General features: G+C 31.7%; 4 protein-coding genes across 5 annotated transcripts in view; 3 read left to right on the top strand and 1 right to left on the bottom strand.

Annotated features, from left to right (window-relative positions):
* The first annotated feature begins 6,934 nt into the window (after window positions 1–6,934).
* On the top strand, window positions 6,935–17,688 carry LOC134723293 (uncharacterized). Of its 2 annotated transcripts, none has more exons than XM_063586913.1 (6): window positions 6,935–7,069; window positions 7,499–7,795; window positions 11,785–11,925; window positions 12,897–12,998; window positions 15,766–15,983; window positions 16,471–17,688. In XM_063586913.1, exons 1-6 carry the CDS (start codon window positions 7,021–7,023, stop codon window positions 16,624–16,626), a joined length of 963 nt encoding a protein of 320 aa, XP_063442983.1. In that variant the 5' UTR covers window positions 6,935–7,020; the 3' UTR covers window positions 16,627–17,688. The 2 variants fall into 2 exon arrangements, with proteins under 2 accessions (XP_063442983.1, XP_063442982.1); XM_063586912.1 differs by having other exon boundaries at window positions 6,947–7,069; window positions 15,763–15,983; window positions 16,471–17,680.
* A 3,939-nt stretch (window positions 17,689–21,627) lies between these two features.
* Window positions 21,628–37,199, top strand: LOC134721024 (brain-specific homeobox protein homolog). The gene is made up of 4 exons (XM_063583679.1): window positions 21,628–21,987; window positions 28,168–28,440; window positions 35,185–35,369; window positions 36,552–37,199. Exons 2-4 carry the CDS (start codon window positions 28,191–28,193, stop codon window positions 36,837–36,839), a joined length of 723 nt encoding a protein of 240 aa, XP_063439749.1. The 5' UTR covers window positions 21,628–21,987; window positions 28,168–28,190; the 3' UTR covers window positions 36,840–37,199.
* A 19,455-nt stretch (window positions 37,200–56,654) lies between these two features.
* LOC134721023 (uncharacterized) lies at window positions 56,655–62,126 on the top strand. Its single transcript, XM_063583677.1, has 6 exons — window positions 56,655–56,719; window positions 58,200–58,405; window positions 59,436–59,576; window positions 60,462–60,554; window positions 61,101–61,262; window positions 61,952–62,126. The coding sequence occupies exons 1-6, from the start codon at window positions 56,710–56,712 to the stop codon at window positions 62,093–62,095; spliced, it is 756 nt and encodes a 251-aa protein (XP_063439747.1). The 5' UTR covers window positions 56,655–56,709; the 3' UTR covers window positions 62,096–62,126.
* Window positions 62,127–62,394: 268 nt separating this feature from the next.
* The window catches only part of LOC134721022 (CD63 antigen-like), a 9,014-nt gene continuing 8,167 nt past the window's right edge, over window positions 62,395–63,241 (bottom strand). The window contains exon 7 of the mRNA XM_063583676.1: window positions 62,395–63,241. This exon is cut by the window's right edge and continues 66 nt beyond it. Coding sequence (XP_063439746.1) covers window positions 63,236–63,241 — 6 coding nt within the window. The 3' untranslated portion in view covers window positions 62,395–63,235.

Genomic DNA, 63,241 nt, shown 5'->3' with positions numbered 1-63,241 from the left:
TCGAATCTGTGTCTGATTTTTAATCGCGACGTCATTCGCAAATAAGTGTCCGTTATGAAAAAGATAAGGTCTCAAATTTGTGTTATATTTTAATTTTTTGTCCAATTTGTTTCGCCATGCGCAAATTTATGCCCGTCTTATAAGTTCGGCCTTATAGGTTTTTATACGACCGCAAATTTGGAAAATTTTTTTGTCGTATATTGCTATCACGTTGGCGTCGTCGTCTGCGTCGTCGTCGTCTTCCGAATACTTTTAGTTTTCGCACTCTAACTTTAGTAAAATTAATAGAAATCTATGAAATTTTAACACAAGGTTTATGACCATAAAAGGAAGGTTGGTATTGATTTTGGAAGTTTTGGTCCCAACAATTTAGGAATTAGGGGCCAAAAAGGGCCCAAATAAGCATTTTCTTGGTTTTCACACTATAACTTTAGTTTAAGTCAATAGAAATCTATGAAATTTTGACACAAGGTTGATGACCACAAAAGAAAGGTTGGGATTGATTTTGGGAGTTTTGGTTTCAACAGTTTAGGAATTAGGGGCCAAAAAAGGGCCCAAATAAGCATTATTCTTGGTTTTCGCACAATAACTTTAGTTTGAGTGATTAGAAATCAATGAAATTTAAACATAATGTGTATGACCACAAAAGGAAGATTGGTATTGATTTTTTGAGTTTAGGTCCCAACAGTTTAGGAATTAGGGGTCAAAAAGGGACCCAAATAAGCATTTATCATGGTTTTCGCACCATAACATTAGTATAAGTAAATAGAAATCTATGAAATTTAAACACAAGGTTAATGACCATAAAAGGAAGGTTGGTTTTGATTTTGGGAGTTTTGGTCCCAACAGTTTAGGAAAAAGGGGCCCAAAGGGTCCAAAATTAAACTTTGTTTGATTTCATCAAAATTGAATAATTGGGGTTCTTTGATATGCCGAATCTAACTGTGTATATAGATTCTTAACTTTTGGTCATGTTTTCAAATTGGTCTACATTAAGGTCCAAAGGGTCCAAAATTAAACTTAGTTTGATTTTGACAAAAAATAAATCGGTTCGGTTCTTTGTTATGGTGAATCTAAAAATGTTCTTAGATTCTTGATTATTGGCCCAGTTTTCAAGTTGGTCCAAATCTGGGTCCAAAATTAAACTTTTTTGATTTCATCAAAAATTGAATAAATGGGGTTCTTTGATATGCCAAATCTAACTGTGTATGTACTTAGATTTTTGATTATGGGCCCAGTTTTCAAGTTGGTCCAAATCAGGATCTAAAATTATTATATTAAGTATTGTGCAATAGCAAGTCTTTTCAATTGCACAGTATTGTGCAATGGCAAGAAATATCTAATTTCACAATATTGTGAAATAGCAATTTTTTTTTTAATTAGAGTTATCTTTCTTTGTCCAAAATAGTAAGCAAGAAATATCTTATTGCAAGAATTTTTTATTTGGAGTTATCTTTCTTTGTCCAGAATCAACTTAAATCTTTGTTATATACAGTATACAATGTATATTCATTTTTTACTACCAACTGATAAATTTAAATAATCTTTACCATTCAGTGATAACAAACAGGTTTTTTACATCTTAATATTTTATGATGTATTTAAATGAGTAGCTATTGTTGCAAACTCAATTAGAATATTTTAATTGAGATTAGTTTTGGAATAAGGGAAAGGGGGATGTGATTAAAAAATTGGGTTCAATTTTTCTCATTTGAAATTTCATAAATAAAAAGAAAATTTCTTCAAACATTTTTTTGAGAGGATTAATATTGAACAGCATAGTGAATTGCTCTAAGAGAAAACAAAAATTTTAAGTTCATTAGAACACATTCATTCTGTGTCAGAAACCTATGCTGTGTCAACTATTTAATCACAATCCAAATTTAGAGCTGAATCCAGCTTGAATGTTGTGTCCATACTTGCCCCAACCGTTCAGGGTTCAACCTCTGCGGTCGTATAAAGCTACGCCCTGCGAAGCATCTGGTTTTATTTTATTAAGTAATTTCCCATAATTTAATACTAAGTTGGTATGTGTTCTCCATGTATGTGCAAGAGCCGAAATAAAGTATAGGGAAATTCTGCTAAATTATTTAGCTGGTATTTATGATATTGGTTCAAGTACGGTCTTACATGCTTTTTAGTCATTGAGAATGAACCCACAAAATCATATTTATTTTACTAAAAAGACAGTAAAGAATGAATATTTGTTTGCAACTTCAATGTACTTCGTTTTGTCTTTGAATTTGTTCATATCGCTGTTTCATTGACATTTATACCACTTTATCTATGTTTTTTTTTATATTTTTTAATTGAAATATTTGTGAATCACAAAAGAACATATTTCAATTGTTTGGTATTAGGTGAAATCTATTTAGTTGAAATGTAAAACTTAATTGTAACTAGAACACACCCGTGATATCGCGGGTCCGTGACAGAATTAAGGTATATGACTATGCGCAAGCCTTATTTTAGTATTAGTATTGTCATCTGATAAAGTCATGCCTATTATAAGATACACAGTTATCTCTGCTTTCAAATCTTTCTGTTTGAACCCGTCGAACTGGAACTTATCAATTATTGGTTATATTAATTATTTGGAAAACAAAAGGTCCTGGAATGGAGTATTTTTTTATCAACAACATTGTCCTATATTAGTTATAAATAAAGATGAATTCTTTGATTCGCTGTTTTACGTCATGTATGCCCACTAACAAATTGAAAACTGTTCCTCATTTATAGTCTTGTTATCTTAGAAAGTCTTACTGATTAAAATACTACAATAGGTAGCTATTTGACAATTTAGTAGTGTCAATCCTGTGATTATGACCCGTGTTTATAGCATATTAACCCTGAATACACCGTTTGGTGGTGCGCCTGTCAGATGCGGAACGTACAGATTAGGTAATAGGTAACAGGTGAATATACTATTGGTATCGGTATCGGACTCGACCCGGAACTTCTTAATTATTGGCAATATTAATTACGTGGAAAACAAAAGGGCCTGGAGTGGTGTAATTTTCAATCTACACCTTTGTACTATATTAGTGATATATAAAGTTGAATTCTTTGATTCGTCGTTTTTACGTGATGACGGCTGAAATATGGGACTTCGTAATTTTAGTATTATAGATAAGTCTTTAATAACGAAAATATTTCCCCTAGAAGGATCATTCTTTATGTTTTGGCATATTCCTTATCCCCAGAACCAGATGTCAACACTGCAGTTACTTTGTTCATGGTTGGATTTGTTTTTGAATTGCAAATACTCCCAATACAAATGGTAGGAGTGAAGATATCCTGATAATTGTCAGAAAAAATTTCAAGAGGATAAATCTCTACTTGACGTTTTTGAAAATATTCCATCAGTCCACTATTCATAACAGATTTTCCTCCAGTTTTAAAAACAAAACATAAAGCAATTTTAAACCATGTATATTAATAGTTCAAATGTTAACCTTGCTTTTGTCATACAAACCACTTGTACAATGTTTGTTCGGTGTGAGTTAATGCTCCGTGTTGAGAGCCGTATACGTACTTACACCTATAATTGTTAACTTTGTATTGTATTGATGACGTTTCGTTATGTTTTACGTTGATGAAAGGACATAGATTTGAGCAAAAAATGGCCATAGATTTAAGTAAAAAAGGACATAGATGTGAGACAATACAGGACATACATTTGAGACAATCAAGGACGCAATATTAGAAAGGACATAGATTTGCGGAAAGGACATAGATTTGAGGCCGGACATAGATTTGAGGCTTACATATATATTAAGAGGAAGATATATTCATCAGCTATTTGTGTACATGACAATAATACTCATTTATTAAATGAGTTGCATTCTAAGTACTTATCTGGATACCCCTTCATCATAAAAGATCAACCCAAAAATTTTAAAGCTTAGTGTGTAAAAATATTTGAGGAATTATGCATAAAAAAAGCTCAGTTAGAACCTTAATTTTTTGATTGATCCTAGAATTAAGAAGTATATAATAAATTACTAACTATTGAAGCACATACTTCTGAATAGAAGATACCTTTGGGGACAAGCAGCTGTAGAAAGTGTGAAAAATTGAAAATAAAACTATAAATTTGGTATGTACGATGCATATAAAGGAAGATCCATTTAAGGATTTCAACAAGTAAAAGATTACATCCTTAAAACTAGCACATCTTTCTTTACTCTTCACATCAGTTATTGTCAAGGTCTTATTCAATTACACAAACATTGTTGTACTGCAAAATTATGTTACAAAGTCATTGGATATTCAACTCAATTAAAGAAAGGATTTTTTTATGCCGCACCTAGGAGCATTATTTTTTTTCGCTCTGTTCATCTGTTTGTTAGTTTGTTCATTTGTGCATTCATCCATCCGTCTGTCCTGTTTCGGGTTAAAGTTTTTGGTCAAGGTAAGTTTTGATGAAGTTGGAAATCCTATAAACTTTAAACTTAGTACACATGTTCCCCTGTCTTCCCCATGATATGACCTTTCTAATTTAAATGCCCCCAATTTCATGGTCCAATGAGCATAGAAAATGATTGTGGGAGAACTATGGACACAGTTCTTGTTATAACTTTATTCAGGATCATGGGGATTTTAAAGAACTAAGAAAACTTTTCATAAAGTAGTTAACTAATGGCCAGTTAATTTTTTCCTCCCATCAAAAGAAGGTTTTCATATCGCCAAAATGAATGTAAAATAATGCCAGACATAGAGATGTTGTTTCTATGGCAGACACCGCATAAACAATTATGTTTCACAAGTTAGAAAACCAAAATTATCAGTATCTTGTATACATATAATGTATGGTCACAACTTTCCATGCCAAATGTCCTTGACCTTTGACCTCATTCCCAAGTTTCATTGTTAATAAAAAAAAATAAAAATGTATAACTTTATTATTTGTTTCCATTTATTATACTAGAAAGTGATAGGATGACTATATTTTGATTTATTTAATCATTTCTAGATCCGTCAGTCTGGCAGGGTTTACTAAACCTTTTTTTGGATCAGTGTTCAAAGTTTCTTGAATATTATGGCAATAGTACAACTGTAAAAGGATTTGTGTCATATGTACATGCCTGTTTGTTATTTTTATTGGTTTTGACCTCTACATTGTTCAATTATCAAGGCGAAGTTTTTCTGATTATGTCTGTTTACCAGATACAAGAAATAAATGAACTGTACTAGGCGTATTGGTCTATGAAATGGATGTATGGTGTAGATATATTTCTTAATATGGTCCACCTGACCGTGACTCCAATTTGTTAGTAGGCTTAACATTAAGCATTTGTGAGTTAAGAATAATTGTAAGATGTACACCTCTGTTCTGCAGGGTTAATCTGACTTTTACTCCATGTTCATGGAATAACATCAGTTAATTTCAAGCTTTCCTTATAAGACTCTTATAAGGGGGTGGTTGTGGGAAAAATTTGGTTGATAATTTAGGGAATCACTGGAGCACCCTTCATTTTTAGGAGAGTCAGTAGGCCTCCCCCAAATAATAACTTGTTGATCCGACACTGCAGATATATATAGCCAATGAAAAGGTAAATGCATCTTATGTATATAGGAGGGGGGACAGGGGGTACCCTTCTCCCTTCTCACACCCCTCTTCTCCTTTCTCCTAACCCTCTTCTCCTTATTTTTTTTTTTAATTTACTGGAAAAAAGAGCGATATTTTATTTTTTCATATTTTATTTTTTTCTCCAACTTTTTCTCCTTTCTCCCAGCCTTCCTCTCCTTTCTCCTTTCTCCCTTACCCCTGTCCTCCCCCCTCATATAGTGATTCTTTATTAGATAAGAAGGGTCTTTTTTACATTGACTCGTTTTTCATTAGATTTCATTGAAGTATTTCCTCAAACAAAGTTTTCGTGATTATGTCCACTTCAACAATGAGCAAAGCCTATACCCAATAGTCCGCTATAAAAGGTCAAGAAATCACAAATGTAAAACAATTCAAACGAAAATACTTAACTGCCTAATTAAAGTAATAAAAATGTATGAAAAACAAATGTGTGACACAGGAACAAACGACAACCACTAAATTATGGGATCCTGACATGGGTCAAACACATACATACAGAATGTGGCCTTTTAAGGTCTACTTTACTACGTTTGAAAACATTTCTTTTTTAGTACGTGTAATGGCTCACTTCCGTGAATATATTTGAAATGTGTAATTTTCTGAAAGTCAATCACAATTAATTAAATTTCTGTTAAAACTTCATGTACATCACATACACTTGGTTTTTCCCCTATATATACCTTTACATCGTACCTAATTCTGAGACGAGTGCCTATGATGTACATACTCAGTTTAGATTGTAACAATAATATATCTTGTATCTGAACATAAGGCCGTTCATTGACCTATAATGGTTTAATTTTTTTTTAAATTGTTATTTGGATGGAGCGTTGTCTCATTGGCACTAACACCACATCTTCCTATATCTATATAATACCAAGAAAACGTTAATTAGACAATGGCCACAACATAAACTGAAGTTTTGATTAATATTGAAATACTGAGAATGACTCTCAAAATATTTTAAGATACATTGTACAATTTTACCAATTGTAAGAATATATATAAAGAAGCAACAAAAAACACATAACGTCAGGGGAGACGGCACTATTGGCAATATAAACTAAGAAGTCTAACAATTTCAACAGGCGAAGGAAAAGTATATTAATTTTAGTGAATGCCGTGAATAATCTGTACTTTGACATAAATATCGCAGAGGTGTCGCAAATAAAGACTTATATTTACACATAGTATTGTTAATGCTCAAACGAAAGAGCATCTAAAAAAAACAAATATCAGTTTTTTGCAGATTCATGTATTCCGTATACAACAGGACACGCATGTATATATATATATAGATATACCAATTCATATATCGGTAGTAATTGTACGAGTACAAAGTTATTAATGAAACGATCGTTTCCGTTGAATCATTTCCGAATTCATAGTTTGCTCTAAGTATTCATCCCATTTTAACATATATTGCCATGAGGGGATATTTTGCATTGGTGCTTTGTTTCTCTGCTGTCCACTGTTGTGAGTTTTGTATTTCTATTTTTTATTTATTCGCTAGGGGGTTATAATTTATGTATTTTACATGTCACACGAGAGAAAGAGGCTTTTGAAATCACGTCTATTTGCATATTTCTTTAAATAGTTTAAACACATTTTAATTACTCAGAGTAAACTGGCCTGGACACAAGACAAGAAAACAATACTTATGAAGTTCGAAATGTTAGTAATAGCGTGAAAATGGACCAAACTACTTTTATCACTCGAACATTACTTTAATAAAGGTCTAACAACTCATTATTTTATATCACAACAATAATTAACTCTATTAATTTCAAATTATATTGAATACTTTACTTTTTGAAAATTAAATTTTGAGGATATTAAGTTATTTCTTAAAGTACGTTTTGAAATAATTGTCAAAGTAGAATCATTGCATGGATTATTTTGCAGACAGAACAATACAATTCCAGAGAGGGACAAAGGCAATAGTAAAATGGGATCTATCTCAGTCCGTATCAACAACCAGTGCTGCCATAATGAGAAACTATACCTCAGTAATCTTCACTATCTCTCATGGTTCTGTAATTCCAAACACAGAAGACAGTAGGTACGAAATAGACAAGCACATGTCAAATACCATAACAGCCATCGAATTTACTATTCTGAATGTAAATAGTGAAGATTCAGCTGTCTACACATTACAGGATACCAACAAAATATTTGGTGGAGTTACATTGGTCGTTACTGGTAGGTTACATTTTACATTTTAAAGAAGTTACATTTCGGATGATACCTTAGGTCTTTCAATCCCATAGCAGGAATATGGACAAATCATGTTATGAATACTTAACAAAGAAATAGTACACAAACTGTGCGGTTCTGTGGTACATGTAGTTGTGCGCTCACAAACATGTTTAACCCCGCCTCATTCGAGGTATCTGCCTGTCCCAATGCAAAATCCGATAGTTCAGTTGTTGTCTTAGGATCATGTTTGCCATATCAGTTTTTCGTAAATTGTTTTATCATAAATAAGGCAGTTAGTTTTCTCATTTGTCAATCGAATTATTTCATATTTTTCATGTCATAGCTTTTTAACCGGACTATACGGCATGGTTTTTTTTTTATTGTTGATAGCCTTGTGATTTACTACAATTACTTCTATCAACTTCATTTCAACTTTACTGCATAAGTTATTCAAATCTTTCAAAAGGTTTGGGCATACTTGTTGAAGAATGTGACTGGTAAATGGACGATGTGTGGAATGGACGTTAATGAGGGAAAGACAACACACAAAATAAGTGATGATAAATCGTGACGGCATTTAGATTTAATGGTAAAGATTGCATGAAATGCAATTAAAACCCTATGGTACTGACTAGATATTTAAATTTTAATATGCGTATCACTACATTTTTAATACATAAAATATAGTGCATTGATCGTAACATTCTATACAGCCTATCAATGTTTTTTTTTTGGGGGGGGGAAGTTTTTGTTTCCAGAAGAAAAAAAAATGTTTTTGATTCATAGCCCCCACCCCACCCCCGAAAATCAAATGGTTGCTGCCTTATTAATTTATATACATATCCCGTATTCCATACATGTGGATATCCCATATGTTGATAACAAAGACAATTACAGGAAGTTATTCAATGATATACTAAAGTATAATTTCCTGTTTGTGAAAATATTTATAAGTATTATTAATATTGACCTAGGTCAATTCTATATTAAAGGTGTATGAATTTGACCTCCTATCATTATGTATATTTATTTTGACACATGTGATTTAAGAAAAAAAGATTTACTAAGAAAAACATTTTTTTCTTTATACATGTTTATATCTCTTTCTAATGAACCAATTAATCGTTGTATTAACCATTTTTTACGTTGACGATTATAGGCGTGTGTGATCAGTTTAAAACGTCAATTTATGTTAATCTGTGTCGTTGGATTGCTGTCAATATTGTTGACTCTTACATCATTTTTAGCTCACCTGGCCCAAAGGGCCAAGTGAGCTTTTCTCATCACTTTGCGTCCGGCGTCCGTCGTCCGTCGTCGTCCGTCGTCGTCGTCCTGCGTTAACTTTTACAAAAATCTTCTCCTCTGAAACTACTGGGCCAAATTAAACTTTAAAAATTGTGTCCGGTGACCCGGTCAACCATTCAAGATGGCCGTCATGGCTAAAAATAGAACATAGGGGTAAAATGCAGTTTTTGGCTTATAACTCAAAAACCAAAGCATTTAGAGCAATTCTGACATGGGGTAAAATTGTTTATAAGGTCAAGATCTATCTGCTCTGAAAATTTCAGATGAATCGAACAACCTGTTGTTGGGTTGCTACCCCTAAATTCATGAAATTGGTAATTTTAAGGAAATTTTGCTGTTTTTGGTTATTATCTTGAATAATGTTATAGATAGAGATAAACTGTAAACAGCAATAATGTTCAGCAAAATAAGATTTACAAATAAGTCAACATGACCGAAATGGTCAAATGACCCCTTTAGGAGTTATTGCCCTTTATAGTCAATTTTTAACCATTTTTCGTAAATCTTATTAATCTTTTACAAAAATCTTCTCCTCTGAAACTACTGGGCCAAATTTAACCAAACTTGGCCACAATCATCATTGGGGTATCTAATTTAAAAATTGTGTCCGATGACCCGTCAAACCAACCAAGATGGCGGCCATGGCTAAAAATAGAACATGGGGTAAAATGCAGTTTTTGGCTTATAACTCAAAAACAAAAGCATTAAGAGCAAAACTGGCATGGTGTTAAATTGTTTATCATGTCAAGATCTATCTGCCCTGAAAATTTCAGACACATCGATATTCAATTTTTAACAATTTTCATAACATTTGTAAATTTTTACTAACACTTTCAACTGAAACTACTGGGCCAATCATTATAGATGGTGATATATGTACGCAGCAAGAATGTTCAGTAAAGTTAGATCTACAAGCACATCACCATCACCAAAACACAATTTTGTCATGAATCCATCTGTGTCCTTTGTTGAATATTCACATATACCAAGGTGAGCGACACAGGCTCTTTAGAGCCTCTAGTTATATTTCTCATTTGGCTACACAACATATAGATTTTCAAACCATCATGTGAAAATTGATATTGCAAATTCCTTTAGATTTTTGAAAACATGCTTAGTTATGCTGAAATTGAAAACACTTAAAGCTGTAAAGTATTGAATAAAAGAACCAGTATATATGATACAATTTTAAGTCCTTCAATGCAAAATTAAAAAAGAAAGAAATATTTTTCTGGGTTATTAAATTTGCCCTCACGGATAAAATAACATTTTGATTTAAACATATTTGATCCAAATTAAAACAAACTAGGCTTTGGTCACTGTTGAAGGCCTTACAGTGACATATAGTTGTTAATTTCTGTGTCATTTTGGTCTCTGGTGGAGAGTTGTCTCATTGGTAATCATACCAAAAATGCGCGAAATATTGCAACAACGATAACAAGACATTCACAACTAACACATTGAAAAAAGATAAATAATAAAAAAAAAAAACACCTTTCAATGTCAAAGTAAAGTGTTGTATCTTATCTGTATAGTTTGCATGTAAAGAGGCAGATTTTTATAACGTAATGATTACCAAATGTGATATATCTATCCTAGTTCCAATTTCAAAACTTATCTAAGTAATACCTGTTGCGCACTCTGCTTAAAGATAGCCATTTATTCTATGGCAAATAAAAGAAAAAGAAAAGGTTTATATATACCGTGCATACTGTCAAACAGAAAGGAAATTTCGAAAAAAATAAAATTTTAGACTTTGTCTATTCAGTCATAGACGACACTATGACTAGATAAATTTATGTTTTAGACTTTTAAAGAACAGAAAATAGGTCATCGCAGTCAGCCAGATCTGACAATATTTTGACTGTAGATATATTTATGTTTCATACTTTCAAAATCAGAAAATGAGCCATCTCAGTCAACCATGTGTGACGATATTATGACTGTAGAAATATTTATGTTTTAGACTTTCAAGGAACAGAAAGTGAGCCATCTCAGTCAGCAATGTATCACGATATTTTGACTAGATATATATTTATGTTTTAGACTTCCAAAGACCAGAAAATGAGCCATAGCAGTCAGCCAGGTCTGACGATATTTTGACTGTAGATTTATTTATGATTTAGACTTTCCTATAACAGAAAATGAGCCATCTCAGTCAGCCAGGTCTGACGATATTTGGACTGTAGATATATTTATGTTTTAGACTTTCCAATAACAGAAAATGAGCCATTTCAGTCAGCCAGTTCTGACGATATTTTGACTGTAGATATATTTATGTTTTAGACTTTCCAATAACAGAAAATGAGCCATCTCAGTCAGCCAGTTCTGACGATATTTTGACTGTAGATATATTTATGTATTAGACTTTCCAATAGCAGAAAATGAGCCATCTCAGTCAGCCAGGTCTGACGATATTTTGACTGTAGATATATTTATGTTTTAGACTTTCCAATAACAGAAAATGAGCCATCTCAGTCAGCGAGTTCTGACGATATTTTGACTGTAGATATATTTATGTTTTAGACTTTCCAATAAAAGAAAATGGGCCATCGCAGTCAGCCAGGTCTGACGATATTTTGACTGTAGATATATTTATGTTTTAGACTTTCCAACTAACAGAAAATGAGCCATCTCAGTCAGCCATGTGTGACGATATTTTGACTGTAGACATATTTATGTTTTAGACTTTCCAATAACAGAAAATAAGCCATCTCAGTCAGCCAGGTCTGACGGTAGTGTGACAGTAGTTATATTGATTGTCATCGGATCAGTTGTACTTGCTATAGCAGTGATTGTCGTTTTTAGGAGAAACTATCTGAAGAGAAGTGAGTATAGTTATCCATATACAATTATTGCAGATGGATATATTGCGCACGGGTTATATTAAATATTTTTTATTGCTATATAAAACGAAATATTGCTAACTTTCTCTGGGTTTAGGATTCAACTACGTATTTTTTTGGCATTCGATCTCCATTCATGAGACTTTTGTAGACGGAACTCTCGTCTGGAGCACACAATTCAAAGCCAGATTTCCGGTATCTTTGATGAGTTTTGCAACACATATGGAAAGAGTTTTTCCTTTGGTAGAATTGTTGGTTTTTTACCTGTGAAGAGGAAATTAGTGCGTTTATAGCCATCAAATCTACACATTAACATATTTAGAATGCGGAAGCTTCATAAACTTTATTTATAATTCACTTTATTAGAATATGTATTCCAAAAAAGATTTAGTTCAATTCATTTGCAAATCTGCTTGTTTATAGTGAAACCAAAACGAGAAACAAACATGGCGAACCGTAACCAAAAACAACAACTGAATTATAGGCTCCTGACCGTTAACATAAATGAGCTTCATCCTCCCCTAACATTGCAGCCTTGGTGTAACTTCAAAATATAAGAACAAACTATAAAAAGCAGTAGTAAAAAGCAAGACTCATCAGCATGCATGAAGCACAAAATTGAAAAAATAAATATTTGTATTTGTGAAAGATTTTAGTAAAGGTTTTAAGTAATTTTAAGTAATGAAATCTGCGACTTACTAAACCTGTCATACATAAATTACGTGTTGTAAAATCCCAAAAATGTACGTAGTTAAAGGAAGCATGACAGACAGTCGGACAAACGTAGCATAGTTCTATATTCCCGCCTCTTAAACATATTTGCGAGAAAAATAAATTATTTGATGCAATATAAAAGATGAAATATTTTACATACTGCGCTGACTAAAAGCTTACGTTAAAGAGGTATGAATCGCGATTGACGAGGGTTATCAATAACTTTCATTTCATTGAAGGTATGAGTGGTGACAGTGGTGACAATGATTCAACTTATGTAAACATGAAAGACAATTTAGACCCAGTCAGCACATCAGCGCGAGAAAACAGTTACGTTTCGGGTAGGTTTTTAGATTTTCCACATTTGTACAACTTTTGCCCCCTTCAAATTAGCACTGAATATATGCATGCAATAAGATATTTTGTTTACAACCTGTAAGATTTTATGTTATATTCGTAGCTCTTGATTTTTTTTTACTTACACACTAATTTTTATTTTTTCAATGGGTTAGGACAAGTTTTTATAAAGTTAAATTTCATTATGATTTTTTTTATTTTTTTAGCTCACCTAGTCTAGTCTAAAGGGCCAAGTGAACTTTTGGCATCACTTGGCGACCGTCGTCATTTTGCAATTTTTTTTTCTTTAGAATCAAAATTTGTCCTCAACATTCTTTTGGTAGATAAAAAATCTTGATAACTGTCAAAGAGTAAAAGAGTAAAAGATGAAAAGAAACTTTAAATAGCAAAAAGGACAAGAAAGAAAAGATCTACAAATTAATAAGTCCCATAGTTAAAATCGCCAGTCAACTTCTTATTAAAGATATTGCTCTTTAATGATAATTTTACCATTCTTTGCGTTTTTGTCTATTATCTTGAAAACCATAAAAGATAAAAAGACACTTTAAAAAGCAAAAATGATCGGTAAGACAAGATATTCTTAAAAGTCAACGCGATGGAAATTGTTTAGCCGACTTCTTATTGGAGTTATTGCTCCTTAAAAATGGCTTTAATTTTTATCTTGAAAACTCGCCACTTCAAACAGCAAACATATCTCGCAATAACCTGTCATACCTGCCTAGGTGAGCGACACATGCTCTTGAATCTCTATTTCATTTTACACAACCGTGGCAGATTAAACTAAATACCACTTTGAATTAGATTAATTAAAATAGGTAGACAAAAATTTGGACTAAAGATAAATACACATATTTTCCAACATAAACATGACAACAAAATCAATAGATTAAAACATTAAACTACCTGCAATTTAAATGGTTGATAATGTCAAAAATTAAAAACAAGTGTATAGCTAACAGCAAATTTTTATTCGTATTCTTGTCTTTTTGTCTGTTTAGCTGTCTCATTTGCATCATATCCACGTCTCCTTATTTTTTATATCAATAATTTTTAAGAAGCTGATTTACAAAACATAACCAAAACATCAACTAAAAGAATAAGTGAACGAATGAAGTTAAATCAGCCTTTTAGCTCACCTGGTACAAAGGGCCAAGTGCGCTTTTCTCGTCACTTTGCGTCCGTCGTCCGGCGTCGTTAACTTTGAAACTACTGGGCCAAATTTAATCAAACTTGGCCACAATTTTCATTTGGGTATCTAGTTTAAAAAATGTGTCCGGTGACCCGGCCAACCAACCATGATAGCTGCCATGGCTAAAAATAGAACATATGGGGTAAAATGCAGTTTTTGGCTTATAACTCAAAAATCAAAGCATTTAGAGCAAATCTGACGAAGTAAAATTGTTTATCAGGTCAAGATCTATCTGTCTCTAAATTTTCAGATAAGTCGGTCAATCCGTTGTTGGGTTGCTGCCCCTAAATTGGTAATTTTAAGGAAATTTTACTGTTTTTGGTTATTATCTTGAATATTATTATAGATAGAAATAAACTGTAAATAGCAATCATGTTCAGCAAAGTGAGATTTACAAATAAGTCAACATGACCGAAATAGTCAGTTGACCCCTTTAGGAGGAATTGCCCTTTATAGTCAATGTTTAACCATTTTTCGTAAATCTTAGTAATCTTTTACAAAAATTTTCTCCTCTGAAATTTATCCAAACTTGGCCACACTCATCTTTGGGATATCTAGTTTAAAAAATGTGTCCGGTGACTCGGACATCCAACCAAGATGGCCACCACAGCTAAAAATAGAACATAGGGGTAAAATGCAGTTTTTGGCTTGTACCTCAAAGACAAAAGCATTGAGAGCAAATCTGACTGGGGTTTTTAATTGTTTATCATGTCAAGATCTATCTGCACTGAAATGTACAGATTGGTCGGACAACCTGTTGCTAGATTGCTGCCCCTGAGTTGGTAATTTTAAGGACATTTTGCCGTTTTTTGTTATTATCTTGAATATTATTATAGATAGAGATAAACTGTAAACAGCAATAATGTACAGCAGACTAGGACCTAAAAATAAGTGATCATGACCAAAATGACCAATTGACCTCCTAAGGAGTTAATGACCTTTAAAGTCAATTTTTAACAATTAAAATTTGTAAATTTTAACTAACATTTTCCACTGAAACTACTTGGCCAAGTTCATTATAGATAGATAGATCAGTAAAGTAAGATGTACAAACACATCACCATCCATAAAACCCAATTTTGCCATGAATCCATCTGCATCTTTGTTTAATATTCACATATACCAAGGTGAGCGACACAGGCTCTTTAGAGCATCTAGTTTACTATAGGTAACAGTACGACCTTAAACAATGAGCTTAACCCATACCGAATAGTCAGCTACTAGTAAACTTAAAAACTGATAAAACCAACGATCTTAATTGTGTAAGAGACTAGCACTAGAATCTTAAGATAATTATTTGAATACAATGCTTTAATTTGAAATAGGACCCACAAATCCATTGAGTATCACGTTCTAGTAGGTGTTCAATTAACTCTCATTGATTGATTGATTGATTGATTGATTGATTGATTGATTATTGTCCTGCGCTGCATCTGCGCAACAGGTTATATCGCGGCGAAACAACCAGATCTGAGTAACATGTATGTACTTGTATTGAAATCAGTACATGTCTCCTAGAGCAAGTCGGGAAATAGAAAACTTTTTATTTTTATTTATAGCAGCACAGATTGAAAAACCTACAATTGATAATGTTTACAGCGAAGTAATAAAGAAAACTAAACAAACCAGTGACACATATCCTGGAACGGAACATCAACTTACTAGAGAAACTGACCTAGAAACGGAAAATCAACTTACTAGAGAAACTGATCTAGAAACGGAAAATACACCTACTAGAGTATCTGATCCTGAACCTGGACATCAACAAAACAATGAACAAGTAAGTTGAAGTACATTGTTTCAAACAGGGTTTTAGAACGTCTGCAGATCTCAGATAATACGTAGAAACAGACAAGATACTGTTAATAATACCAGTTGGTATAAAGTCTTTCATAATGAGACAAAGGAGGCAGGCAATAACGTTTTATATGGATAGGTTAAAACACTACTTTTTGAAAGAATGATGGTGCATTGGCTCTTTGATAACAGTTTGAAAAATACGTTTGGGTTAAACTTGATGTTCGTAGGCTGCATCTGAAATCTTAAAAAATAAAACAAATTTCTGCCGAAAACATACATAATATATTTACCGGCTGACGTAAGGAAATAATAAGTAATCGAAATTTAAGTTCATTGATACATTTTACCATTGACCAAACGATCAAAACAGAAATATGTGTTTTATATAATGTTGAACATGTCGAACTTATTTTCAAGATGAGGGGTATATTAAACAGTGAAACACTGTCTATTTTGTTTTATTTCAGAAAGATACAGATCAGTTAGTTTACGTCGAAGTTACCTTTGACGATGACAAAAAGCCGGAAGAAGGAACCGTTCAGAAGAACCTTACCAGAACAACGTACGAAGAGGTTGACTTTAACGCCACTGCTGTTCTAGCAAACAATAACAATTCATCTTGAAGTTGTTTGGACTATCATTTTGTTGTATTTTTATGTCCCACCTACGATAGTTATGTTTTATGGTTTGTGCGTCTGTGCCGCTTCATATTAAAGTTTTTGGTCAAGGTAGTTTTTGATGAAGTTGAAGTCCAACCAACTTCAAACTTAGTACACATGTTCCCTATGATATGATCTTTCTAATTTTAATACCAAATTAGAGTTTTTACCCTAATGTCACGGTCCACTGAACATAGAAAATAATTTTGCGAGTGGGGCATTCGTGTACTGGGGACACATTCTTGTTTTTAAATAACTAAATCTTTATGTTTCTATACTCGAATATCTACCAATGCTGATGTAGGTAATTGAGTATTGATTAAAATTGTTTGATTTTTTTTAACTGCTGATCGAAATTTTCTAAGCATATGGCGGCCACATTTATATATTATGTGAAATGAGAGACATACGATTTATATACATATGTATTAGATGAAGTTCATAAAGTATACATTTATGATTATCTAGTCTCGATTGATATTTGATCGCAAATAGATGCGGAATATAGAATTGAGAATGGAAATTGGGAATATGTTAGAGACAACAACCCGACTAAAGAGCAAACAACAACCAAAGGCCACCAATAATACAGCATTCTAACGACGCAAAAGATTCAAAGGTTTTCAGCAATAGACAAGTGTCTATGCAATAACTGCAATATATCAAGCTTTAAATCGTTTCGAAACGAAAAAGTGGTGAATGAGTAGATTGGAACTATCAAACCTCGAACATCAGTACCAATAAGCCAAATGACAAAAGGATCAGATGCAGATTCGTGAATTAAAACAGAATTAGATTACCAAAATAGTAACATAATGAGTAGTTAAAAAAAGTCTATGCATTAACCAAATGTGTAGCACCATAGGGCCGATATCTACCCCTCCGCCCTAAACAATTTCTGCATTTATACAATGTGACAAAAGATCTTCCCTCACGTGGTTCCAGACATAAACTGTATTGTCAGTTCATTTTCTTCATTAGATAAGTGTAAACTAGCAGTACTGAAAGAAAAGGAGAGCATATACTTTATATATCTAATTTTGAGTTATTGATTTGAGTTTAAAAATCAGGATTAAACCTCTTTTTCTTTTGTCAGAATTATTTCTTTAAATGGGAAAAATATGAATAGATAACTGATTCAATGTTGAAGTTAGAAAGCAATGCAGCGGTTTGTACTTAAAAATGACGAAGACAAACTGTAGACGCATTTTTAGCGAGTGTATAGTTTGTCAAGTTTATGCAAACTTGGCAAACGTCAGTTAGAAACAAATGATCTAAATGTATGATCGTTGAACCGTTTGTATCGTTTGTGTGCTAGGAAGAAATGCACTAATAGTTTTACACAGGCAATTTTCACTCACATTAGTTTCACGTGAATTTAAATTCATGAGAATGTCACCTGAAATTCGCGTGAATTTCGCCTCAAACGGGCTTATACGCGAAACTCTCGTGAAAATTCGTGTGAACTCGCCTCATAAAAATTTATGAGTGAAACTCACTTGAAATCAGTTCATTTGAGTTTCCCGTTAAAAAAGCAAGAATTTTTTCCACGTCAAATTCACATGAATTTTAAAAATAAAATGTTTTATTATTGTAAAATTCACGTGAAATTCATGTGAAAAAATTCAAATGAAGGTCAGGTGACAAAATTCAAGTGAAAAAATTCACACGAGGTTCAGGTGACTCAATTCACTTGAAATTTCACATAAGGTTCAGATAAATCTCAATTCATGTGACATTCACATGCATATTTTCATGTATAAGCTCGTTTAAGGTGAATCTCACGTGAAATATTTCAAGCGAATTACATGTGAAATTCATGTGGAATTCACGTGTGCAAATGTTTCTATGTATAAGAACAGTAAAATTGGTATTGTTAATGTAATAATATTACCAACGCAGGGTCAATAAATCTGTTTGTCAGCCTTTTGCTCGCGAGGGTATCACAAGTTCTTTTTTGAATTTATTATTTAAATCATTTGGTACTGACAGGACAATGCTTTATTAAAGTTTTCCTTTATAAATCTTTTTTAAAATTTGTTTAGGGCGAACCGTCAGAGCAATCTTGAACTATCTGTTTTGCACTCTAATAAGGTTGTATGTACTTTATAAAAGAAGATTTCATTCAGCAACCTTTTAAAAACGTATATATGAAGCGGCACGATATCGTGTAATGCTCAGAACAAACTGCAACAAACAAGAACTATTTATTTAGTCCATGGCATATCGTATGATAGGTCGTTACACGATCTTGTGCTATTTTTTTCAATTTCAAATATAACAACACGTTTAAACTTTTTATTGCTGAAAGAACCTGCATTTTGACATTTAATGTGTTTGAATAATTTTTACTGTACGCTAAAACGAAATCATATACGAGAAACAGAACATTCATCTTAAACATAAATATACTGTAGTTTTTAGTTGCCTTATTGGAGTATATCTATACTATTAAACGAGAAGACCTCATTTTTGGTGTCGCTTCTCTTCTTTCCACAATAAATTAATCTATACTATTAAACGAGAAGACCTCATTTTTGGTGTCGCTTCTCTTCTTTCCACAATAAATTAATCATCATGCCTCTATGTCCAATGGGTACAGTGCATAATCGCATTTGTCATCCATTCATATGATTATTCATATTGAGTTATTTTGGGTGAAAAACGAGAAAAAAGACGTCCGGATATGTTTCCGTCATTGGGTGAAAATTTAAGTCAGATTAGACTTCCGATTTGCGTTTTCCTGTATACTTTGAACATACATTATACTACGAGTACAGTGTATTTTCTGTCTTATATCCGTCATTGGACGAAATTTAAGTCAGATTAGACCTCCGGTTTGAGTTTTTCTTTTTACTTTGAAACAAATACATATACTACGAATAAAGTTAGTGTATTTTCTGTCTGATATCACTTTCAAGTTTACTATCATCGGCGGTCACAGAGTTTATTAAATAGAGAGGGTCTGTATAATATACATGTATCAATGACCGCCGTGGATCGATTATTAAACTGAGAATTGACTGTAAAAAGAAAATACACTTTCGGGACGTCTGGAACGTGTGTTTTTAAGATCGAAATTTCAGGATTGACCAATTTGGGATCCGGGATTTCTTTTTTCGAATTTTGGGATGTCGAGATATTTAATTTGTATAATAAATTCGGGATTTCATGTTTTTAAGCCCGGGATATTGGGATCAGGGCCCCTCCGCAGTGGCGGATCCAGAAATTTTCATACACAGGGGACCGTTGACTGCCTAAGAGGGGCCCGCTCCGGTCATGCTTCAGTGATTGTCTATAGATATAAGCAACCAATTATTTTCCAGAAAGGGGGGGAGACTGGGCCCCATTAAATCTGCCTCTGCCCCGACCCCCTTTAATGAATGTTCATAATATACAGATAAGCGCTAAAATTATTCATGTGTCATTAGAAAACAAACAAAAAAAAGGATTTTTTTGTGGAAAAAGGAGGAGCCGGGCTAGAAAAACAATTATCCTGTCCCAAATTACCTATGACTTTTGATACCTTTTCTGAAATTCTCAAGTATGAATGCCAATGAGACAGCTCTCAACAAGAGACCAAAATTACACCGAAATTAAAATGTATTTAGGTCACCTTACGGCCTTCAACAATAAGCAAAAGCCGATACTGCATAGTCTGATATAAAAGGCTACGAAATGACAATGTAAAACAATTCAAATGAGAAAACTAACAGCTAATGAGACAGCTCTCCACAAGAGACCAAAATGACACCGAAATTAACACGTACAGGTCATTTTACGGCCTTCAACAATAAGCGAAAGCCGATACTGCATAGTCTGATATAAAAAAAAAAAACGAAATGACAATGTAAAACAATTCAAATGAGAAAACTAACAGCCTTATTTATGTAAAAAAAAAGAACCAAAAACAAATATCACTGAACCACTGAATTACAGGCTTCTGACTGAAATGTTCATAATACATGTACACTGAATGTATGTTCATAATGCCACTGGATAATGAAATTAATAGAAAACAAAAAATGGGAATTTTGGAAATAAAGGAGGAGGGTTAAAAAAACATTTCCCTGTCCCCAAGTACCTATGACTTTTGATACTTTTCCTGAAATTCTCAAGTCATTAAATCTTCTACAAAACTCTTCCTACAAAACTTTACATCCTTTCAAATACGTTCTGAATGCCCGCGATTTCGCGGGTGTGTTCTAGTAATAATTAAAAAGAAACTATTTTCGTTCACATTTTACTATGATAACTGTTGCTGCTTTGAGACCTTTATGAGTTAAATTAAACTTATTCCGGAAATATTTTTAACAGTTTATTTTTGTAATGTTTCGCTTATAAAATATTTGAAAAATTTCGGGGCTAAAAAAAGACTGAAGTCACATTTTTTACTAATAACCTCACTCATATTTGTGTTTCAATTTCTATTATCATTTATTAATTTAACTAATTATATGGACACCTATTAACAAATAACAAAAAGTCAATACTATGAAATAGAAGCTAAAAAAATACGAATATGTTTTTGTTTTTTTCAAATTAGGAGTTATATCGCCTCCGTTAAATTATCATCTGATAATAATTACAGCTGTAAACAAATCGTTTGTCACATTGCCATCACAGAATACCAAGTTACACAATGTACACGAACCTATCTCTGTACTGTTATAATCCGGACATTATTATTAATTAGTACTCCTATTCAGAAGCATTATCTTCCTGTTAATCCCATTGTTATAGTCTTATTGTCCGTCAAATCCCTATCCCTCATAATTCTTCACCCCTCTGAAGATCCGGATTTACATTGTCTTGTTTGTTTATCAGGTCTGTGTCGACTTTCCAATTGCAATTAAGGTGTCTCGTTTTACCTTTATCCTTAGTCAGGACAGGTTCTTAGAAATAAAAAAAACATAAGAAAAATATATAAAAAGATGTTACAATGAAAATGCTTTTTGAAAATCCCCATAAGTACCTCGATTGGACAATGGTCATTATACGTCACCTTTTAGGTGTAAGTTTAATGAATATTCATATATTTCGAAATTATTTTTGAAATGTTCCAAAATGGCCGATCATTAATGTACGATATTTTAATTAACAGAGTAGTATTTTCAATTCTTACGTGCTATAATTTTCAAAAAATTGCAGCTCTTTGACACTTTTTTGCTAAAACTGCTGGATATATTTACCATCATAAGGAAATTATTTCTGCATTGAAACAATTAAAATGAAATACTCTTGCAAATTCCGTGACCTAACAGAAATAATTTCCAAAATTCAATTCCACTGAAATGGACATAAATGGAAGATACGTTCCAAAAGGTAAGAACTATTATTTGTATATATAAAATTGCTTATATATTTATACTGTCTTCAAAATAAAATGTCCCACTATTTTACTTCTTATCTCACAATGAAATATATAGAATTACATTTATATTTTAACGTGTATGCTTTATGTCTTCAGGAACCTTAAACAGATACAATTACTATTATTATTTACTCTCATTTTTTTCTAATTTTGCATTAAAATGTAAAGGCATAATTTAGTTCTTGGTCTGGATTTTTTATCCCGTTTTTCTGCACTCAAGAAAGTACTGTCTTAAGTAACTCTATTGTTAAATTAGGCCCAATTATTTTATATTATAGAAAATTTACTTAAACCATCAATTTAGAAGGAATCATCTAATTTGGTGAAATAAGGAAATTAGATCTAGCATTTCTAGCACTCCTGTGACGCTAGCTATTTTGTAGCTGATGTTGATGAATGCTTTCGCCAATTTTCCAACGTTTTACATGAAATTAAGTGACATTACAAGCATTTAAGATGTAATTTGTCAGGTTTGGTGCCATTTGAAGCTATTATGACGCTTTTAAGCAGTACTAAGAAACAGCTAATATGTTGAAAGGCTACATGATTTGATATCCTGCGCCCTTCTGAGAAAATAGCATTGCCTTAATCTAAATTTCTGAAGAAATATTGAAAATAACACAAAATCGTTTATCAACCAGTTTTATCGTCAAATTATTGGTGCTTTCAGCTCACGTCTTCGGAGATAAACGATGAAAATGGCTAGAATTAAACTAATTATGTCTTATTTAAATTATCCGAATGATTACAAAGTGAGAGCACGGTCACATTACGGCAAGCCACAAAAACGAAAGAATAACGCATTGAAACACGCAGAAAATCTGTTAACAAATCAACACAGGCATAATTCAATATTCAGTATAGAAGTGGAGACGAAAATTTAATTTTCTAATAAAGCAAAATATATTCAAAAACATCAGACTTATTTCCAATAAATTTCTATAAAAATTGGTTGAAGCGACAATCAACACAATTTATAGGATACAAATGTATATTTAATTATCTTGATGGAAATGTTGAAAATTTGAATTATTTAGAATTAAAGAAAAAAAAACCGAAAGCAAGTTCGATTCTTTATCAAATTTTGGGTTTTAATGTCAACGAAAATTATCAATAACTCAAAAACCTCACTTTAAATGAAGCCGAAAAACTAACAACTTTACAACAAACAAACAAGAATATTTTTTTTTTTTTTTTTTATTTTTTCATTTCGTTTGTTTGTTTTACTTTTGTATTATTGTATTTATTTCGTTCGAATTCGATTTCTTGAAGAAGAATGACATGTTAGCATATAATATTAGATATGATAGTAGGGGGATCTTATTATTTTCTCGTGAATACAGTACTATGAAAAAGCTGGAAATACTTATCAAATTCTGATACATTGAATTCTACATGAAATTCCATGTTAATAATAAAAACACAATTAATAAATGAATAAACAAACAAACAAAACCAGCAAATGAATAAGTAAAGAATTGAAAATAAAAATATTATCATTTTTGTTTTTGAATATTTAAAGAAATAAAGTAACAAAGTAATAATGAAATAGAGAAATTAAGAAATGAAGAAGTAAAGAAATAAAGAAATAAAGAAATTGAGAAATTAAGAAATTAAGAAATAAAGAGAAGTAAAGAAATATAAAAATTTAAAAATAAAGAGAAATAAAGAAATGTAAAAATAAAGAGAAATAAAGAAATATAAAAATAAAGAAATATAAAGAAATATAAAAATAAAAAGAAATATTTGTTTCTATTGAAATCAACACCAATTTCAGAGCTCTTTTGTCGGTATAATATATTAAAACTAAAAATTAAAAACGAAACAATTAAAGTAGCATGAAACATGAGTTTAATATTTCTCGCTGCTAGCTTATCCCCAGTCCTGAAATTACATTGAAAAGTTTTTGAGAAGTAAGAGGATCTCAACCTACGTCCTCGATCTGTACCTTCTTTTGGGATTACTTTCGCTCTCCTATTTACTCCGACGCACGGTTAGGTTATAATTTCTAGAATACCATAATAATTAAACATTCAACGCATTAGATATCACTATAATGGTAATAAAATACGATTAGTGTAGAAAACTTCAAATTTTATGGCAATCACCACTCTAGTTATACTTTAACAGAAAGAAAATTATCCGTGGTTGACAGCGATTATTAGTCCACAAGGCAGTATAAAAAAAGTTCTAAAATTTTATTATGAGTTGTTCTTGAATTTTCATTTCTTTTTGTGTCTAGGGAAAATGTTTTTGAAATATTCCTCAATGATGTAGTTTATTTTTAATATAATATTATTTTTGAACGAATCATTTGCAAACCCCATAAGTAAGGAAGGGATGGGTTCTTTTAAGATAATAATTTAAAAAAGAAAATGAAATGATTGTAAAATAAAGGACTTAAAAGGATGCCGTTATTTTTTTTTATATTTTACACCAGCTTAAAACTAGAAAATGTCAACGCATGGAAATAATCACTCATTTTTTTCATATTTAATTGCGGATGTTGAATTATTTTATAGTTTATATTTTATGATGAAGCAATTAAATAACATTACGTGTCTCTAGGTGGTTAAATCTTAAGTTTCCATGTAAATAGATAGAGATGTCAGAGAGAATTTATCATTATTCATTAGTCAATTTGATAAAACCCGTAGTTATTGTAATTCTCAACGCAGCTGATCACGTTACTACTCTCTGATTCCTTAGTAATGCCAATTAAACTATTTTCTCCCAAGATCTTTATAAACAAGGGAAAAATTCCAATCACGGAACACGATAAACGGAACTTAACTACTCATTATGGAAGGTCAATCTGTACACATATGGTCCAATGTAGGAATTGACTTTGTATAATGTCTTTTTACGCCACAAATCAGTCTCGTTTTAGAAAATTGGTCCCACTGGGTCAGCAAATAACAAAATTCTAAAGGAAGCTCCGGACGGATTTATTTTCCGTTTAATTAGAAGAACATCGAAATCAACGTATTTTTATCTCATTTTGAAGACGATAGTTACAAATTTATAATATTAATTACCTCAAGTCACGCCGGTCTCTAGTGGCATACGCCGCTCGCAGCGAGCATAATTATGTTCATTTCTGAAGAATATTGTCACCGTGGGTGAAATTGTATTAGAATCTTTGTAAGATCGTTTCTTAAACCAATTATGTGTGTTTTCCTAATCATTTTACAAATACATGGACGTTTTACTAGTTTTTTTGTGTAATGATTTATTTAATTATCATGTTGACGAGATTTATTCAGAATAAACTTTGTATAATTTGTCAAAACTCCTTGGACAATTACCGCTTTCATCGAATAAAATGAAGATAACGGCATTCAAAGAACAGGAAAATCGTTAAGGTTACGACTTATAATCTACTTATGGCATTATCATAAAGGAAAATATCTCTGCAAAGACAAAACCAAAGAGAAAAATATATTTTCAAAGGATCAAAACAAAGCGGTTGGACAGTCGGGTGGTTTCTTTTGAATAATTTAACCTAACTTTTGCTGCTGTTCTATGGTTTTCCTCATTAACGAATATTTTGAGGATGATGGATATTTGGCAGTGTTTGTTAAATCTATTCAAAACTTCTCTAAGTCTTCACTCGTGAAAAACTTTGTATATATTTAAAGTGTGAATATCAAAATTATAACTCTCTATGTCCGTCGATGATATCAATTGCAGAAATAATTTTAATGGTTTTATTGTGTTTTAAATTGGGTGGTCTCGCTGACATACTGTATATCTTTTCATTCATTTTAGTAACACAACATCTTGCTACTAGGACTTTTAAAACAAAATATTGGCCAAAACATATGGTTATTGGTTAGTCTACTCTCTAGGGTATAATAGAACCGATTCCATACTCCTTAATTTTCAAAGTTTATATATATTATCCCCTATTTTCAACAGATTAAATCGAGAGATAACTAGGGGAGGGAGATTGGGATCCTTCGATTTAACGGTTTGTTTTAATGCAAAAACATAACTGTGACTTTTTCTTGATAAAAAAAATGCATTTAAGCTATATTCATTGATCAAGCAGTTATAGTACCATTTCAGTCATTAATATATCAATATAAGTAAAAAAAAATCACTCATAACTGCAGAGAATGTACAAACTATTTTATTCTAATGAGGGTGTACTTTTGACAAAATAGCCTATATTTTCAGTAACTATTGTAACTGATACAGACAATAGCTTTAAAAAACAAAATTATACAATCTTGTCAGGGTTATAATGCTTTTTATTGTAAACAGCATAGATATAAAAAATATATGTACTCGTAAACTTTGCAATGAGGTCAAGAGCTTTTAAATTTCTAATAAAAATAGATAAACATTCTGAAGTTCTTCTAAAAGAAGTATGGTCATTTACTGATTTTATTCTGTAGTTGAGTCAAAATCAAAAACTTTTAAAATAATGATGTTGCTTGGAATATCAAAGACACGACTCCCTTCCTATACACTTTCCACATTTCTATAAAATTGATATAAAAATAGGTGGTGATAGTATGATTGACAATTGCACAATTGTACTCATAACTTCAGAGGATAACAAAATTCTTAACTCTTTAAATCAGGGTGTATTTTTTTCTGACATAAATATCCCATATTTTCAGTTAATATTGCAACCGAAGACAAAGTGAGAAATATCTACATAAATGTTTAAACTATAAATTTTATCAGGGTTATAATATATTAAATCTGAATTTTATGCAATCGTAAATTTTGCGACGAGCTAGAAAAGTTCTTATTTTCTAACAATTATTAATAATTTCTAGATAGGACATATAAGTTAGTCAATGTTCTCTGTATGTGTTTCACTCACAGAGTCAAAATCTTTAATTCCCACAATTCGAATATCAAAAACGACTTCCTGTATATATATTAAAAATTTCCATATTTCTATAAAAATTAATATGTTATGAATTGCAATATATTGCTGATAAAAACAACATTTTTGCAATCAATTGCCAATTTTACATGTTTTCTAAAAATTAAATGCATTGAATGACGCGTACCAAAATTAATGAAATTCTATTCGAAAGGCAGTATTGTAGTTTTTTCCGACAGAGCTTCTGGTTTTATAATAAGGACTTCTTTCATATAAACATTAGAGACACAAATTTTAAATTTGCCAATATGTGTCAAAATTGTTAGAAATAAGTCATGAAGCCTTGATACTGTGAATTAAAGTAAAGGCTGGATTTTTTTAAAGGTTGAGATGTAAGATTTATTCAAGAGAAATTCAACCTACCCCTTTGTGCTGCCTGAAGTTTCTATCTTTTTTTTTTTTTTTTTTATCTTTGTATCAATATATTTTTTTTCAAATCACCAACTACAGAAACGTACATTTTCATGTAAAATTTTGTCAAGACATTTGGTTTCTGGAAGGCTGAAGCAGATATTATATTTGGGGGAAACTGGGGATGGGGTGGGTAGGGTGGAGATGTTACAGTTCTCAATTGGATACAAAAGTAAGCTCGGTCATAGAACGAGGAAGTAATTTGTATTTCTCTGGATTTATAGAACATTTGTTATCCCAAGATATATTTCTAATCAATTAAAAATAAGATGCAAAAAAAAAAGAGATAGATAATTTTTACGAAGAAAAGCTTTATCAACGCTTTTTGTGATAAAACAGGACTCGCAGACGACCTAATCACTATGCAACTCGTCACCAAAAGATTACCGGACTCAGATGGCAAGCACAAATTCCAAATGATCAGAAATCAAAACTAAAAAGTCCGGAATTACTAATTACCGGAGTAAGGGGATAGGAAATGGTAAATTACACGACTGTAACAAGTCCCTAGTGCTGATTAATTTCATCAATTTTCTAATAACATTTCATTAATCACACCTCCGGAAGATTTTCTTCCAGCTAATCATGTGATGTCGACTTCTAAATCACCGTATCTGATTGGCTATTTATTAGTTTACTTAAATGGACAAAATTTTCATCTTTTATACGTCATTTATTTACATTTGAACATAAAAGATAACATTTTATAGTGGCACATGGCGAAATAAAAATAATAACAAATACATTTTAATGAAAGTTGATCAATTTTGAAAGTTTAACATTTAGAAAATTGAAACATATATTATTTTTTTAGATTTATTACTTTGAAAGAGAAAAATGAACATTAGTTCTTTTTCTGAAAATTCTTCATCCAGACCAACATCGTTCTTTATAGAGGATATCTTGTTAAACAAACCAAAGACAATGTGCCGTGCAGAAATAAACCACGGACTCTTCCGTCCCGGTATACCAGAATACGGATTCCAATGCATTCCGGGAACTCATCTTTTGTATCCTCATCAAGTATTACAAGCACAGAACTTTCTACACAAGCATTCAGACCACCCGTTCCTGATACCAACGGCTGGTGAGTAATTATTTAAATATTGTCTTTTTTAATTTTTCTTTTAATATTTCCTCGTAATATGTTTTGTTTTTTTTGGGGGGGGGGGGGGGGGGGGGGGCTGTTGTATATTAAAATTATATATTATATAAACCTGCATGGACCTCTTTTAGTATTTACCTTATTTTATTTTTGTAGTTTCTTCTATGAAAATATTTATTTTATTACTCCACATAAATATTTTTGAAATACAATTATTGTTATCCTTAGCATAACAGCATGTATATAAAATATCATAGATTGAGACAACGGCACTAAGACTAAATTAATTTTCAAATGATGGTCTAAATTCGCAATTTATTTCTATAAAAGTATAAAGCCTATATAGAATTGTATATTCAAAAAGTTACCCTGAAAATCATTTTCTTCCATGTTTTTTTTCACGATATTACATGTCTTCTCTTGCTAAAATTATTATTGTATTCCTTTTGAAATTAAGATTTAATATAAATATTTGAAAAAATAGTTTGACTTAATGTCCAATAAAATCTTGAAATCTTAAGAAGACAAAACGAAATAAATTCTTAATTCACATAACCACAAAAAATTCTCTAAATACAAGTTGCATTATTCTATAGAACAGAAATGAGTGGGTAAAAATTATTTTCTTAATTTGTGCCACATTCTTTTATCAATAACATAGTTATTTGTTAACTCTATATTCGTTCACAAACACATATTATTCTTCATTAAGGCCTCCTTTAGTGTTTTTAAAATATATTTCATTACTTTTATAAATGAAATGTTCCTCTATTCGTGTATTTGAATGATGATGCTGATGGCGAATGCAAACTTTACTTTTTATTATATATAAGACATGATTAACCTATTATAAAAGTAACTGTATGGTTGTTTTTTAAAGATTAAATATACTATGTAAGCTTGTGCTTATTCAAAAATTCAAAGGTATGGCATAGTTATAATTTTAAACGTAGAATTTGTAAAACATGCGAAAATTCGACCATCATTTGCAAACCTACGTCTTACGAATCTAACAGAGGAAAGAATAAGTTTTTCTTTAAAAAAAAAGAAGAAGTAAAAATTATGAAGTGACACACATGATTTTAAAACCAAAGAAATACATAGAACAAATTAATTCATAAGCCGGAAATAACGCTTGCATTTACTATATAGTATTCGTGCGATGTTAAAATAGTGGGAAATAGTAAATTAAATTTCACGGCAATTGTAGCAGATAATCTAGGTCTTTTTTTTTGGACATGTAAACAAACGCTCAAACTCCCACCAGTAGAAGTATAATAAACAGTTTTACTTAATCCGTTAAAGTTTTGTGATTGTTTTTTCACACTAGAAGATAGTAATCCTCAGATATCTATTTTTTAATGTTAATGTTTGTTTTATCACCTGCTTATGCGATAAATAATTGCAATTATAGTGTCGGACTACTTACTGGCGGAGAGATTAATACCTGTAATTAGTCGTCTTTGAAAGCGATAATGATCATGATGACCGTAGATCCATTTTCACTTTCTAGTATTGCTGCTTAGGGTTTCAAATTATTTATATCAGGTTTAAAAGGGATTGGAAGTTCTTTTTGCAATCGAGACGTCTCTGTATAGAACGAAATGAAAATAAATAATAAATAAAAATAAAAATGTTACTAAAAGAAATGTGAACTGAAAAAGGGGATTTGTAAAACCCATGCGCATAATTTTTAAACTTGTATCTTCAAAATAAACTTGAATAAATGATAGACGAGCGAAAATTCATTATTTGCAGAATTTTCAACTGTAAAATTGGTTTAAATCCATTTTCTTATGTATATACATTGCAAGGCCTGGACAAAGACAGAAATATGAACCAAAAAGAAACAAAAACAACAAGTACTTATGAAAGCTTTAATATCAAACAAAGAACGGTATAATTTCAGGCATAAAACTGTAAAAATTAGTTATTTTATCATCATTCTACTAAGAAAAAGTCTGATCCCGTATTTATTGCATTGTCATGGTTTTACTATCGAAGCAAAAGACTTTATTCTAGGAATTATAGAGATATATCTCGAGTATTACATTGTGTTAATATAGATATAATTAAAGCTTGATATCTCGATTGAGGTGTTTATATACTTAATGGGATAAAGTTCTTTTTGATAATTTAAATCTATTAATTTGTCGGGACTTTGACTTTGATAAGAGTTACTCCTCCTGATCTGAGCGTTTCACTGTTGCTAGTTACTGACAGCACTTTCATTTCGTTGAAACATTAATTTTAATATTAAACCTGAATAATCCAGTATATTCCTCTCGAGCTATTTTCCATTAGATAAAAGAATATAGGTGGCGCTTAATTTTTTTTGTTTGTCTATCAAATACATAATATATTTCACAATGTAGTCATTCTTTCATAAAAGAAAAATGCCTTTTTGATAACTAAAGTAAATCCTATTTATATGTTTTTAAAAACCCATTTGAATTTACCTAATCATTTTTTTTTATAAAACAAAAGGAACAAAAAAATAATTTGTGTACTAGTATATCTCGAGTTGTATAAATAAAACTATTATTTTTTTTTTCATTTGTTAATTTATTTTCCCACTTGAACCATATTTGCCTAAATGATGCTGGGGCTGTGGAAACGAAGCTGTCCTATGGCTATGACATGTCTTAGGATGGTCTTATGACACGTCTTAGTCCTAAGTCAGGGGTCGTGTAAAATAAGCTGTCCTATGACTAGGACATGTCTTAGGATGGTCTTAAAATACGTCTTAGTCCTAAGTCTGGGGGCGTGTCAACGATGCTGTCCTATGACTAGGACATGTCTTAGGTTGGTCTAAGGACACGTCCTAGTCCTAAATCAGGTTAGCGAAAGTCTCCTGAAATAAGATATGTCCTAAATTTGGTCCTAAAGTTAGGATATATAAATAGGTGTCGTAGGATAGTCATAAAGGTTACAATGTCCTAAAACGTAATAAAAACAACACATATGGCATAAACTCAATACTAAAAATACTAATACAATATTAAATTATCATACTGTTATTAGAATTGAATTAATAAAGCATTTATTTACTTCTTTTTTAACTACTCCTCATTCGATAAATGTAAAGAAATCTAGCGGACCTAAAATTGCAGCACACATATCGCATTTAACAATTGAAAGTTTTTTGACTATTTCTTTTGTTTTCGTACTAAATTCATTTATATCTTTCAATATCATATTTAATAACGTATTTGTTAGTATTACGTTAAATCTTTAACTTTTATTTTGCATTAATTGTTTTCAATATAAAAAGTCATCCTCCCTCTCTTCACATATATAGATACTAAAATACAATACAATCTATGTCATAGAAATCTCTACATATTTTTTCAATTAAATAAATGTGTTAGGATTGTCCTAGGACTATCATAGCTAGGACTGTCCTAAGACAGCTTTGTTTTACATCCTAAGGCTTGTCTCAGACACGTCCTAAGACCATCCTAAATAATGTCCTAAGACATATCTTAGGACATATCCTAGGATACTTTCATTGACATGACCCAGCTGATCTATATAATACCTACAAATTCTTCTTTATTTAGTGAAGTTGATAGATAATTATTGTTTATATACGTATTACAATATAATATATATCGTTTACATAATTTAAATTAATAACTGCCTGATCCCTCCTGCAAACAGCAAGCACATATTTAAAATTTTCAAAGTTGCTATTAATGTAAAATTAAATGCGACATTTCTTCTATATTTCGTTTTATTGACACAAGAAATCTGATTCAAAATGCAATTGTATTTTTTTTCTTAAATTGTATATATTACTTGAAAAAAGGAAAACTCTTTTAGAGTAAAGCAACATACAAATAATAACAATGCATTTTAAACTGTGCTATTCAAAGTATCGAGCATGGTCTTAGTGTACTATTTATATCAAAATAGAAAACGTTAAGTTGTTTTATGTTTTGTTAATCGAAATTTTCAAATTATATTGGACACATACAAGTATATTACGTTTGTTTTATAAAACCAAAACACGAAGAGTGAAATGGAATTTGATTAACAAAATTGTCAAAATTCTTTTCATATCCAAAGTTGAAAAATTAACCGTCGACTTGAAAATATATATATAGATTTGATACACTTAAAATTGCTTCAAAGAAACTATTCAAAACCGTGTCACTTACCCTGACCTTTACCTTGCACGACGCATCAAGCATCAGTGCAACATTTAAAATAACAGACCGGTATGACATTTAAACTAACAGACCGGTGCGACATTCAAAATAATGGACTGGCGCAACATTCTAAATAGGGGACCGGCGCGACAATTAAAATAATGGAAAACATCCAGAGTTATATAAATAATTGGTTCAACTACGATTGCTATAATCCATTTAATGGCTTGGTAATTGGTGGACTTTTTTTTTTTTAAATAATAGCTGTTTATGAAGCATTGTATATGTACTTTTTTTTTGGTTACTGTTGCAAACAATTTTTAAATGTTTTTTGTTGGTTTTTTTTTTTTACATTTCCTGTCATAAAGACGGGGTTTCTGTTTGAAAGGGTTCTGATGTCCCTGTCTAGTATCACATAGGGTCTTTAGAATAATGAAATAAATCATATTATGAGAATAATTATCAATACATTGTTCATGCTGACAATAAAAAAAAATAAAAAAAAATTGATACGATAAAAGCCAAGTTCAAAGGAAAGAAATAGAGTTATCCCCCTTTCAACGGTTATTCTTATAAAAATTCATTTGTGTAAGATATTTAAACGTTTGAAAAAATTAAATGCGCATTCTTGTCTCTATATTTAAATCTAATTCAATTTCTTTTTTAACTCTAAAGTTTGTTACTTAACACGATATGACAGAACAGTCAGGAGACTTATAAAGTAAATGTTACTTGTATAGATTATAAAGCTGAATATGCATCTATTCAGAAGACTTTAGAGAGTCTTTAGACAGTTTCTTGATATCTATATAAAAAAAATGTTGCAGCTAACAGTGACATCAGGACAGCATCTTTTGCAATGTCAGTACAGATGGATTTGTAGTATACTATTTAAGAACGTATTTTTCTATGAGATCAGAAATAGAATTATAACTGCATATATATAAGTAATGGCACTCATCACCAAAACATTCATTTCATACGATAAATGTACACGGTCGTCTATATGGATGTAGTACAATGGACCAGTTTGTATTACAAATTTTAAATTTAAAGGTGCCAATTTCGAAACCCAGATAATTTTCAAATCGAAATCAAGTTTAAAAACTTTAAATTAAACGTGGTATTGAGCGACTTCGCCGCACATTTTCTAAATTTTATTTAAGGTAGCATTAACAGCAATATTGTTGATATATAAATGATATATTTCCTAATACTTAGTAGTCATTAATATACTTGGTATTTTCAGTCTACAGACAACATATTATATAAACTCTGTTAAGCACGCAAACCCCCAGAACAAATGTTTTCGTTTGCTCGTGTTCTACCGTGTAAGACTGTAATGTAAAGTTAAGAAAATTGGTAAATGAATGTCTTGAAGCCTACCTGTCTGGGTGTCTTAAGTTTAAAGATACTTATTTATAATTGTTTACTTATGATTGATGATGCATCTGCTTTTAATATACTTTTTCAAGAATGCACTGTGAAATCAAACTAAGAGCAGTAACTAGTTAATAAACAATGAAATACATTACAAAATACAAGAGTGAAGATATATTATTTTAATTTCCTTTTCCTCTCATGACAAGGAAGTATGTATGTATATGTTTCCACACTCAAATATATTTGTATGTTATGTGTTACTATTTATAGGCACATACATCTGTTACAGAATATAAACTAAATATATATAAATAATTATTGGTAGTATGTTTGTTGGTATAGAATTGGTTCATTCGTGTGTGAACTGTGTATTCAAATAAAGAATGAAAAAGTAAACAAGAAAATCAACATGGAACAAGTTTTAATGTAATAATTGCATTGTTGATTATATATAGTGCGGGTTTTTTCTTCATTTTATAAGTTAACTAACATATTTCTTAAGTCTTTATTTCTCGTTTCTGATGGTTATTCAATACCATTATTATTATTTTTACCGAGTTGGACAGATAAATTAATTTAACTACGAATTCCAATTCTAAATGTTGCTGATTAAGTTATCAATTTTGCACAAATTTAAAGCAAATTAAGGTTTATATTTTTAACATGTTAAAATAAACATAATCTATTCCCCCTTAGTATCCTGTTTCTTGATACAAACCAATTTCTAATCATATTTTGTATAAATCTAACTTCTATACTGACATTCACAGAGGATGTAACTTTTTAGGTTTTCGCAAGGAAAGTCAACATTATTCTTAAAAACATTTATACAAATTTTAGTCTGAAAAACATTTATACAAATTTTAGTCTGAAAAACATTTATACAAATTTTAGTCTCAAAAACATTTATAAAAATGTTTAAATCATGAAACTTTTTTGAATCAAGGAATTTTAAGCATACCTTGATTGCAGGAATTTTTTCTTTAGAGTTTTTCTACAATGTATTAATAAAGAATTGAATTCACGCATCTATTTTGTGTAGTGTTTATCAAGTGTATACTTGAACGCCAATCAAAAAACATGTTTAACAACTAATATAATTTGCACCAGTATATCTATAAAATTTGATATAGAATTGATGAGATGTTAAATTTGACTCTTGTTTTAAAACCTACACTTTTGTTTTCAGGATTTCCTCTGAATCCGTTATTCCAACACGACAGTCCAGGAAAACATTGCCGACGAAGGAAAGCTCGGACAGTATTTAGTGATCAACAACTCAATGGTCTAGAAAAGAGGTTCGAAACTCAAAGATATCTTTCTACACCGGAGAGGGTAGAATTGGCAGCACAACTGAGCTTATCAGAAACACAGGTATGATTCAATAAGAATAGGACTATATTGTTAACAAGAAACACAGGTCTGATTCAATTAGAGTAGGACTACATTGTTAAAGAGAAACACGGGTATGATTTAAGTGTAAAGAAAATTTTTCATAACTGTATTAGAAATAAAGATAAGATTGCAAAAGAAGAAGCATAATCAATTAATCAATACCAAACAAGATTTTATAAAAGTAGTATATCAAATGAAGTTTGAACCATAATTGTTTAAAGGAGTAGGTCCGGTAAGAGCCCTTTTTGGCCACAAAATATAGCAGTTTTACAAAATTGTTAAAATGTAAACTTTTAGTTATTTATTGGATAGTAGAATGGTTCTGCTACATAAATATTGGCTTTTTTGGGCATTACAATGCACATATATTGAGTACTAGCACCATTAAGTCATGCTAAATTACTGAAATCATCAAAATTCAAGCATTTTAGTTAAATATTAGACGGTTTCCGTGTAAAATGAAAGTGGCCGCATTCGTGTTCATCCAAAATATTAAAATGGAAGTTGTATTTGATGATAATACATAACATATATAAAGATGGAGGATGAACACGGATGCGGCCACTTTCATTTTTGACGAAAAACCATCTGAAAAGTGACATTTTTTCGCATATTTGGTAGATTTTTCATATTTTAGCTTGAATCGGATCGTTTTTTAAGACTAAATGAATTAAAATCTTTAACAAAAAATAATTGAAACAAATGAAATAGACACTTGAGTGTTTAAAAAGTGGTAAAAATCTTTTGTCAGATGAAACTGAAATTTGAGGTCAAAATCGGTCCTTACTGGACCTACTCCTTAGTTTATGAGTGACATAGGTTTGATTCAGATGTCCTTTAGAAACAGATATGCATATCATTTAAACGTCAATTATAGGTAGCGCCGCACAGTTTATCAATTACACATTTATCCTTTAAGTATCAACCCTAATTTGTCAAGCGAGCAGTTTAACAAATATCTAAAAGATACTAGCAGTGAATTTATATATACATTTTGTAATAGTTATTTAAGAATCCTGTCTTATACAGAACATTTTATTGCATGTTGTTAGGACATGCAAAAGTACAAGATCATCTGACAATAGTGACTCAATAGTACATGTATATATTATTATTAAATATGAAGAAAATAAGAAGTCATTTGGTTTTTTTTTTAAATAGGTAAAGACATGGTTCCAGAATAGAAGGATGAAACATAAAAAACTTCAGAAAAAGCCACTCGATTCTTCAACTGACACCAACAACCAATCAGATGAACATTCTAGAGATTGTGATACACCAGAATCAAACCCAGAAGACAATTATTTCAAACACCCCGCAAGTTTTCCATTTAGTCATTTTAAATCTAGTGCTTCGACGATATCAGTGCCAAATAACCAACAACATGACGAATCGGAACCGGAAGAGGAAATAGATGTCGTGGAAACGGATCCTGATGAAACAACATGAAGAAATCACCTGTGTGTTTTAATCGTTGTCAGTCGTTAGATCGTCTATATCAGAGATATACGAATGGACATTGATAGTGCTTCCAGTTCACGTGCTACGATTTATACAAACAATTTTAAACTAGCAAAACGAATGGTACGTTCTGGAAATTCCGAATGTTGCAGTGCAATGAAGTAATACATTATAGAAATTCCGAATCTTTAAGCAATGGCCAATATTCCTTTGTGTACTTGTCAATGTGACAAGATTTATGTGTTTTCTTTTAGATTTATAATTTATTGACATATATTGTAATCAGTGTGGTTACATTCTTTTTGTTATCTTATATATGAAATAAATAAATTTGTTGTCCGATATGAATATACAACTTAAATTCGCCACCAATTCTAATAATTCTAAACCCAAATAACTGGACAGCTTCGATTATTACTTATGCTTCTAAAATTTGATTTTTTTTTCAGTTTTTTATCATGTGAACGCATTATAGACTATCTGAATATAGAAATACTAATTTTTTAAAATTGATTTTCCTACGTTAAATTTTATATGGTGTGGTATCGTTTGTTTGTTTGTCGGTGTTCAGTGATGGTGGATTATTTAATGGATTTCATCAGTCTGTATTGTCTTTGAATTTCATTTCATTTTTTGTTTTAAATAAAACTCCTACTCGGCTTTATGAAGTGATCATCTCGCAAAATGGAAGTTCTATCAGAACATCAGAAATATTTTGTAATATTATTTCCATTTAGGGAATAAAGGGTTAAGAATATTTGTTCCAAAACGGAACATATTTTATTACATCGTTTAATAGATAACAAAAATTTCCAGGTGAACTTCTGTGACTAAGGCGGAACAAATATACGCTAACAATATAATACTCGACGATAATGCATGATTAGCAGAAGACACTTACTCTGGAAATGCACACGGTCTAGCCCCTTTTCGAGTGCAGGCGTTTCCATAAGTCTTTTTTTGTTGTATTTACGAAATTTCGAACATCGGTAAACTTCTGTTGCCTATTACTTAAATGTATCGAATATAAAAAATAGAAACTGAATTAAGCATTTTCCCATTGGTATCGTCCGCCTCTTTTTCAAATTTTTATTAATGGTTGTGTAATTGTCCTCTGTTTTGTCATGTTTATCATTTCACCAGGTCAAATCCTACAGCATTTAAAAAGTAGAAATAATTTACGAGTTAAGGCATGAATATGAAATAGAATATTTGCATATTAACATAACTGCTTTTTAATTATTAATATAAATATTTGGCTATTCCGTCTTTCGGATTTAAACATTTATAAATAAAAAAATCTGTACAAACAAAGACAAGTTTGGACACATTTAAACTTTGCCATCTGAAAAGTGATTTTTTGTTTTGAATTTTCCTCGGAGTTTGGTATCTATGTTATATGATTTTTTATTAAAAAAGAAAAACTTGTAAATATGCATATATCACATTGCAACTATCGTCAATTTTAGAACGTCGGTTTTTTTTCAAAGAAATTTATACAGTTTTAAAAAGGAAAATTTTGAAAAACAAATGATTTTGAGTTTAAACAACAACCAGATTTAATATATTAACGATGAGTAATTACATATCATTATACAGTTTTTATTTTATTTATTTAATCCTTTCTTTGCTTTATTCCACATATGACAAGGACAAGACTCCTTCACTCTTCTCTGCTGGTTGCTTTATTAACCACTGTGCCAACGGTACACCATCTTCCCTTTAATTGTTTTATGTCTACCTCTTTTTCTTTTCCCCTTTGTCGTCCATCCAAGGGCTACCTTGGTCATGCCTCTCGATGGTCTGCGTAGAACATGACCTTCATCTCTGTTGTATCTGCAGTCTCCATGTCCTTGGTGTTTGTAATCTCATGATACAGTTTAGATATCCAATATTATTATCGTTAAGTAATTTATAAATAAAAATAGCATACACACAAATGGCACAAAAGAGTAATAAAAATACAAATTACTATGTTACAATAAATGCAAATTATATTTCAATAAATGTAAGTAACATTTAAATAAATACAAATTATATTTCAATAAATACAAATTCCGATACAATAAATAATAATGACATGCATACATTAAAAACTGACGTAATATTCTTATTTTTCACCTGCGTCATTGAATGTCTTCCAGGGTCTACACCACACGTTGACTTATATCGTTACCTTTATATACGCTTTTACAATATTTTTATCTAAAATTAAGCCGAACTTGTGAGGGCTGTATAGTCAGTCAAGGTTGTTAACAACTTTAATCATCCTCAGCCATCACCATACCTAAAATTATTCGGAAGGAAAACATATAATAAATAATATGAAGTACAAATCATTACAAAAAATACAATGTCACAATGAACTGTTGGTCTCCTTTTTATAGTGAATTCTCTGATCAATGCACAATAACAACCCCACAGAAGCCAATTTATCCAGAATTGATACAAACTCCATCCACTTGTGATTGACAATAGGACAAATATTGACACATTATCTCTGATTGTTTACTGCCCACTGTTGTCCGTATTGGCCGAACAACTGACCATTCAAACTACTAGGTATATTGACAGTACAGATTATAACAACACGTTGTTTAAACCCTAGTATAATATTTATCAACACTTCTTGTTAATATTTAGCGTAAAATCGTTCTCTATTATTCTCCAATAAATACATTTTCTTGTTGACTGAACCAATTTTCTCGTTAATGGCGACTCCCAACAGTGTCAGCTTTGTTAAGATTTTAAATGGCCATTGTTAATATAAAAGTGTCATTCCGCTCTCGGAACATCGTGGACGATAATTGGTTAGTATTTGAATAACGGATTATCATTGTCCCTAAAGCAAATTCAACACATTCAGCGAATGTTCCTTTAAAGTCCAAGATTTATTCATACAGAAGTCCAATATGGCTTACATAAGAAGATTAAAACAGAAACATCACCACTATTTAAAACCAAATACATTTTGTAATTAGAAACAAAATTTGAAGAGCTTAATACATAAATGCAACCACAAGTAAGGGCAATTAACGAAGCCATGTATGCATTTTGTGGTTATATAGTAAATATTATTAGCGTTAACAGTTGTTTTATTCAAGCAGTTATAAGCTTTTATATACTTTAGTAATTGAACTTTAATTAAAAATTAAAATCTTAATTGCAAAGATCAAGTGTTTGTTAAATATATATATATATAGTTAATATTTCATTCATTATCCGAGTCGTGGTTTAAAAAAAAATAAAACTTAACTTTTATCTCTTCAGTCACATGCTACCTTAAAAACAAAGACAGGGAAAACCTGGGACAACAAATAAACAGTAAACCCAACAATAAAAAAGTATATTAAAGAAAACAAAATAAAACAATGAATACAAAAATATATGACTACATGCCCCACAGAAACAAAACAACGAACAATGTTCACTAAAAGTAAAATTTAAAGTAAATTGTTTGCTTATGTGTTCTGATGGGATCACAGATTCAGATTCAATATTTTATTGGAGTATCACCACTTGCAATACATATAATACAATCATTATAATACATTGTATATACTTGAATAAAACAGTAATTTTATAAATTAAAATACAAATGCCATTCTATAAAGAATTATAGTGAGAGACTATATAAATCAATATATATTATTAAAATTGAGAATGGAAATGGGGAATGTGTCAAAGATTCAACAACCCGATATATTTATCATGTCTATATGTCACATTTCCTCGGGTACTATAAGCGTCTGATATTATTTCATGGCAGGTAAATTTCCAGTCATAATCACATGCGGCGATAACACTGTCAACGTATATTTGTCCCCCCCTAACAAAAGTTCCTCCGGGAACTATGTTATAAACAACGCCATAATATCTATTCCTGTTTGAACAAATATTCTATACTATTACTTCCGTTAGGAATATTTACTGTAATATATATTCCGGTGGAAATAATATTTCATAATATTGTTTTCATTTGGAACTTATATAATGAAGTAACTTCTATTACGTAACCGAGAAAAGATGGAGGACATCGACAAGTCAAACATCTCCCTGCTCATCTGTGACACATATTTTAGAACAATTAATAACATTATAATGAAATCCATAAAACATTCGTACATAAGAGTTCATCTTCATCTCGTAATTAGACGCAGCCATCGGAACATCTCCGTCAAGGAATGAAAAATATACAATATGAAAAGAAAAGGCATTCATCTTGGTGTAACGGTTTACCGTAAGATTGTTTATCACCTTTGTTTAAATCAGACAGAGACCACACTTTACACTTGACAATGCAAAAGTAAGTTTAAGTGGGTACAATGAATTCGTATACTTAAACAAATCTTTAACATGGTGAAAAGGAAAGAGAATCCAACATATACAAAAACCGTCTAATGAGTTTGTTTCTGGTGAAATGAAAGCAGTATGATCTGAAAGTTAAGTGACTACTCCTAAACCAAAGTCCTAGATGAACAATCTATAGGCAACAAGTGACAGTTAATGAATACTAGTTCAAGAGGACAGCAAACCACACATACTATATAAAACATACTTCAGACGGTTGATACTTTGTAAGGGGGTCTATAGCTGTCGTGATATGAATGCTTATAGGACTCCACAATAACAATACAAACCGTTCGTAATTTTCCGCATCTAGATATATATACTGAAACTTCTTTTTGTAATAAAAGAGAAAGGACCAAATTTCCCATTATTTGTTTCACTCACAACTCAACCGGTTGTCTATGTAATTCTCACACAAATTATCAGTTATTTTACATCTTTCAATTGAATAATGTGTACCCTTCCGGGGTACCTTATTTTACTCCCGGTTTAGTGGAGTTCGTGTTGTTTCTTATTTCTTATTTATAAATGTTGATGTAAATGTCTTTTGGTTTTGTGAGTCTTTGTTTTTAATCCTTGGTTTTGATTGTTATTGTCTTGTGTTTAGCTCTGTATATTGCTGTTGAGGAAAATACTGTATGTGTGATAATATAGTATGTGTTGTTAATGTTATTTTAACATTTAACATATAAGGGTATCTCTAAACAAAAGGAATAAATTTGTATTCGGAGGACAAAATATAGCTCTAATTTTGTTTCCAAACATTTTGGGTTGTATTGAGAATAACTTTCTTATAATTAATATTTTGATACATCCTCAAAATATGCCAAATTCTGTAAAACAAATTGCAGTATTAAGTCTTCTTTAAGTATTTTTATCAGGTTATATGTTTGTAAATACACCCTGCAAAATGTTTAAAGATATTATTACTGAAATTTAGGACCGACGCTACTTCTCTTTGTAATAAAAAAATATTCCCATTATTTGCTTCACTCACATGGTCAAAATTTTAAAGCTGTTACAATATTCCATTTTTTAAAGAGTCTATGTAATTCTTACACAAATTATTACCACTTTATTACTTTTAATTAAATCAAATGTGTAAAAGTTCTGTATATTGCTGCTGAAGACAATACTGCAAATTGTTTATGTTACTTCAAAATTGAGCACATAAGGACATATATTAACTAAAGGAATGAATTATTCGGAAGACAAAATATAGCTCTTATTTTGTTTCCACACATTTTTTTTTTTTTTTTATTGAGGATGACTTTCTTATAGTTATTATTTTGATACATCCTCAAAATATGCCAAATTCGGTAAATCAAATTGCAGTATTGAGTCTTGTTAAAGTATGTATAATCAGGTTATATGTTAGTAAATACACCCGACAAAATGTTCAAACCTTATAAAAAATAAAACACAAAAATACTGTTCTCCGCGGAAAATTCGGAACGGGAAGTCCCTTATCAAATGGCAAAATAAAATGCTCAAACACATTAAACGATTTGATAACAACTGTCATATTCTTGAATTGGTACAAAAATTATTTTATGAAGAAAATAGTGGACTGGAATTGGTTTAAAAGCTAGCTAAACCTCTCACTCGTATGACACACGTATCAAATTCCATACTATTGACAACGATGCGCCAACAACACAAACTGACACAATAGGCAAAAATGTCCCAAATAGGGGCATAGCAGCCATCAATGTGTTATAATTGTAATCACAACAAAAACCAACAAATATTCAACAAAGAAGCACAAAAAGGTAAAGTCATCAAATTTAACCACCTCATTCGTTGATTTTTGATTTTTTCTTTAATTTATGTATGTTAAATCCACCCATAAAAGATTGAAAGATTTTAATTACACATTTGAATCTAAGATACTTGTTCACCTAAAAGGGGACTTGTTGGATATGGGTAGATATTTGCATACAGACACGCTTTAAATTGAGTCATTTATCAGTCGAGGAGATTTTATTTTTTATACAAATAGCCTACAATTTTAGTCATAAAGATTCAAAGAGTATCGTGAACAACCGTAAGATTAATATTACTTCTAATTATAACTTGTCTTGCTGGTTTCTAATTAACATTTGTCTTGATCCGGACTATGCGTTTTTACATCTTTTATTTTACAAACCTTAGGTTCCGTGAAAAACTAAATACAAGAAAGAAACAAGTTGTATCATACCCCATCTTCTTACTTTTTTATTGCCTATCCAGCAAACTTCGGAATATGTTACGGGACCTAATTCTTTTAAGTATCATAGAAAAATAATTCGTAGTACTACTTATATTCGTAATAGGAATTTATAATAGATCCCATTCTGTAGAATTAAGTAGTAAAATCTTTCTTGAATTATTGATGAACAAAGAATTGAACAATTGACTTGTTACAAAGCAGTATTTAATAGAACCATTAAGCCCTTAACTACAGATTAATTTACATAAATGTGTGAAGATGAACAATAATGGGGTATAGAATTAAAATTCATAACCATTAAAGGTATTAGGTTAACAATCCGTTTATAATGTAAGCCTATCATGAAACAATGTGTATCCTATTTATTATAAAAATTACCAACAATAAACATAGCTTACCAATTTACCAATTAAGTTTAATTTCACTATTTCAATTAATATTTGGGTTTCATGCTTTTGTATTTTTTTTATAAAATACGTAAAACTGACTTAAAATTATTGGTTGCACACGAAAATCGGCATCATTTTCCCTATCAGATGCCCCTACATATTAGTCTATTTTGGTTTCCAACTGTCATTGATTTTTTCTTTCATCAAACCACAGTGTTCATGACTTGGAACATGTACCTGTCAAGTACATTAATAAGGGTGAGCCCAAACATGTCCTCCTTGATAATCTTCTATTTTGATGGGATCCGGGAAAGAACCCCTTGTAGGCTGAATTGCTTCACAATGCCACTGCTTCCTGGCAAAAAATTCACATAGTGCCTCGTTAACAGCCAATGTTGATGTTGTTCTGTCATACATAAAATTAAGATTAATTCATCGAAAGTTGTAAGGACGCCATACTTATTAAATTGACTGTTTTGCAATATATGTGTTGAAGGTGATAGAAGAAATGTTTCACTCCAAAATTCCCCCCCCCCCCTGAAATATGATATTACAAGACGTTATATCACCGATATGTTTGATATGTTTATAAGCTTTTGATTTTGCCATTTGAAGAGGGATTTTCCGTTGGTATTTCCTCGGAGTTCAGTTTTGTTGTAATTATACTTTTCAACTTGTCTTTAGTTATAAAACGGATATCACTAGGGGCGCAGCTGTCACAAACACGCATTATTCTTTCAGGGAATCCGAGTTCATACGGTTTTAAGTATGTTTTGAGTATTCTTTTTAGACTTTTCGACGCTAATCCTTAGTTATTTTCTTGTTTGATTTCCTTCACAATGTTTTACTCCCCTCAACCCCACCCCGCCCCCACATACACACTCACACACACTGGTATTTTATATCCATTTTATCTCATATTATTTTTAACAATAGCTTGTAAAACGGTTGTCGAATATTTTCGCTGTGTTGAAGACCCATTTGGGGTCTCGGGACTTGTTTTCTGCTCGTTGTTCGGGTTGTTGTCCCTACGAAATATTCTCCATTTTGATTTCCAATTTAACATGAAGTCCTTGGTTATTTGAACTTAGATTCACAATTTATCCGATTGGCTTCACGAATTGATGATTGCTCCGATGTTTCTTTGTCTTTCCAACAAAACATTTGTTTCTTGATATGTTCTTTGTGTTGATCTTTTTCATTGCCGCACCTAGTCATGCTCGATATAGAGTTAAAGAAATTCTTGAGTTTTGAACATCTGTTTACTACTATTGCATTTTAATTGATACTTTTCAGTGGATTGCGATGAAGAACAAAAAACTAAAACGCCTGCTTCAACTACGTTTTAGAGATTCCGTTTTTCCACATCCCTATTCATCTACAAAAGCTATGAATAAAATAATAATATCTTCAACTTTAACTTGTTTGGCTTTATAAATATTTTGATATGAGCGTCCCCGATGAGTCTTGTGTAGACGAAACGCGCGCCTGGCGTAATAAATTGTAATCCTGGTACCTTTAATAACTATTTACACCACTGGGTCGATGCCACTGCTGGTGGACGTTTCGTCCCCGAGGGTACCACCAGCCCAGTAGTCAACACTTCGATGTTTATAGGTACCTTTGATAACTATTGATACCAGGATTAAACTTGTTTACGCCAGACGCGCGTTTTGTCTAAATAAGACTCATTAGTCTTAAATTTTCATTGAATTGACTTCTGGATATGAACCCTTATATATTTTTTTAAAAACTGTATTTCCGAAATACAAAATCTGTTGTATTTCAAATGATATAAAAAAAAAAGTTCAACAAAATTTCTTCATATAAAAACACAAAAACCAAACAAAATATAAAATGACAGATTAACGAACTCAAAGAAAATTCAAAACATACAATTATACAGATGTACCGTGAAAAGTAAAAAAAAAAAAACAACTCCGAGGAAATTCAAAACAGAAAGTCCGTGTATATTACTGGCAATATCAAAAGCTAAAACATATGAAAAGAATGGATACATGTAACAACTGTCATATTCCTGACTTGGCACAAGTATTTTCGTATGTAATAAATGTTGGATTTGAACCAGGTTTTATAGCTAGCTAAACCTTTGACATGTATGACAGCGGAATAGATTTTCGTTATATTGACAATGATTTGAGAACAAAACAAACAGACAAAATAGGTAAAAATAAAATAGGTGTACAACATAACATAAGGACTTATAAACATGAGCATAAAAACGAAAGACAAGAATACAAACATTTACTATAGCACAACATGCTTGCATAATCTCAAATAATGACAAGATACTTTATGTTTAATCACAATATAAATACGCAGATAAACTTTAGCGAGTTTAAGATATAAATCTGCAATAAAAGCAGTAATTTTAAATACTCTCGAGTAATTAAATAATATCTAAAACGCAGTAGTACTTTTATGACATAACAGTAAAAAACTTGAATACCTAAGCGACCTTGAAAACAAAATCAAAAGATTGGCGATATTGTAAAATATATACGCACAACTGGTGTTTCAAAATGTAAGCTTTGTATCTTTGATGAAGTTTTATACCACCCGAAATGCCTTAATTCAGAAAAAAGTAAAATCACCAAAATACTAAATAAAACTGGTTTATAGCTAGCTTAACCTCTCAGTCGTATAAAATACAATAACACTTACAACGATGTGTGAACAAAACAAACATAATAGGTAACAATGTCAAAAATAAGGGTACAGAAAGTACTAGACATTCTAAGTCATGTTTTTAATAAGAAATTATTGTAAGTGGTGTCTTTAATAAGAAATCAAAACGAGAAGGCAAATGTAGCTGTGTCACATTTTCGTTTTGAATTCTTTAACAATAATTAATTAAAAATCCGATTGCAAATAAAATTGCAGGTGTTTTCCTTGAGGCAGAATATGCAGAATAGAACTAAGAGTAGCATTGGTCGAACAGTATTAATCTGCAATATTTAATGAATTTCATAAATGTTCGTTTTGGCAAATTAAACACTTAACGTATTAAAAGATCTATTGAGAACAATAAGTTAAACCCTTGATGAAATAAGCTACTATTCAAAAGGGCAATTAAACTCGATAAGTCTTATTAAAGGTGTGAAATTTATTGAATCTGGACTGCACAATCAAAACGTTATGCCCTTTGAACATACTGTAGATTTGGCAATCATTGATCTTTTGACTTATGTTATATGTCAAGTATCACAGATATGACGTTGTTTTTCCCAACAGTTATATGTTCATATTGTGCTTCATACCTGCGGGAATCCTCTCGCTGTGTACATCTTTTTGCATTAAAATGTTCAAATTGTGCTTCATACCTGCGGGAATCCTCTCGCTGTGTACATCTTTTTGCATTCAAATGTTCATATTGTGCTTCATACCTGTGGGAATCCTCTCTCTGTGTACATCTTTTTGCAGTAAAATGTTCATTTTGTGCTTCATACCAGTGGGAATCCTCTCGCTGTGTACATCTTTTTGCATTCAAATGTTCATATTGTGCTTCATACCTGTGGGAATCCTCTCTCTGTGTACATCTTTTTGCAGTAAAATGTTCATTTTGTGCTTCATACCAGTGGGAATCCTCTCGTTGTGTACATCGTTTCGCAGTAAAATCATGAAGGCAGAATAAATGTTTAGAATACAAGTAGACAATACCGAAACAGTTCTACGTTTGTTGAATCAAAATGAAAAATCATACTCCAGACTACAATATAAAATACAATCGGACAGAGAAATTTGTATCATAGAAAACAAATGCAACTATCTAAATCTAAAGCTAATGCAAATACAAACTGTAGTGTGTATCCCAGCTTTCACAACTATATTCATTTTATTTATATTCTTGTTTAAGTGTTCTCTTTCATTTCCTTGATTAATGACTTTTATAATAACCCTCACTTTACTAAAACCAGAAGATCTGTTATATAAGTGTGATAATTTCGACTTTCCAATTGTCAGTATCCTATTTTCAGCAGTTAAATACTCTCTATTTCATCGTGAAGCATATTCATATATTAATTTAAACTGTACTCTTGCGCAAGTATACCATATACGCACTGTATTATGGCTTAGCTCCTGACACAACACAAAAATCTCAAACAGAGTTACAAGATAAAAACTGAAATCGGTAATTCATAAGTTTTACCTGCACCTTCACAATTTTGTTAACCGATACGACATATCTTTGCTGCAAAGTACATGTGACATGTTTTCGCGGTCTTGTACATTTATATACCATTTAGATAGCTTTACTGATTGTGTCATATTCGCGAATGTGATGAGTGTGGGTTCTCGTTTTGGTTGATGCATGTTAAGCACGAGACACGAACATTTTCTTCGATCCCGGTTTCGCTCCTCTTAGAGTTCAAGAAATTCCCTCAGCCTTCGTTTTTACTTTGATTGTATCCTGATACTGAAGATTAGATTTGAACGTAGGTAAACAATTATTTCAGTGCCTAGCTATTTGGACAATGCAATACTCATTGTTGTTTGAGCGTCTCTATATTCAGAGGAGTCGTTCGTTGATTGATATGGTCTGTTGAATAAGTTCTCATTTTTTATTATAATTCCTAATAACATTTTTATATAGTATCATAAAAAGGAGTGATTTTGCAACTAATCTAAATAAATTAACAAAATTGCTGAACCCAAAGGTAAATTGAAAACTGAGAAAGACCATAAAACCAGACAAACCAATGTTATACTACATCAGCCAACGGAGGGAATGGAGAAAAAAAATGTGATATTGCTAACTTGATACAGGCATTTTCTTAAACAAACGGTTTGATTAAAACTCATGGTCCTGCTTTTATGTCTAGCTCAACCACCTATTAACAACTCGTATGACAGTTGTTATAGATCCGTTATATCGAAAAAAATTGGTAGAGCAACTCAATTGAGATATTATAAGAAAATATGACGATATTGGGATCCAGAAGACAAAACGTTGTATAGTAATCATAAAACCCAGACATACAAATACAACTGGTTTAATTATTAAAAAACGTTCTTGTAGTTGAAGAATAATGCACTTTCCAAATTATTGGGATTTGAAATGTGTAAGTGTACATCACAGAAACTGATAAATCATTTAAAACACCTTCATTATTAACACTCGCAAAAAGATAATTTCGATTTTTTTCATTGGTACGTAAAATGCCAAACAGGCGTATCATTGATATATAAGATATTATTTTGTAGCTAACATTATGAATTTATAATAAGATATATAAGAATGCATATGCACCTTTGCTTTATTAAGCAGATCCGAGTACAAAATTAATATCAACATGAATGCAAAGGGAGGTAAATCAAAAAGTTTATAAGAGTCTACAAGTTTATAAATAATAAAACAATCAAGTAAACAGAAAATACTATATCAATTCTAACAAATACAAGAGAAAATAATTAATCCCTTAAACAGTGATTTCATTAGTTAATGTTTAGAATTATATTAAATGTTCATAGCGGATAGCTATATGATAGGTTAATTATTAATGCAATGAAATTTATCGGGGCACTTTGTCCTATTTTCATTTTTTCGGAGCGATATGAGAAAAAATATTTCTCTTCACTGGTAAAATATCTGTTTTCATCCTATGATTGGTCGAAATTCAATCATGACGATTCATTTTCTTGATTTCTTCTGAATTTCCTATTGTGATAAAAAAAGAAGATTACCATGCCTGCTGACGTCATATATAAAGAACACAACTTTCTATTATAACTATAACTCGTTTATTACGATATTTCTCCACTCTCAACAGTTGAACTTAATCATTTCTTTTTCGACAAGCCTCGCAGTTTAATCATTAAAATTTTACTATTTCGAGTTGAGAAATATCGTAACACACGTTTTGCTATTATGGAATCTCTCTCTCTCTCTCTCTCTCTCTCTCTCTCTCTCTCTCTCTCTCTCTCTCTATATATATATATATATATATATATATATATATATATATATATATATATATATATATACAACTCGTCTAAACATCAACCCAACAATGTTAGATCTGTAAATTTGCTTTCGTAAATTTTTTGTTCTACCTTCGCCGGGATTCGAACCCATGCTACTGAGATATCGTGACACCAAATCGCCTGCACTGCAGCCGTCCCACTAGACCACACGACCACCTGGGCTTCCCCAAAGGAAAAGCTTTCGGTGGCCGTATGTTACCTTTCCTCGTCAGTGTTAATCTAGCGGCGTACTACAGTACATGATATATAAGGCATGGAGATGTTATTGTTACAGATCAGCTCCTTTATCTAAAGTAAAGGATCCTACAAATTAATGCAAGATACAGTCACAGAAAATAATTATATTTATAAGTACGTCTGAGTCAGTGACAACTCTACAACAGATGTATCCATCGGATCACCAGCAATGATTGTGATACATGGCTGTGTACATTATGTATATACAACTCGTTTAAACATCAACCCAACAATGTTAGATCTGTAAATTTGCTTTTGCAAATGTTTTGTTCTTCCCTCGCCGGGATTCGAACCCATGCTACTGAGATATCGTGACACCAAATCGCCTGCACTGCAGCCGTCCCGCTAGACCACACGACCACCTGGGCTTCACAAAAGTAAAGCTTTCGGTGGCCGTAATATATACCATCGTTTACCTTGTCAGTATTTGAATTAGTTTCGTCAGGTGAATCGACACAAGATGCAAGGTCTTTTATATTACCAGCATTCAATGCAGATGTAATCTCATGTTTACAGCAAGATGGCGGGAAAAAACTCCAGTAGCAATATTCTAACCACAGCATTTCAGCTTTCATAATAATACAAAAAAAAGTATTTTATCCATATTGTTATGATACTTGTTTAACAAATTTGGCTACTAAGTCTTTAATGTTTGCGAATATAAAGAATAACGATTGTTTTTTACTTCGGCGTCATGCTAAAATAAATCGAATAAAAATATGCACATGGAAATTATTAGAATATTTCTAATGTGTTGTCAGTTCGTTTTCTTATTATTGTACGTTTTCAATACTATCTTGTATATAAAAAGACAACACAAACTTTGATAGCATTATGGCTAATAATAATGTATTAAAATGACAAAAATCATTTTCACATATGAAATTTCGGAATCTCTAGTTCAATCTTTTGGTCCTCCTTTAAAATATAAAAGCTGCAGAAAAATTTAACAATGTGAAACATGGAAAATTCAAAACGGAATCAAATGGAAAAATCAAAATCTTGAACAGGCATTTTCTTATGTAGAAAATGGTGGATTGAACCTGGTTTAATAGCTAGCTAAACCTGTCACATGTATGACAGTCGTAATCGAATTCCATTATATTGACAACGATGCGTGAACAAAACAAACAGACATAATAGGTAAAAATGTCATAATTAGAGGTACAGCAGTCAACATTGTGTTATAATCTTAATCACTATAAAACAAACACACATGTAACAAAGAAGCACAAGACGGTATATATGGAATTAAACAATCTCAAATTTTGTTTAAACGATTTATCTATGTGTTAAATTCACCCATAGAGTATTGAAAGATTTTGTAGTTCCTTACCGAAATGTACAATCCGTCTATCAATCGGCTGATATAGTGGTTTGGACAATATTGGAGAAATCGTCTGGTGTTTTGTGTTTACTCGATAAAGTTTCAAGACCATTTCGAATGGTGTTGTTCAGCTTTAAATAGTGACACAAAATGATAACAACAACTTTATCAATTGATTAGTTCACGTTCACACACACATGTTTTCCCTCTCCAGATCAGATTTATTTTGGATTTCTGAATTTTTCCAATTTATTTTGGTGCCTGTGTTTATATTCCGTATTTGTTTTAATTGATGATAACCTACATTGTTTTTTTTTATTCCTGTAATAACTGTTTAAAAACAATTTCACTCAAACATTGACATTAGAAGCCTTTATAAATTGGCATGAACATTATTTCTAAAAGTGCCTTAAAATATTAGCAATAAGAAAAATCAACTCATTGATTTTTTTTGTACATTTTTCATAATAAAAGTATACATTTACAATGCAAAATATATTGCCAATCGCTAATGAGATACAACAAAATTTATTGCGCTCGTCATGATAATGATTTAAACAAAAATTCTTTCTTGTGATTACGAGAGCTCACGAATGTTTATATAATCAGCCTTTTACAAAACATAATGGTAAGATGTGATGTAATTTACATCAAGGCAATCAAGTAAGTTTTTGAAGATATGTTTGGTGATTGCTATTTGTTACTTTTCTAGTAAACAATAATGCTACACATACACTTTCTGCCAAAGTTATAATTGAAACCATTAGAGCGTATTGAAAACAAATAACATATTATATTGATGTGTAAAACCACTAAAGCTTACTGAAAACAAATAATATTTTTTAAAATTCTGCGTGGAAAAATATCTCTTGAACATTACATTGCACGCTGGTGTTTTATTTATATATCGGATATTACATGTAGCGTATAGTTGCTGATGTTCATGTTTGCAAATAATAATAAAAATAAGTAATAATAAAAATAAAACATTACTTGTGAAGATTCACTATCCGTTCATATCGGTCTTCATTTTGACCATTATTTATTTCTACGGAATTAACATCGAATGCTTAGCAATGTATTTTGCTTAAGCCTCGGTCACACCTTACCGGATAAGACGAACGGACGCCTAACGGATGAAAATAAAAGTTGTCCGTTGACAAAATTGTTATCCGTTGGGAGTCCGCTGATGTACTGACCAACTAAAACGGACGTCTAACGAATGCATAACGGACACACAACGGATATGCAACGGACGAGAAACGGAGACGTACCGGACAGAACGGATGTCGAACGTACATCCAACGGACGAGTACCGCATAAAACGGACACCTAACGGAAGCGTACCGGATAAAACGGATATTCAAGATATACGAAAAAATTAAAGGCGACAATAATAATATATGTAAATTGCATTAATATTGAAAATGTTCTGTGTAACTGGTTTTGGTTTGTTCTTCAAAATGCCGCTAAAGGGCAGAGTCTGACCTGAATAACAGCTGCTTGATTGTGAAGATGTGCCCTTACTCTAAGATCGATTATGAATAATAAGAATTCACGAACCTTAAAGCCTCGGTTACACCTTACCGGATAGCTCGAACGGACGCCTACCGGATAACTTTTTTTCAATCCGTTCATGTCCGTTAGACGTCCGTTCGTATCCGTTAGACGTCCGTCCATATCCGTTGCATGTCCGTTGAGCGTCCGTTTCATCCGGCGACGTCCGTTCTGTCCGGTGGATAATTTTGAGCATGTTCAACACTTTGAACGCACGTCAAACGGATAAAATGTCCGTTGAACGTCCGTTAGGCGTCTGTTTTGTACGGTACTCGTCCGTGGCGTTTCCGTTTTGTATCCGTTACGTGTCCGTTCTACATCCGTTGGAGGTCTGGAAGGTAAATTCACTAACGGACATCTACCGGACGTTTAACGGATAAAACGGATGTTGAACGGACGAGAAACGGACTTCTACCGGACGTATAACGGATAAAACGGATGATGAACGGTTCTGAAACGGATAAATGCCAATTGAAAATTGGCGTCAGAAAGGCCAATTATTGGTATGTCAGATTTCTTAAGGTTCATGAATTGTTATTATTCATAATAAATCTTAGAGTATAGGCACGTCTTCACAATCGAGCAGTTCTTATTCAGGCCAGACACTGCCCTTTGGCGGAATTTTGAAAAAAAAAACAAAACCAGTTACACAGAAAAATTTTGAATATTTATGCGATTAACATGTATTATTATTGTCGCCTTTGATTTTTCCGTATATCTTGTTCATCCGTTTTATCCGGTACGCTTCAGTTAGGTGTCCGTTTTATGCGTTACTCGTCCGTTTGATGTACGTTCGACATCCGTTTTGTCTGGTACGTGTCCGTTTCTCGTACGTTGCATATCCGTTGTGTGTCCGTTATGCATCCTATACACGTCCGTTTTATTCGGTCAGTACATCAACAGATAACAATTTTGTCAACGGACATTTTTTTTTCATCCGTTAGGCGTCCGTTCGTGCTATCCGGCAAGGTATGACCGAGGCTTTAGAAATCTAATTGGCATTTATCCGTTTCAAATCCGTTCATCATTCGTTTTATCCGTTATACGTCCGGTAGAAGTCCGTTGGTGAATTTAACTGCCAGACCTCAAACGGATGTATAACGGACACGTACGAATATAAAACGGAAACGAAACGGACGAGTACCGTACAAAACGCACGCCTAACGGACGTCCAACGGACATTTTATCCGTTGGACGTCCGTTCAAAGTTTTGATCATGCTCAAACACTTCCACCGGACAGAACAGACGCCGACGGATAAAACGTACGCTTAACGGACTTGCAACGGATATGGACGGACGCCTAACGGATAAGAACGGACGTCTAACGAACATGAACGGATTAAAAAAAATATTATCCATTAGGCGTCTATTCGAGCTATCCGGTAAGGTGTGACCGAGGCTTTATCAATCAAGGCGTTTTTGCACAGTGCATATAATAAAACAAAACTAGTCTTTTTAATTTCAAGATATGCACATTCATTGTCGGTTTTGTCATCTGTAACACTATGTTTTGTCTTGACCTGTTCTGGCAATTATACCATTTTCGTATGAGCCACTTTTGCTGCTCCGGTTCTCCTTTAAACGTGCAGATATCAATCTTGTGTTTTAGTCTGTTTCTCTCAATAGATTTATGACATTTGAACAGCGATATACTACTACAGCCTTTATTGTGCATTTGTTTTTAAAAAATAGATAAACAAAACAATATGTTATTTCTAGCGAGTCATACAATGAATTCTAATGAGTTCGATCAGAAATCATGTCTGATGATGTAACTATCTGGTAATGAAACAAACAGGGTTTCATAATCTGTTTGATCCTTTGAATGAACTGATTTTATATTTCAAGAAAGTATTTTAGAAAATCACTCCGATATTATTTTTGTTTTGCAGGATAATTTCATATAAGATGGACAGATGTTTGAAACATTTAATTTTCATTGCATTAGTAATAAAATAATATATAACTCACATGAACCAACATGTATAAATCTTGTTGATACATATTCCGTATCAACTTCACATATAAATCACTATGGTCTTTGAGTACATATTATGGGTACTTACGTTGTTTAGGTTCATGGTACGTCACATCTGGTTGTATATGAAAATAATATTCCCTTGAATTTGACAGTTGTAGGTAATTAATCCTACATTCTATTGCAGTAAAACGTTTCTGTGTCATACACATAAATCTAGGGTTATTCAAAGCATCATTATTTTTTTTATTTGGGATTTCTATAGAATATTTTGGAAACTTGAGGTTACATGGTTCTAAACCTTGTATACAGATTAAATAGAGGAGAAAATGTAATTGGTTGACTTCCAGTGATGGTTATTTTTTTTTATATGCAATGCAATGTCATGTGAATTTTTTCTATAGAACTTTACTCATGCCAAATGTTTCTTTATTTAAAACAAAGATAAATTCTGCTAATTTTTATGAAAAGTGCAAATTTAACAAAGACTAATACGGGAAAATCAATGATGGTATTTCACCTTTATCACGTGTTATTTATCTTTATGACTATTATTTTACTGTTTAGCCTTTTTTTTTGTGGTAATCGTTTGACGTGGCCCTGTACATCCGGTCATTGCGTTATTGTTCTATGATACGTTTTGTATTCTTGTCTTTCATTTTTGCGAATATACTTGCCTATATAACTTTTTGATACATATGACGTGACTCTGTACTTATACCTCCCGGCATTGTGTTAATGCTCTATGATAATTTGTGTATTCTTGTCTTAAATGTTTGCTTACATGCTTTGTCTGTATGTCATTTTAAGATTCTTTCATGCATATGACGTGGCTCCGTGCTTATACATCCCGTCATTGTGTTATTATTCTATAATATATTTATTATTCCTGTCTTTTATATTTGCTAATATGCTATGTCTATATAGCTTTTTGTGGTTTTTTTTTTTTATCTATGACGTGGCTCTGTACTTATACATCCCGTTTTTATGTTATTGTACCATGGAAGATGTTTGTTTGTATAATTGTTTGTTTTCATAGTGTTTAAGATAATTACACAATGTTGACTGTTATATCCCTATTTTTACATTTTTACCTATTATGTTTGTTTCTTTTGTTCACACATCGTTGACAATAGAATGGAATTTGATGCGACTGTCGTACAAGCGAGAGGTTTAGCTAGCTATTAAACCAGGTTTAATCCACCATTTTCTACACAAGAAAATGCCTGCTGTTCTCCAATTCTTTTTACATGTGTAAGTGTAACTATCATATACGGTTGTTTTGTTCACACATTGATATCCATATAATGGAATGGTATGCGAGTGTCACACTAGTGAGAAGTTTAGCTAGTAATCAAACCAGGTTTAAACCATCATATTCTTCGTAAGGAAATACCTGTACCTGATCAGGAAATTGACAGTTGTTTTCCCTTCGTTTGAGTTTTGCTTTGCAATTTGATAAGGCACTTCCCAGTTTGAATCTTCGGTGGAGTTTTTTTTTTTTTATCTTACTGTTTTGTAATGGCAATCGGAAAAGCAGACACACAATTGTTTGAAAACTTTTGGGGATATTCTGTCGATAACCGGTAATATATGGTTCCGATACAATGACATATTTTCCGTCGTCTGGTTAACCTATAATACAATAATAAATCAAATTATTAAAGCTACGCTGTCGATTCGTTCTTTCTGTATACTGAGTTGTACAGTTTCTTCGTTTTAAGCGAAGAATCAATTAGTTGTCACAAACGTGCTTCATACACACCACGTGATAACAACTGTACAATACACTATTGTTAACATGGCTTCAGGTGAGATCTGTAATGTTTGAACTTATACCGACCTACTGCGGTCAACAGTGCGTATGTAACTTATATACTGAGCACAATATGCACACATAGTCATATGAGATATTGCTCAATTGTAAATAAGTGTAATGCTTCACTCTACATCAATATGTATAATAACATAAACAGGGTATCGTACAGGTAAAATTTACACAGCTACAAATCTAATGTTGTTATATTTAGCTAAAATACACACAAATCAACTTTAAGTCACATTCAAATATTTGAAATGCGTACATGTTTGATTAACATGCGTTGACAATCATATAAAGCCTTAGGCGTCTTTGAATCACGGTTCCTCAAAGACACCCAGGAGTCCGCCTGCAACGTCCAAAGGACTCTAAATATAATGCCTTGTGTTTACGGAGATAGAAGGCTTTCTGCACATTAAAAAACTAACAACCTTCTGCTAATTGCGAGGCACTCATGACTGGCAGTATAGTTTATGTTTATTTTCAACACATCTGTTTCTCATGCGACAATCCACATTTTGCGCACATTTTGCCCATTAAACTATAACATGGATTTGTTATTAATCTTTTCTGGTTCTAAACAAACAGATATTATATTGATCCGTACCGTGTCTCTTGAATCTTCCATTTAATGCTGACAACTTTGTTAGCATTTACAATCAAAATTCTGTTGTTTATATTTTAAAATAACATTTCGTTTTGATTCTTGTATGTTAGTACAGACAGAGACATATAATACAATTGTATTATATGTCTCTGGTACAGATTTTTTTTTTTTTTAATTAGTCAGTCACGTAATCATAAAAAACCAACAAAGTTTAACTTCTGAATTGCAGCCAAATTAACAGCACGTACTACCCTTCAAAGAAGGGTTATTCTTACTATATATAAATACAATTTTAAATAGTGTCAAGTCAGAATACAAAATCTGACTTTTCAAATATAAAGTACAAAGTGTAGTTGGACTGGGATATAGTTGAGTACTAAGGGATTTAATTACATATATTGTGTAACTCGAGAGAAATATAACCAAACGTTTAAAAAATATAATTTAATTATTGTATTTCAAAAGTGTTAACCAAATAAAACCTTAAGTAGTTGAATATTGATTATAATAGAAAAAAAATTAAGTATAAAATGTTTAATTGATGACATGCGCACTGTTGATTTTAAATACGTCTGATTGAAGGCAGCAGGAGTTTATCTGTATTAAAATGATCTAATAAATCATTTAGAGAGCACAGACACTTGTCGCTGAAAAAACTACCCTTACACCTTTCTTTGGAAAAAATGCAAAGCAATATTAATAAGGTAAAACAATGTCTGATGGAATCGTGACGCATGAACTAAAAAAAGGAACGAATCAGAATGCGTTGACATGGTAAACATTTCCTAAGTACGCTTAAACTTGTCGCTTATGACATGTGAAAAATCCTAATAAATAATCTATTTTATTTTCTTACCTTCGAAAGGTAGCAGTTTAGCAGGTAAGGTGGCCATAGTAACAGGTGCATCAAGTGGTATAGGAAAGGCCACAGGGATAGCTCTAGCGAAAGCAGGGGTTAAAGTGGCTTTAGCAGCCAGACGAAAAGACAAACTAGAAGAAGTAGTTAAACAAATATCTGAAAATGGAGGAGTATCTATTTGTGTAGAAACGGATGTTACCAAAAGGGATCAGGTATAACTTAAAACGTCAAAGAATTAGGCAATCGTTTGTCGCCCAGTAATGAGTCTGCTTAAAAAAAAACTTTCATAGCAATTAGCATCCCAAAAATATATTGTTCAACTTTTCATGTGTCATAATATCCTTACAGAGAGTGACATCAACGAAAAGAGACCCTTTTTAGAAGATTGTTCTAATATGTGAAATTGGTAAATAGTTATCAAAAGTACCAGGATTATAATTTTATACGCCAGACGCGCGTTTCGTCTACATAAGACTCATCAGTGACGCTCAGATCAAAATAGTTGAAAAGCCAAATAAATACAAAGTTGAGGAGCATTGAGGATCCAAAATTCCAAAAAGTTGTGCCAAATACGGCTAAGGTAATCTACTCCTAAGGAAAGAAAGTCCTTAGTTTTTCGAAAAATTCAAAGCTTTGTAAACAGAAAATTTATAAAAATGACCATATAATTGATATTCATGTCAACACCGAAGTGCTAACTACTGGGCTGGTGATACCCTCGGGGACGAAACGTCCACCAGCAGTGGCATCGACCCAGTGGTGTAAATAGTTATCAAAAGTACCAGGATTCTAATTTTATACGCCAGACGCGTAATATCGATCTCTTAGGTGCAACATTTTGCCATATCTATACTATTTTGGAATAAAATAGACAATGGAGAAGCCGGAATGTGAATTTGAAATTTTCAGCTATCTTGTTTGTCTTACCTTCTGATGTTGTCTGTTCTATGGTCGGGTTGTTGTCTCTTTGACACGTTTCCCATTTCCATTCTCAATTTTATTACAGACATACATCTCGTTGATGATGCAATTAGATGAATTTGATGAAAAATAATGAATGATTTATATTAGGTTCATGAATCCTATATACATGATATATCATTTAGAAATACAGAACTTCCAACTTGGTGCAAATTATTTTATTACTGTGCTTTTCGTGTTCTTTTGTATTATGGTAACCTAGACTCGGTAAGATTTGTATTTAGATTATAAGACCAATGTAGTTCACACGTTTTATTACAGATTAAGGCGTTAGTTCATGAAACAATAACAAAGTTAGGTCCAGTAGATATTTTGGTAAATAATGCTGGGTTGTGGTATTATAGTCTTATGCAGAATCAAATGGAAGATCTCTGGGAAGAACAAATCGATGTAAACATCAAAGTAAGAAAATAAGAAAGGCTTACAGCAGATTCCATTGAGTGTGAAGCCTTAGGTATAATCTTTGGTTAGATTGCTCGTTAGCTGAACCATGAAGTCATTGTTAGGTTAGGTAAATTACCCTACTTTAAGAATAGACTAGTCCGACAGAAAAAAACCAACCGATCTGTCTGTTGGACTATGCTACTTTGAAATGAGGGTAGTATACCTTACCTTATAAAGACTTCACGGTTCAGCTAACAAGCAAGCTAACCAAAGATATTACCTTTGGCTACACACTCAATGGAATCCGCTGTAATTGCATATGTTCATTCAAAACATAACGCATTGATTGAATTAAAAAATAATTAAAATTTTCAGGTATTTGTCGTTTTTAAGTATAAATATAGCCTCTTGTACTATTTATTCAACGATAATTTATAGCAGTTGTAATGCTGGTCGGTGATAAATTTAACAATAACGTTTTGAATTGTTTGATAATTAAGTCGATTTCTGCTTAAAATTGAATTCAAAAATATAAAAAAAATCGCCTCGAAAATGATAAGATACCTACCCAGCAATCGGAAGATCGAAGAGAGGCATTAGATACAATACCATGGTCAAACAAACAAAAAAGTAGAAAAAATACAATAACTGCATACGAACCAAAGATTTAACAACACGGATTTCCCGTAAAATCAGAGAAAAACTCATGAGATCCCGAAGGGTGTGCAGTTCCTGTTGCGCAAAAATTCGAATAACTTTGGAGATTATAGAAAATTGATGCCTTTTAAAAGTATTTGTATTCCACGAACCCGAAATTATCCGTTATTTTTGCATGATTGAATAAATTTGTAACCCACGTCCCGTCAGATTTGCAGACACTGATATTTTATTCTTTAATATCAGGGTTTAACCAATTGTGCTGCGGCTGTACTTGATGGAATGATAAAACAACGTTCTGGTCATATAGTCAATATGTCATCTGATTCTGGTAAAAAGGTAAGTTTACAAATATTATCCTTATGTCATATATCACATGTTGGTCGCTACTTTTTTTCTTCCAACCAGTAACCTAGAAAATGTAAACTTTAAAGAAAGATGAAATAATGAGACTGTTATGGTTGTGTTCTTTTATTATCATAAACTTCGGCCTTAAATTACACGTTTAAATACATCCTCGAGGTTATATTTTAAACAATTAGGGAGCTACCATTTTATTTTTAGGGGGGGTGGGCTAGGATGCATTTGAAAAAAATAGGCAGGACGACAATTTAGGTAAAAAAAAGTCAGGATAAACTTTAAAAAAAAAAGACAGGACAGAGCAGGGTGAAAAAAAGGCAGGACAGAGATTACAGCTAAAAAAAAATGCAGGACAAAATTTTTCATCCTAGCCCCCCCCCCCCATAAAAATCAAATGGTAGCTCCCTAAATAACAAATGGTACGGTCAAAATTTTTGAAATATTGTGTCTATCAAACAAACGCATGACATACTTAAAATGAAATTTTGCACTTTTGTTAACCAGTCAAGAATCTTGTTTATACAGGGATACCCGGGTCTAGCAGTTTACACAGGAACTAAGTTTTATGTGGAAGGATTTTCCCAGACGTTACGACAGGAAGTGTGTAAATTTGGAATAAGAGTCACGTGTATCCAGCCGGGAGATGTTTCCGTCGAAGACAGAGACAAAACGCATCCTGATCCACAGGTATGTTAATTGAAGAGTGAAACTTTTAGTTAAATAGTAACTTTTTTTTTTATCCTAAGCAACGACAAAGCAAGGTACTTGTTAATAGACAAGATACGTTTCTCAATTTGTCCAAATGAAACGATGCACTGGCCTTTGCAACGGAGGCCTAACCCTTCTCATGGTGATATATATATATATATATATATACATAAGTACGTCTGAGTCAGTGACAACCCTACAACAGATGTATCCATCGGATCGCCATTAATGATGGTGATACATGGCTGTGTACATAATGTATATACAACTCGTCTAAACATCAACCCAACAATGTTAGATCTGTAAATTTGCTTTCGCATATATATATATTTAAAACCGGGGAAAATACCATGGGGAGAAAAAAAAAACATAAATCAAAGATAAATAGACATCCCTTTGATCAAAAGAAAACGACATAAAGATAAGCATAAGTCCATTTAGCGGATTAGATTGGCAACTAACTTATTTAGCATATGACGCCATCAATTAACTGTGCTGCATTGTCTACATGATTACTTGTTAAAGTAGCTACTTCTGTAATATTGAATCAGAAACAAACGTTGAATACTGTTCAGTTCGAATGTTATATGAAGTGTAATTATAAATTTGTGTGTTTTCTCCATAATATTTTGTTCTAGCTAAATAAAAGCGTTAATTGTATTTTACAGTCGAAAGACTTAGACACCTCATACCAAGCCGGAAAACTTCTAGATCCAACAGACATAGCCAATGCTGTGTTGTATGCTGTTTCACAGCCGGAAAATGTTGCAATAAATGAAGTTCTTGTACAAAACAGAGAATTCCCTTTATAGACCTTATATCTTAATGAATTGTTTATATATTTGACTTTGTTATTGCTTATCGCCATACCGGAATTTGTTATTGCTTATCGCCATACCGGAATTTGTTATTGCTTATCGCCATACCGGAATTTGTTATTGCTTGTCGCCATACTGGAATTTAATGCATTATGTTTGATATTTGTTAAAGCTAACACCATAGCGTTGTGCGTGTTTAAATGAATGACTTAAAGATGGAAATTAAACCAATGACCTGACGCTATTTTCATTTTGGAATATTTTCAAACTAGATAATAATAGAGAAAATAAAAAAAAAATTATTAAACTTTATTTCGGTTCGGATTGAATAAAACAATACAATACATAACAGAAAGACAAAGGATATAGGGTATACATCCATGACACAAAATCAGAACATGGTCAGCAAAAATACACACAAAAAACGTTCGAATTACAGTTACATGGATATTTTCGGGCCTTTTGTATCGTACTATGTATCAGTTTTGCTCATTGTCGAAGGCCGTGCAGTGGCTTTTATTTGTCAACCTTTACATCATTTGGTCTCTTGTTGAAGAGTTGTTTCATTTCATGTCATAATGGTTATAAAGTTTTTCAACATTCATATTTTAACATAACATTCATCTATGAATAAGATAAACAAAAATATTTTCAATAACAGTTTATATTTCTAATCAAAAACGCTTTAAATAAGACCAATAAAGTTGTTAACAAAACTACTATTATGCTACAATATGATGAAGAAAAAAACATAGCATGGGTTTAAGCTTGATGATTTCAATCACTGAATCAGAAATACCAATCTTGTATATAAAAAGAGAATAAATTAACACCAAATGTGCATCCTAATATAACTAATACGTTCTAAAATTGGACGGATTTCTGAATAACAGACATTTTTGTAAATGAAATAAAAAAAAAGCTTAGATAGGACGGATTAATAAAAAATATTCAAAACCGAATATTAAAACTTCTTCTGGAAGATAACTGCAACGAAAAATGCAACAGTCACAAACATTTTAAATTTAAATCAAGATAAGATAACGAATTGTTTCTCAAATCACTAAATCAATTGTCCAACCAAAGTCAAATTCAATCTTTCTACTGCCTCTACTGTGTGTTTCGTCTCATTATTTAAAT

Source organism: Mytilus trossulus, chromosome 6 (assembly GCF_036588685.1).
Source record: "Mytilus trossulus isolate FHL-02 chromosome 6, PNRI_Mtr1.1.1.hap1, whole genome shotgun sequence".
In the NCBI taxonomy this organism is placed as follows: Eukaryota; Metazoa; Mollusca; class Bivalvia; order Mytilida; family Mytilidae; genus Mytilus; species Mytilus trossulus.
This window is presented reverse-complemented; position numbering and strand designations above follow the sequence as displayed.

Coding starts and splice junctions, on each gene's coding strand:
- LOC134723293 (XM_063586912.1), top strand. CDS start 7,021: ATGAGGGGATATTTTGCATTGGTGCTTTGTTTCTCTGCTGTCCACTGT. Junction 7,070..7,498: donor TTTCTCTGCTGTCCACTGTT/GTGAGTTTTGTA, acceptor ATTATTTTGCAG/ACAGAACAATACAATTCCAG. Junction 15,984..16,470: donor ATCAACAAAACAATGAACAA/GTAAGTTGAAGT, acceptor GTTTTATTTCAG/AAAGATACAGATCAGTTAGT.
- LOC134721024 (XM_063583679.1), top strand. CDS start 28,191: ATGAACATTAGTTCTTTTTCTGAAAATTCTTCATCCAGACCAACATCG. Junction 28,441..35,184: donor GTTCCTGATACCAACGGCTG/GTGAGTAATTAT, acceptor TTTTGTTTTCAG/GATTTCCTCTGAATCCGTTA. Junction 35,370..36,551: donor TGAGCTTATCAGAAACACAG/GTATGATTCAAT, acceptor TTTTTTAAATAG/GTAAAGACATGGTTCCAGAA.
- LOC134721023 (XM_063583677.1), top strand. Junction 59,577..60,461: donor AAATCGATGTAAACATCAAA/GTAAGAAAATAA, acceptor CTTTAATATCAG/GGTTTAACCAATTGTGCTGC. Junction 61,263..61,951: donor AAACGCATCCTGATCCACAG/GTATGTTAATTG, acceptor TGTATTTTACAG/TCGAAAGACTTAGACACCTC.